This window comes from Arachis ipaensis, chromosome B8 (genome assembly GCF_059453495.1).
Source record: "Arachis ipaensis isolate K30076 ecotype BB chromosome B8, ASM5945349v1, whole genome shotgun sequence".
NCBI lineage: Eukaryota > Viridiplantae > Streptophyta > Magnoliopsida > Fabales > Fabaceae > Arachis > Arachis ipaensis.
This window is the reverse complement of record NC_142443.1, coordinates 17,165,692-17,220,205: the sequence shown is the minus strand read 5'-3', so window position 1 is coordinate 17,220,205 and position 54,514 is coordinate 17,165,692. Positions and strand designations below refer to the sequence as shown.

At 32.6% G+C, this 54,514-nt stretch overlaps 1 protein-coding gene across 1 annotated transcript; it reads right to left on the bottom strand.

Annotated features, from left to right (window-relative positions):
* Window positions 1-955: 955 nt before the first annotated feature.
* On the bottom strand, window positions 956-8,930 carry LOC107611984 (putative terpene synthase 2). The gene is made up of 7 exons (XM_016313841.3): window positions 8,799-8,930; window positions 3,658-3,940; window positions 3,056-3,428; window positions 2,697-2,915; window positions 2,412-2,553; window positions 2,057-2,305; window positions 956-1,249 (listed from the first exon to the last, which is right to left on the bottom strand). Exons 1-7 carry the CDS (start codon window positions 8,928-8,930, stop codon window positions 956-958), a joined length of 1,692 nt encoding a protein of 563 aa, XP_016169327.1.
* Between the last annotated feature and the right edge of the window lie 45,584 nt (window positions 8,931-54,514).

Here is a 54,514-nt window from a genome sequence, read left to right as displayed (position 1 = left end):
AAGATGATTTCTTATAAAATTCCTTGACATATTCTAATTGTGCTTGCAATAGTATTAGAATTGTGAATTTTGAATGAAAATAATTGAATTAACGGAAACAAAATCATATTAGGGTAGCAGATTTTGTATCTCTCTATTGAATGATGATAAATGACTTAACAAAAATAGAAAATTAATTACAATAAAAAACGATAATGATAATAATAATAAAATAAAAAAGCGTGTATGATAATAATCAATTACAATTATTGAATTTATGTGATATTATCGTATTTCTATTAGGCGAAAGAATAAAGCAAGAATCAATTACAATGATAAATCATAACCGTTATTAATTATTATTATTAATCTTTATATGAATATACTAGAAAAACTATATATGCTATTACGTGTGTCTTAGGACAATTAATGTCATATAATCATTTTATTTTATTCTTAAATATAAAAATTAAATTATAAAAGAGAATATTAAGTATTAATTACAAGAATGCCTAATAGTAAGGGATATAATATTATAATTATTATTAATAAGTGGAGTTGATAAGAATATGATAAGTGAAATGATAACTAGAATGATAAGAGAGTGGGTTAAAAAATAAAACTGTTATTAAATGATGTAAATGAAGTATATTATAAAAAGTTTTGACTAATTATGGCTGAAATTTTTTGGTTAGTAAACTTTTTCGTATAAAAAAGAGTCATCAAAGGACCATCTGACTTTCACAATTTCTAATTTTAGATCATTTATTACAAGCTTGACCCAAATTAAAGTGGGAAGAAATAATAAATTATCAGAGGATCCATAATTAAATCCCATTCGATATTGCCATAAGGGATAAAACCATAGAGCAAATGATACTTATCAAGCATAATACATCAACTTAGGATATCTATATATAGTTGCACAGCAACTCTACCCATAATTCCATATTTTTTTAATACAATATAATTGTTATTAGAAGACAATTGGATCCAAAAGTAGTGCAACAACATATTCTCTTAGCAGTTCAATGTTTGTGTATTTATCCTCAAAGTTTGAGTATGTAAACTCAGTTATACGAGCAAAATTAAGAACAGAATCAAGCACGGGTCTTGGGATATTATTTGATTTAAGACATTCTTCGTTTATATCCTTCCAATAATCTCTGATCTCCTTTAGAATGAGTTTGTTGGCCTCTTCTTGAGAAAGATCGTATTGTTTCATGCAGCATTCAATTGCAGAAGCAACATGTTCTCTTTGCTGCTCAAACTATAAATAAACCAAATCCAAAACATCATTAGACAAGGTGAAAAGAGTAGAAATAACTTTTACCCTTCCATAGTTATATATGTACATCTTCAAAAGTTATTTCCTTGCCATTAGTGCTTTAATTTTAATTAATATAAATGATTTTGATTTTTTTTTTTGGAACTTACTAGTCCTAATATTACCTGAAGATCTTTTACATATATATTTCAGAATAAATTTGACTTGATTAATTCTCTCTCTATATATATATATATATATTTATCAAAGATAGGAGACTCGAACCCGCAACCTCTTAATTGAGTATGGGGAGACTATGTCATTTGAGTTATAACTCATTGTTGATTAATTCTATATATATACACAGATAATGATAATAATCCATGTTATTACTAATACAAGAAAATAAATTAAACAAATAATATTTTTCAATAATTATTACGATTATGTCAAATATCAATGGGAATTATCTACTTGGTCATTTGTTAAAACCTTAAAAGTCATAAACTAGTTAAATTTTTAAATAAATTATAGGAATTATTTAGAAGGAGAAAGGAGTAAAATTAAGTTCAATTTTAATGTCTTCCCAATATTATCATCACTAAATAAACAAAAAAAAAAAAAGAAATAGTTGGAATAAAATCGCTACCTATATATATGAAGACATCCATTTAGCAGTTAATTACAATTTATAAAGTAACTAAAAAAGTTTGAAGTTCATGCAAGTTAATTTTGATAAAAAAAAAAAAATTCAGACATTTCCAGTATCAATTAAGCATATATTTATGTCAAAATAAACAAATTAAATACCTTATGTGAGGCCATATCATCCATGAGTCTGCCAATAAGTGACACAGCTTTTACAATTTTTGGATCACTCATTATTATCCAATCAAACACTTCTTTTGTTGCAAATCCTGCCAAACCAAGAAAAGCTATGATCTGAAGTGGCAATGTAGAAGATATAGCTCCATTAACCTTATACTCATCATATGTTGGAATATAGCCCCTATGACACCATTTTGCTTCAACCAAGTAGGATTGTGCCAAGTTAAAAAACTGCAAGTAGAATGTATAAACCAAATAATTATTATTTGACTATTTTAAGGTTATTAATCATAATATATTTTTTAAAAAAAAAAATATTAAGGAATTAGAGGGCTACCTCTTGTTTAATATGTTGCAACACCAAACCTGAAATTTCATCTTTTGAAGTCATTGACTCAATTTCATCCCACATTTCTAAAATTGTATTAAATACGGCTTTCATGCATTCCGGAAGAGATTTAATGAGACTAATATCCCACCTGAGGAAAAATAAAAAAGAAGGAAAATTATATAGATAAAAATTGCATAGTAAACGAACTACACATACATGAGTTTGAATAATATATAGGAATTGCTACAATAAATTAATTATGTAGATTATATTTAGATGTAATAAATCAACCTTTGGATTGCCTGTGTGAAGAGCTCAAGTTCTTGGAGTGTGCCATAGGCATCATAAGTATCATCAAGAAAAGAGATGCATACAACCAATTTGGTCATCAACATTCTTGCAGTGCTATATTTTGGATCACAGGATATGGCTAATGGCCAAAAATATGCTTCAACCACTCTTTCTCTTGCATAAGGGATCTTTATCGAAAACTCACCGTTTTTCCACCACCTGCAAGAATATTTTAAAATAGCTCGAAATATTAAAATATTTTCATATGCCTAATTAATGCTAGAATCATATTAAATTTTCCAAATTTAATAGGATTATAGTAAGCAGTAAAGTGTTTTGGTTAGTGTTATTGGACTTACTTGGTGATATTACCAACTTCAGTTTGATGCAATTTCTGTAGCATGTTGAAATCTAATTTTGCAAAAGTTAAAAGAAATTTGTTATGAGAAGGATCTTCTTCATAAAAAGACATATATGACCTTGTCCCTATCCTTGGAACTGCCTTGTGAAGAGGTTGTTTTAAGCTCTGGTCGATTTGCCCGGCAACAGATTCACTCAATTGATTGGTGAAGGACTTTAGTTTAGTGTATGTGAAATCATGTGCTTCCTCTAATATAGCTTCTCCATGAACACTCAATTGTGCAGCCTCATACAAACTCCATATTCCTTTAACATCTTGAGAAATTATTTCTCTGAACCTTCCTTCACTGTTCTTGAATTTGTTAAATATATCTGTTATTCACACATATTAACTATCATGAATCTCTAACATGTGACTTCCATAAATACTTAGTTTAGTTTGATAAATTAACACTAAAAAAATTTGTTTATTATTATATATTATCTAATCAAATTTATACATTTAAATCAAAGTAAGGACATAAGGAGTGAATACCAAATTAAAAGTAATTACTAAGTTTGCTAATAAATTAAAGCACTATATGATTATAATATTACATACCTGATGAAATTTGATATCCTTTTTGTCTGAGCAAACGAAAGAGTAATGCGTGAAAGTGAATTCCACCTTCTTTTGGGATAATAAACTTATTGTTGGTAAAGTTAATGTAGATTTGATTGATTGCTTTCTCAATTTCATGTTCAAAATGATAAGATATATCTAAACGTTGAATTGAATCAATGATATTTAATTTTTGTAAAATATCATTATCTGAAGAGAGCTGCACCCTCACTTCCTCTCTGAGCTTTTGAGCTTGTTGCTCCGTATTGTCATCTGGTACTTCCTGTTTGGCTAAAACTATTACAAGTATTTCAAAGTAAAACTAAAACTACAAATTGCATACATAAATTAGAATAAAAAATTTATTGTTCGGATGTCTTGGTGAAACATAAATCTGCTTTATAAATATATATAAACGTTAAGTGTTTAATTTGAGTAACTAATAACACACTCAAAACTCAGTTTAAAAAATCAATTTGTAAAAACATAAATTAATCGATCATTCCTATGAATATAATATTAAACTCCTCTAAAAGAGTATGCTCGAGAAATAATAACACAAAGTTATTGTATTTAACTTAATATTCATAATTTTATATCCGTAACATCTATAATTATATATTTATTTTATTTAAAATCACTCATTTATTTTAATAATAATTAAAAAATATAAAATAAAAAAATAAAAGCATTAAGTGAAACCAAAAAGATAAATTATGACCCTTTATAGCTCCCAAACATTTTTCTAAAAATATTGCCTTTAGATATTTGATCATTGCAAAATTTTACAAAAGTACCATCTGAATTTAATTTATAGTAAAAATTTACGTACAATTATTTTTATATAAAGTTGATAGTTAATTAAAAGTCGTTAAATAATAATTTAAATAAATACGTCAAATTTTTTAATAATTTTTAACTAACAACTTTACACGAGAAAACAACTGTGACAAAAAAGACAACTAATAAGAAAAAAAAAAAAAGACGACATACCAATAATGGATGTGAATTGTCATATTGAAAGAACAAACCGTCCCAAATGCTGGGTTGAAAATTCGTACAAGGTCGTGTTATATCAGATGATAAATATTGATCATCATTTGTAGTAGCAGCAAGAGACATGATTGTCACTCACTAGTTTTGTGATTTGGAAACGGATCCAAAACTCTAATTAATTTTCAATGCAAACGGTGGTCCACACCATGTTATAAGAAAATTTGTTGTTTGAAAGTTAAGAGTATATAATTTAACTTTTAAATAAGTTTGTTTAGATAAAATCTTCTATTTTTGAAGTAAAAAAATAAAAAAATACAGAAAATTTTTTATATCGATAACAAAATACGAAAAAAAATGAAAAACATGTTAAGAGAAAGAAAAAAAAAGAAAATATGTTGAAAAAATTTTTAGTGTGACAGTTGAAATATTTTAATATTATTTTTGTTTTGATAACTTTTAATTAGTTAAAAAAAATTTGTATTATTATTAAAAAATTTCGGTGTCAAAATTTAGAAATTTCTCATGTAATGTTTAAAAAGTTTTAATGTTATTTTTTTGATAAATTATGTATAATTTAAAATTCTTCTCTTTTTCTTTTTTATCATCGTTATTATCTTGTTTTTTTCTTCATCTTCTCTTTCTTGTTTTATCTTCTCATAATTTTTTTATTTTCATTATTTTAAAAAAAAATAAAAATAAGAAAAAAATTAGAAAAAAATATAAAATATTGCAATAACACTAAAAAGATGAAGAAAAAGAGGGGGAAAAAACACAACAATAATAGCAGAATAGAAGAACGACGATAAAGAAAAAACATGCTAAGAAAAAGAAGCGTGTGATTTATGTACACCTTATATGAATGACTTTTATCGGGTTTAGTCAACTTGATTAAACTTTGTAATTGTTATTGGACTATATCACACATGCCTACTCGATTTTTTTTTTACCATATAGAATTATAGATAACTTTAGGGGTGTGTACGCGGATTGGATTGGATCAGATATGGTCAAAAATTTGATCTGATCCGCACAATTTTCATCGGATCGGATCAGATAAAATATCCGCGTTTTTTAGTATCGGATCGGATATCGGATATATCCGCATAATTGAACCTTCTTTTTTTAATCATATTTTTATATAAAAAATTCAATAAAAATATTTCTTTCACACTTTTAAACTTATTTATTCTTAAAATATTTGTACTCAAACTTTTCTTAAATAACAAAAATAAAATAATACAATATATAAATAATAATTACTAACTAAAACATACAAACAAGTAAATATAATACTAAACATATATATTTTTTTAATTATTATTGTGCGGATCTATCCGCGGATCGGATATGTGAATGTAGAATAGATATCTGCGATCCGATCCATAAAGGGTGCAGATCGGATCCTATCCGATCTGATCAATCTGTGGATCAGATCATATCCGCAATTTTCAGATCGGATATAGATATTTATCGTAGATCTACTGATACGATCCGATCGATGAACAACCCTAAATAACTTCTATATAACTAGAGATCTCATATAACTATTATTCTTGTTAAACTTAAAACTAATCATTTATTCACTTTACAGTTTACACACTGCTACTACTACTACACTTACCGGAGCATTATTTTGAATCTCTTGCATAGAAGTATCAGATCTACTAATCCATATTTTGAATATGTGCAAAAATTCAAAAAGATATACCACGATAATATAGATATAACAATACTCATTGTTTACCATATATGGATATGCATATACAAAATTAAATAACATACAAAAATTTTGGAATCAACATATTTCAGGAAAGTGTCATGCCAAATGCTAGGAGCAAAATTTAGAGAGGGTCTCATTTTTTTTACAATTGAAGGAGTAAAGTGTGATCTCTTATCATTAATTTTATAAGTGAGACCAACAATAAATATGAGAGAGAGAACAATGAAGAGTTAAAAATCACACTTTACATTGTCAATTTTTTTTTAACAATTGAGAGGATCCATCCTCAATATGGTTCACTCATGCAAAGGCAGATGAGTTAATGCCCCCTAACTGGATGCCCATTTTCAAATGTAAAAAATGTGAGGCCAAGTGGACAACTATGTACCAAACAAGATTCTTTTTTATTTTGTCTTATTAAGTGAATTTTAACCAACCCTCAATTATTAGAGAATTGAATATTTTTTATGAGTTGTTTAATTTTAATTAGAGAAATTCAATTATGTTATCTTAATTAATGTTAACTATTTTTTTAGAATCATTGTGATATAATTATGTTACGGTAATTACTATAATTACAGTGTTTTAAAAAGTGTGACTAAAAGTAAGGTAATGTTTTTTTATTGTTAAATAACGTTTTTTAAAATGTATTATTTAAAAAAATACCAAAATATAAAAAAATATGACTTTAATTTTAATAAAACTTGCATAATTACTATAACCATCATAATATAGTCATATTAGAATTTACCATTTTTGTAACCTTATAAATTAGTTAATTAAATCAAACCACTAATTAAACTATGATAAACTTTTTTTACGAATTAAAAGAATAATATTCAAATAAATCCCAATTTGTAATTTTGAATTTTTTTTCAAACCAATAAAGTTATTTAATTAATTAAAGTGATTATCAAATAAAATAATTATTAATAAACTAATAATAAGTGTAATTAATGAAAGCTTATGGCTTGTTTAACATGTTGCAATACTAAATTTAGTATGTATTTGGATTAAAGTTTATAAGCGTCACTTTTTATAAAATTGATTTTACAAACTTAATTTTGATAAAAAGTGAGTTGGTGTTAACATGATTTATATTTTGTAATTTTGTATCAAAATGGATTATAATAAAATAAATGTCGTTTGGATTATATTATTCAAAATTATGTTTAGACAAAAACTATTAAAAAAAAGACAAATTTATATCATTCAAAATTATATTATTTTAACATTCTTTGATTATAATTTCTTTTTAAAAAAATTTAAATTTGTGTGTTAAAATTTAATATTCTTTTGGTTATAACTTTTTAATATTCTTCTTTAATACTCTTCTTGTATTTAGTTATATCTTTCTAATGAAATTTATATTATAAAAATTAACAATAGTAAATAAAATATATATTAATTTAAAAAACATAGTAAAAAAATATAAAATCAAATAAAAAATAAGGTTCTATAAAAAAATATGTATTAATAAAAATGATTAAAAAATAAGTAAAGTATTGTTTTTATCCCTAACATTTGGGGTAAGTTTTAAAATTGTCTTTAACGTTTAAATCGTCTTATTTAAGTCCCTAACGTTTTAAAATGGGCTCAATGTTGTCCTACTGTTAGGAATCTGTTAAAAGATGATATTATTGAAGGATAAAATTAAAATTTATTTCTATGTATCGTTTTTGTCCCCAACATTTTCGTCCTATTTAAGTCCTTAACGTTTCAAAATCGTCTCAATTTTGTCTTGCCGTCAATTTTGTTAATAGATCCCTAATGGCAGGATAACATTGAGCCAATTTTAAAATGTTAGGGACTTAAATAGGACGATTTAAACGTTAGAGACAACTTTAAGACTTACCCCAAACGTTAAGGATAAAAACAATACTTTACTTATTTTTTAATCATTTTTATTAACACATATTTTTTTTATAAAACTACAAATTGGTGAAAGATTTATTATGTTTGGTCATCAGAATCAAAGATTTATTGTTGGGATGTCTTGGTGAAACATAAATCTGTTCTCCTCCGTTTTATAAAGATATGTAAACATTGAACTAGTTTTTTTGTTCTTATTATTTTTAAGTAATAACTCATCAAAAATGTTTAACTTAAGTAACAATATATAATACACTCAAAACACAGTTAAAAAAAAAAACTTTTTTATTTATTTTTAGGTGATATACTCAACCACGGGTACAAAGAAAGAGCAAAGTTTAAGAATTCAACGAAACAAAATAAATTGAGCCATCAAAAACAATAACACCTAACTTTACAAGAGATCTGCTAAACTTCCAGTTGCCACACACAAAAACTAAATCAAAACATAAAAATATAAATTTATCAATAACACTAAACTCCCTAAAAGATAGTAATTATTAAGGTAAGTTAGTGTCATATAAACAAATAATAAAATGATTAGATGGCATACCAATAATAATGGATGTGAATTGTGATATTGAAGGAACAAATCGCCCCAAATGCTGGGTCGAAAATTTGCACAAGGTCGTGTTATATCATATGATAAATGTTGATCATCATTTGTAGCAGCAGCAAGAGACATGATTGTCACTCACTAGTTTTGTGATTTGGAAATGGATCCAAAACTCTAATTAATTTCTAATACAAACGATGGAAAGGACCCAAGGGTGTTTTATCGGTGAGAATTGAGAAATGAGAATGGACAACTTTATTGGCTCAAGCTCTCTCTATATATAGGGAGGGATATGAAGTAATTCAAAATGATTTTTTTTTTTTTTGGATGTAGATTGCAGCTACAGTGATAGAAATTTGAAGAAAAATCATTGGTCAAAGTCATTCAAAGGTTGATCAAATATGTTTTTGCTAATTTGTTCATAAGTCTGCAACTTCACTATATAAAATAACAAGTGTAATAGCCCGTGTCATGCATGTGATAAGATTATTGAAATTATAATTTTAAATTTTTTTGTTAAGATTAATTTAAATTATAATAATTTAATTAATAAAAATGTAACATATTATGTATGGTTTGTTTTTTCATAATCTAGTATTAAATGTATTAACTCTAAAATAGTTATTAATTAATTTTAGTAGTTTACTTTTTTCAATAAATCAAACATATATACTATACTTAGATTCACCAACAAATTTTTATATGTTATTTTACTGTCAAGTAAGAACATATCAAAATAAATAATAAATTATTAGAGAATTCTAATGCACAAAATTCTCTAATAAACAATAAATAATTTAAATCCACTAAAAAATAACTCAACACTTTTCTTTGATACCTACAAAACATATACCTGAAATAATATTATATCGATGTTAGTATACAGTTTTACAATCATCGATCGTATTTACTACACGTGACTCCTTCTTAAAAGTTATTCTACATACATGTGCAGTCGAAAGATAAATTACTGGACTTTATTTTATTTTTCTAAATTACTATAATTATGCATTATTCATTAAATGCTACTTGTAATATAATTGTAATATTGTAATATAATTATAATAAAGATATTTTTCTAAAATAAATTTAGAAGAGAGAATAGTGCTTTTATTTTGGAGGAAAAATAAATTCACGAGAAATTGACACTTCACTTTTATTAGTTAATAATATATTAAATATTAATTTTATATAATTATAATAAAGATATTTTTCTAAATTAGTAATCATGCATTATTTTTTAAATTTTAATTGTAATATAATTATAATAAAGATATTTTTCTAAAATAAATTTAGAACAGAAAATAGTGATTTCATTTTAGAGAAAAAATGAATTCATGAGGAATTGACACCTCACTTTTATTAGTTGGAAGAAAAATCCAGTTTTAGTATATTTCTCGTTATTATATATTTTTCTCTAATCATATATCCACTATTTTCTTTCCTTCGTTTCAACATTTTGAACCTGGGTTTAACTTATCGTAGTTCTCACTTCTTAGTCATTCTATTAGATTTAGTTTATAACTATTGAAATTCTTTGATTAACATAAGAGAAAAATATATTATTATATGATAGAATTAATATGAGTATATTTTGTTATTAAATACACAAAGTTAATGTAAAATAAAATTATACATAAAAAAAGCAAAGAAAATAAAATTAAAATAGCAAAAACGATAAAAAATTATTTTTACAATTTTGTTTTGTCATTTTTATGTATAGAAGATTAGAAAATAATAAACTTTTGACTAAATTAATTTTGTATTTGTTGTATTCAAATTAAATAAGTAATAAATTATATTATTTTAATTTATTCCTTAAATTTATATATCATAAAAATCAAATCAATATACGTAATTTTAAATTGTGTGATACTTAAATATCTAATCAAATCAATTAGTTGATATAATTAATGCATCATAATGAATTGTATTTAATGAGTTAAACAAAATAAATTAAGAAACACTCTCAGAAACATGCTACGTTGACTCTATCATTAAATGTAAAAAATCGATTTTTATATAATAGAATCGATAATATAATAGACGGCGAGAAAGAGAAAGATAAACATTTTAAATCCTAGGTTGTTTTATTTGGATGTTGTAATGTGGGTATCACATTATTTTACTTATTCTACCCCATCGACTTTTTGCAACTTTATTTCAGTATCAATAGAATTTTACTACCTTTTAGTAATAAATTAAAATCCAAAATAAAACTGAAAAAAAAGCAAAGAATATAAAATTATTGATTGAAATTTTATTTTATTTTTTGTTATTATAACAGGTATTTTTATTTAATATACCAACACCGTATAAAATTAATTGTAAAAAAAGTATAAAATATAAATAAATATACTGAATTAAGAGATAAAATTATATTTGTTATCTTATTTTTACTTTTAGTGGCACAATAGAATATCATGTACTCAACATAATTTAAGATGTAAATTATAATTAATTATACTTTTATTTTAAAATATTTAAAATTAATATTAATATAAATAAAAATAATTTAATATATTAAATAAATTAATAGAATAATATAAGTTAACTATTTTCTGATTAATTTTGTTGTTTTTTTCTAACTACCTTTAAAATTACGACTTTTTTTTTTTAATTTGACAATGAAATAAAATTAGAGTTGTTGGTCTACACCATTAAAAAAAATAATACTATGCAATTATATTTGTACATATAACATCTTCTTAATTTTTTATATGCAAAACTTAAGATTCTGTATTTCTTTGTTTATGCCATAAATAAGTATTATTTACAATAATTTGTATTGATTTAAAAGCTTAAAAACTTTTGTACGTATTAATTTTATATTTAATATCAAAACATGAAAATTTACTATGTCATTTTACTATTAATGTATGTAGTATTACATTATAAAAATATAAAATAGAATTGTATTATTAAATTTTAGTAATTTTAATTAGTTAATAATATAAAATAAGATAGAAGTATTATAATTGAATAGTATTGGTTGATTAGACTAAAAAAATCGAAAAACACTTTAAATAGAAAGCTAAATTAACTTTAATATTAAATTCATTAATACGATTTTAATTTTAGATAATAGTTAGATAATAAATTAGTAAAAGCAAATGGAAGGATGACTTTAATTAGTATTTGATAAAATATTCATTTAGAATAATTAAAAAAAGTAAAAATATGATATTATTAAAAATAATGCATTTTTATGTTTAAAATATATTTAAATAAAATATTTATAAAATATAAAATTTAGAATAACATAGCTTCATGAATATTAATCATTAATCAATTATGAACTAACATAAAATTATAATACAATTTATTGACGAAAAATAATCAACAATTAATATTAATAAATATAAAAATCATCCAAACACTTTGATTAAAAGTATGAGTGGTTAATTATTATTTATTAATAATAATATTTTGTTTATAACTAAAACTAAAAATATAATTATTCAGATTTAGATTTTAGAAGAATAAACGTATAAGTAACAAATAATCTATTTTATCATGCATATTATAAATTAATGAATTAAACTAACTGATATAATAAATTATAATTAATTAATTGGTATAAATTATAATAAATTATATGATATTTAAAAAGAAAATAAAATGAATAAGAAGAAAATAAAAAGAAATAGAAGAGATAAAAGACTACAATAAAATAAATTGAGTGTGAGAGTTTTATTTTTTTTACAAATTTTATATCACATCCATTTCAATAATAATAAATAAAAATACATCAACTTGATATTTAAGAGAAAATAATGAGATAAAATCATAACACAGTTCTAAAACAAAAGCTTAAATTAAACCATAATATCATTGCACAACACAAATTGAAAGTAATTTCACACTATAATATACCACACAAACAGGTAAATGACTTAAGTTTAATTATGAAATTTTTTTATTTATGCATACATGATAACACCATGGTCTATAAATGCTTCATGGATAACATATCATATATTGCTCTGAATGATGAGCATGGGTGTTGAAGAGTGTGTGGTAGTTTGTGTCTACGATAGTTGCCTTCTTGCGACGACGCCTCATAGGAAGAAAAAGAATTGTTGTAAAAGCTATCTAATGCAAGAGTAATTGGTAAATAAATGATATTTTCTTCTAGCATATATAGTCTTTTATAGTGGTAAAATAAAAATGGAAGAAATAAAATTTTATATTTTTATATTCGGAATAGAATTTGATATTTATCGTAATAAAATTAAATAACTAATCAGTTATAATTCATGTATTTAAATAAATAAAATAAATTAAATAAAAATACTTTTAAGAATTAATCAAATTAGTTAGTTGATACAAATAATTAGTATAATTGATTTTATTTAATTTGTTGAATTCAAAGAAATAAATTAGGAAATAATTGATTGAATTAATTAGTTGATATAATTAATTTATTATAATTGATTGGATTTAATAAATTAAAAAAATAAATAGAAGACTTTTTTCTAGAAGACTTTTTTATTTAAACTTCTAGTTTTTCTGATAAAACTCAATAAAAATTGAAAACTTAATCCACTTATTCTAAACTAACTTAGCTTCTTTTGGATTCATAAAATAAGAAATCTTCATCTTCTATATAGAGATAAGCAGTTTTCAAGGAAAAATCTACCTCAAATGTTAGGTATAGCCGTATAGGGAAAATTTAATTAAATAAAATAACAGCACATGTGTCTTACCTAAATTATGCAAGGGATTTATCATAATAAATAATTTTTGGACACTTGAGTGGACTTTTAAGTTTTAATTGTTCACTAAAATCTTGTCACTCGAGTAATATCTTATAATATCTAAACATATCATAACAAGTGGTATAAAGTGATTCACTTTCTAATGCATTTAAAATATTTAAAATTTAAACTCGAAGAATGAAATAGTTATTACTTATTATCCCCAAAATTTATTACTTCATGCATCATAAAATCATGTCTAACACATTGGGGGTGTGGTTTTTCTCGCAGGCTGTGAGAATTTGTTTTTCAAGTCTTCTCAAAAGCAGAACGGAATGTGACAATGGATAGAGTAGTATAAGATCTGAATTTAATTTTAATTTTATTTGTGTGCTAAAATTTTTATATAAGTTTAGATCTATTTTATTTGTAGATTGAGAATATTCTAATTTTAGTTTTACCTGTATTTAGTAAGAAGTTCTTAATTTAACATTCATTTGAAATATATTTTTATATAAGTATATAATATATACATATAAAGAGTGTGGGTTGGTCAAATAAGATTGAGACTCAACTTACACCCTATCCAATTCACACGAAAATTCTAATCGCACTCTATTTTATTCGTTACGAATTGAATTAATAATTTTATCTGACTTAATTGAATTGGATTAAATTGAGTATTGGCAAATAAAATATACACTGCTACTCCTAAATAGAGTTCCTTTATTAACTTTTTCGCATGGTGCGAGTCAGAAAATTTTTCTGTTTTCATAAGGAACAAAAAGTTTTTATTTTTAGAATTTGTGCAGATTGTGAGAATGTTTTTTTAACTTTTTTTTTTGCTTTTTACAGTCTGTGAAAAAGTTTTGAATTGACAAAATCAACCTATGAGAAGTTTGCTTTTGCAGATTAAATTGACTAATACAATCTTTTACAATTTGTGAAATGACACTAAACTAATATTTTTTCAAAAAAAGCTCTAGCTGTTGCTGTTACTGTCACGCATGCATTTTTTTGTAGTATTATATTATAAAAAAATTTAAGAGAAGAAAAGACTCATATTATTAAGATGTGCAATAATATATTTTTTTATTAATATTATATCACAAAAATATATTTTTTATAAAATTATTTAAATCCTAAAATATATTTAAAAAATTAAATTATTTTTTTAATTTAACTTAATTTAGTTCTAATTTTAATTTCACTCCACCTCAATTTTCAATCCTTTACCACCACCAAAAAATTTAAGTGAGATAGGACTGATATAGATAAGAGGAATTAGATTTTCAAGATTTTTTTAATGAGAGTTCTCAATCTTTGCACTCTTCTTATGAGCTCCATTATTATTCTTTCTGATCAGAAGCAGAGGAACTGATCACCGTCAAATCTATAATGTCCACCATTTTTTTCATAAAATTAACAATCGGATGCAGTTCAATTTAAAAGAAATTTTATTTTTAGAATTCCAGTGTAATTCATTTGCAATAAATTATTGAAATCAACAGCAGTATTTATTTTATGTTTAATGGCACATTAATTATAAACTGACACTCATTTATGGAGTAGATTTTGTGATCCAGCATTTTTTTACTCTCATTTATAGAATAAATTTTGTGATTTAGCACCTTCTTACAAAAAAAAAAAACCGCAAATGAATAACGAGTATTATCTTTAGCAAAATTTATTTTATATGAAAGATAATTTATTTGGTGGTGGTGACGATCCTAACAGTAAATTGAGGATTGAATAAAATTAGAACTAGAGTTGGATTAGATTAAACTTGAAAGGTATCACAAGCTTGTTATCATGGCTCTCCCTTAATATATGCCATTTTATCAAGGGAAGCATTATCTGTAACAATTTTATCAAACCTAAGACAACTATGTTATTCAACATATGAAATTTTGAGATGTTGAATGGCTTGATTTATGAGCAGAAATAACATGATAAATACAACTTGACTTTTTATCATATAAATAATTTTCTACTCAATAACAATAAAAAATACTTTGAGTACAGAGTACATGAGAAACAGTTGATAATTCCTAAATAATTTGATTAATTAAACAATATTTTTCAACCATCATTTCAGAGCCAAAAATTATCATTTTATGGTAAGAAAAACATTTTCAATTTAAACAGAATCATATCATAGCATAAGGAATTGTCCAACATATCAAAACATAAAGGGATTATCAAATCACAACTAAATCCCAAATTCAACAAATGTTTCAACAAAACAGAGCATGAGGCATCAACTCAGCAGAACATAAAAGGATTATCAAAAGATAACTAAGTTCCAACAGATATTTCAACAGTTCAGAACATAGATCATCAACATCAAAAAGCATTAATAACAACAATTCAGAACATAAATCATCAACAAACCATAAGGCATATGTACAGTGTAAGACCCAGAATTTTCAAATAAATCTTGTTATGAATTAATTTCAATTCATTTAATTCATTAGAAATTTTATCTTTAGAAATTATTTTATTAAAGCTAATTAAATCAAAAATTAAATCAAGTTTTGATAATTAATTAGAAATTTTACTTAATTTTATAGTTATTGAATAATTTTCTATATTTAAATTATATAGCTTAATAGTTGTAAAAGAATAAAAATTTTATATGATTTGATTTTAGATTAATTGTATTTATATCATTTAATACTTTAAGTTAAAGATAAAGAAAATTAATTATATTACCATGTATTCTCAATTAGAGTAATTTATTGAGAATCAATTAGTATTTTTATACCACAAATAATATTTTAAAGTAAGTTTAGAGATTAAATTAGTTTTTCAAATATTAATATTTTATACTCCAATTTTATTAAAATCACCAAACTATCCCTATACCTAATTTTTATCAAAACCCTAAATTCCCAAAATATCACCCTAATCCTAATTTCCCAAAAACCCAGCTGCCTTATCTCTTCAGCCACTGAACCTCCTTTTCTTCCATAAGCCACGCAGCATATTCACAGAAGAAAAAAAAAAGAAAGAAAAGAGAAAGAAGGAAAGAGAGATGGGGGACCGAAGGAAGAGAAGAAAGGGAGTGGGGAGAAGAGAGGGAGACGGCGCCGGTGGGCATCACTGCCACCGTCGCCATAGTTGTGCCGTCGGGAGGGAGATCTGAGAGAGCGAGCACAGAGTTGAGGGAGCAGAGAAGCCGCGCCGCCGCTGCACCATGCCTCGCGAACCATTGCTGCGTCGTGTCTATTGCCGTCCTCGCAGGCTCCTGTCACAGCCACTGTCCCCGCCGTGAAGTCCGTCGCCGTTGCTGCAGCTGTCAGCGCCGTCATCCATGGGTGAGGCAGAGGAGAGAGATCTGGGAGGAAGTGAGGATCGGGACCTGTCCAGCCACCGCGCACAGTTGCCGCTCCTATCGCCGGCCATCCTCATCAAATCCGCCGCCTTCGAAGCTTCTGGCCGCGACTTCTGACCGCGCCTCTGCCGCCGGAGAGCGCTGCTGCCACCGAAAACCGCCTTTGAAGCCTGTGTATGTTGGAAACTGCCGCTGAAACCCCTGTCTTCTTGGTAAGCACTTTGTTTCTGAAACTTCTTGAAATCAATGTTCCGTTGCAATCTGTTGGAGATTCTGAGATGCTGGTACCGCAGGTTTGGGTTCTGGTATTTGCGCGTCAAAATTAAGGTTGTTATTGAACCACCGGAGCTTCGGGGAGTGCCGGAGCTGCCGCCTGATCGGTTCAGAGGGTCATTGCTGCTTTGTTTCTCGTGGTGAGGTTATTTGATTCTATTTCAATTTATCGTAAATGTTCCATTACTAATTTCGTTCTGTTGCACTCAATATCAATTTCGCTTTAAATTCCAATTTATGTCAGAAAAGTGTTGTTGCCGCAATTTTTGATGCCGCTGTTGATATTGTCTGAAAATAAACAAGGTTGCTGCTACTGCTGTAAAATTGAAAATAAACAAAAGAGGAATTGATGAGTCTAACTACTGAGCTTTGACTAAATCGAGGTAGGAATTTTTCTTAAAATTTAATTTACATTACAGAGTTGTGATAAATAGATATTGATGCAAAAAGATATATTTATGTGATTATATTTGTCTTGTGGATGTAATGGATTGTTGGACTGGATTATTGGGTGCTTGATTGCTTGAGTGAAGTACGGTTGTTGATAAGAAATGGATTTGGAAAGTTATTTACTTGATTATTATGAAAAGTGGTTTTTCTTAGTTTGAAGTTAAACCGGTTTGATTTTGAGTCGGTCTGATTTTATAAATAATTTAATACTTGAGCTGGTTTGACTTTAAAAAGAGTTTCATTATTGGAATTGGTCTGATTTGAAAATACTTTGATAATGGAATTGGTTGAATTTTGGAAAGTGTTGAGATTTGGAAATGGTTGAGAAAGGACTTGAGAAATGTTTGGATGGGACCCAAAAAGGGTGGCAGTGTCCGAGTTTTAAAGGAAATGCTGCCGAAATTTTATAAAATTGGAAGCTTTATTTGAAGTAGTTAAATAAAAAGATTTGTTTTTTTAAACGTTCTATGCTTTAAGATTGATTTATTTATCAAAGAAAGAATTATGTTTTGAATTAGGACTGTTAATGAATGGGATGGAAAGAAGGATGATGAGAATTGATGAGGATTTTCCTTGAAATATGGTTTTTGAATGAAGTTGGAAATGAGATTTGGATTGATGAATGATTATGATGTTAAGAATGCTGAGATAAGATATTTGAATTATTTATATGGCTTATGAATTTGAAATATCTGAGATACGAGGTTCCCTGGATTAAGTACCGTGGCTTGCCACCACGTGTACCAGGTTGAAAACTCGATACTCTGTTGACCCTATGATGTAAGTGTGTGACCGGGCACTATATAAATTCCCGGGAATGTTACCCCCATTGAGTAATATTGATTATTTGAGAAAAAGCTATGCATAAACTCTTAGGGATGCACGTCGGGGGACAGTCTAAGTACAATTCAGACTTGTCGGGTTGGCTGGATAACCGACAGATGAGCCTCATCAGCCATAGGACAGGCATGCATCATATGCATTTGTATGCTTTGCTTGAGTTTGAACTTGTTTTGGTTTGCCTAATTGCTAAACTGTTCGTAACTGCTACTTGGACTATTTGCTGTAACTGCTGCCTACTTGTGCTTTCCTTGTCTGCCTTGCCTGTGTTTGTCCTGGCGTGCTACATTTGAGATTGAACTTTAGTGCTATATTAATGATTGTGTTGTTTGATTGCGTGGTTGGTTTCTGATTGAAAGTTTCTTATAAGAAAGGAAAGGTTTCGGATTTCTGAAAGATTAAACATTGTTTCTTTGAAAAGGTTTTGAACAATTACCTATTGGTTTTTAAAAGATTCATAAGGCAATGATAATCACTGAGTTTGAAAACAGTTTTCTTATAAAATATCTTCTTATGACAACTTTGAAATTCCGTGGTGAGACCGTGTGGTTAGGTTCTCACCCCCCTACAGCTTTACCTTTTCAGGAACCAGATGAAGAGGCATTAAGGAGCGTTATACTGCGTTTGGTTTATATATTGTTGTATTAATTAGATTATTTTTTTCCCTCGTCTTTGTTATTAAAAATTTGTAAGAGGGGTAGGAGTTGTATGTTTTATATGTATATTATATTATGAGTTATTATGTAAGGAGTTTTGTATATGAATCTATGCTTGCTTGTATTTTTGCTAAGATAAATTATTTATTTCCGGTTTTCGAAGAAATCAGCGATACAGTGTCGAGTCATAGGCTCCTATTTTAGTATTTAGTATGTAAAGTAGTCGTAATACTTCTTGCTATCAGAGTGGCGCAGCCGAAAGCGTGACTTCTGATAGTGAGGGTGTTACATTATGGTATCAGAGCGGTCTTTCCTGTAGAGCCTGAGGAATGGACCGATTATGCTTCAATTGCATACTCTGAGAGTCTATCATGTTGTAGGTCTTGTTTGAATAACGAGAATTAGAACTTTATGCACATGACAGTCTATTGATTAATGCCATTAGTCTTGCATTGCATAATTCCTGGTATTAAGTTTGGCCGACTTAACACTAGTGAATTATGTATATGTAGGCATTAATGGGTTATCATAGACGATATGCGAGTCATAGATAATGCGAATTGCGGGTTTTGGGAACGTTAGGAGTTAATTCTTGAGGTTACTCGGTTAGGTGTCTTGAACTATGCGAATATCACGTATCTTATTCCTGCTTGGTATGTTCTAAGTTTCTTGTCTGCGATATTTTTCTTGGAAAGTGAACGGATTATCTTTCAATCCTACTCTCTTGTTCACGTACGCTTTTTGTTTGATCCTAACTACATATTCCTGTTTAAAACCCTCGGTGTATTTACCTTCTTTATTTAGGTACTTCTTTTTGAATCATGTATTTTTTAATATACATTTAAATCTGTTTTGATGCCGGACACTTTTTTAAGTTCATATTTTGAGTCCTTTCTAAATAAATTGTAATTTAGTTTTCCTCTTATTTGATAATAATTACAGCCATTCTTTAAATCTTAACAAAACCGTTTCTGATTTGAAATATACAACCGCTTTTAATTTGATATGTACTTCTTTATATAAATGTTGAAAGTTCCTTATACAATTTAAAACTAGTTGTTTCCAATACCTCGCCTGTTTCTTCACTGATTTATGGAAATGTATATATACTTCAAATATAATTTGATTTTCTAACAATTTTATTATAGCTTTTACGAATATCCTTATTTGACTATATATTTAGATATTTTTCAAAGAAAGGTTTTTATCTCTTTCCAGTTGGTTTTGTTTGGTAAGCTTCACCTAATTTATTTTTATTCGAATTTGGTTTAGCATACTATATTATTTATGCAATTATTGTTCTTACAAAAAAATGTTGGACTCATGTCTTTATTCTTATGAATGGACCAATTTCTTTCTTAAATTTTTTATTTTTGTGGATGTCATATTTAATTCTGTTTTTAACTACTCTTTTATTTTTTTAACGTTACCATTAGTCTTAGTTTTTCATTTCTTGTGAAACTCATTCTCATCCGAGTCAACTTTAATTTGTTTCCATCTAATGCACCATTTGTCCTTTTATTTGTCTTTCTTTAGTCAAAGGTTCTTTCTTGAGAATTTTCTATTGATTGAGTTGTCTTCCTGGCGCGTTTTGTATTCCTTTAGACCAATTGGAAACTCATTTGATAATCAATACCCAGTGAGTTCTTGTTTGGATTCCCTTAATTTAAAGATCCTTTCTTCCATGGGCTGATTTCGTTTTAAGCACATCGTGATCTTCTTAAATGATACTTGCGAGGGTGTTATTTCAAGTATACTTTCAGAATTTTGTTTTGAACCATTTTTGAAAAGGTTTTGAATTCTTTTGAAGAAATTTAAGTTTTGAATCAACTTTTTAAGTTGTTAAGTTTCTTCTTAAGCTTTTCGTTTCTATGAGTGACATGCTTTATGAATCCTAATTGAAATCCTTCAATTTAAGTTTCTTTCTTAAAATGAGTTAGTTTCCTTTTTAGCACATCTTAACATTATTGAACATCCTTATAAAGTTGTGACTTCAAGTATATTATTGAAGTTTTGATTTAAACCTTTTTAAACAAGTTTCGATTTATTTTTATGCAAAGTTGTCCCTGACTAGAATTGCTTTACTTGAGCAGTGCTTCTCTTTGGTGTGATTTGAACTTGTTTTGGGGCGATACATCTATTGAAGTTTTAATAAAATCGCTTTCAATTTAGCTTACAGTCCTTTACCTTATACTCTGAAAATTTCTATGTGATTTAAACCTGTTTGATTGTAATACATCATCTTTTCTTTTATGAGTAAAATTTTATCTCAGATTTTCTTCCAACAAGATTATAGTTTTCATACACGCTTAAAAAAGAAGAGAAAATACAATTTTGCTCTTAGCCAAATTAATCTTTCCATTTACAAAGTTTGTGTAATCTATTTCCACTTGAATTTATATTGAAATAATGCCACATTTACATTTTTATTACTCTTTTGAAGGATGTTTGTTACCCATTTTCTCTTTTAGAACATCAAATGATTTTCCCTTAAGTTTTCATTCTTTACGAATAATGCATTTGAAAATATTTTTAACCATACTCTTAAGTTCTATAAACTTTGTCTTTGGTTTGGATATACTTCTTCTGCAAACCTCATATTTACTTGACTCAGCTTGAATTCGTTTCAAAATGCTGCATTGTCTTTTATCTTATTGGTCTTATCAAATTCCTTCGATTCAAGAGTTACCCTTAAAGATATTAGTTGACTCTCTTTCCAGCATTCTTTATTACTTGTTCATCCTTGTCTACTTGTGATTTCAGCAATTCTTTCAAATTTTCGCGAACACGGTTCTTGTCGCTTTTCTTCCTTTTCTATGGTCTACTATCCTTCTGAGTATACTCGAGATTAGTTTTGGCATTTTGTGCGACCATTAGACTTAGTAAACGACACATTAGTCCTTTAGGACACGTTTGGTGAATGCAAAAGGTAAAACTCATAAGTGTACGACATCACAGGGAGTTATGAAACCTTGTTTTACGTGAAAGAGTTTTGTTGATGTGGGACTTATAACCAGTAGTAAGGATTGCAAAGTGTTTAACAAAGTTGAGAACTTTCGGATGAGTTGCTCAATGAAGTACGGTTAAGAAATGGTGGAGATAAATTATGTTGAAGTTTGAATAATTGAATCCCTAAAGTTGAAATAAGATCAGTATGTGGACGTTAAGCACATCATTTTAACCCCAGCTTGTGTTATAACCTTTTGCCGCATTGCTTTACCATCACATGTTTGAAACATATCATCTAGTACATCAAGCCTATCTTGTAACTTCTGTTTCGCATCACACTTATATCCTTTATAACTTTATGCCATACGAAAATTCTGGTATTTGAAACTATATGAATATATATACTGAGAACTTTTTACCTTTTCTTTAAATAAGTTCAAGAGTGAAGTAATATGAAATCTCTTTTATTTTGTATCAATTTTCGAGGACGAAAATTTTATAAGGTGGGTAGGATGTAAGACCCAGAATTTTCAAATAAATCTTGTTATGAATTAATTTCAATTCATTTAATTCATTAGAAATTTTATCTTCAGAAATTATTTTATTAAAGCTAATTAAATCAAAAATTAAATCAAGTTTTGATAATTAATTAGAAATTTTACTTAATTTTATAGTTATTGAATAATTTTCTATATTTAAATTATATAGCTTAATAGTTGTAAAAGAATAAAAATTTTATATGATTTGATTTTAGATTAATTGTATTCATATCATTTAATACTTTAAGTTAAAGATAAAGAAAATTAATTATATTACCATGTATTCTCAATTAGAGTAATTTATTGAGAATCAATTAGTATTTTTATACCACAAATAATATTTTAAAGTAAGTTTAGAGATTAAATTAGTTTTTCAAATATTAATATTTTATACTCCAATTTTATTAAAATCACCAAACTATCCCTATATCTAATTTTTATCAAAACCCTAAATTCCCAAAATATCACCCTAATCCTAATTTCCCAAAAACCTAGCTGCCTTATCTCTTCAGCCACCGAACTTCCTTTTCTTCCATAAGCCACACAGCATATTCACAGAAGAAAAAAAAAAGAAAGAAAAGAGAAAGAAGGAAAGAGAGATGGGGGACCGAAGGAAGAGAAGAAAGGGAGTGGGGAGAAGGCGCCGGTGGGCATCACTGCCACCGTCGCCGTCGTTGTGCCGTCGGGAGGGAGATCTGAGAGAGCGAGCACAGAGTTGAGGGAGCAGAGAAGCCGCGCCGCCGCTGCACCATGCCTCGCGAACCATTGCCGCGTTGTGTCTATCGCCGTCCTCGCAGGCTCCTGTCACAGCCACTGTCCCCGCCGCGAAGTCCGTCGCCGTTGCTGCAGGTGTCAACGCCGTCGCCCATGGGTGAGGCAGAGGAGAGAGATCTGGGAGGAAGGGAGGATCAGGACCTGTCCAACCACCGCGCACAGTTGCCGCTCCTATCGCCGGCCATCCTCATCAAATCCGCCGCCTCTGAAGCTTCTGGCCGCGACTTCTGACCGCGCCTCTGCCGCCGGAGAGCGCTGCTGCCACCGAAAACCGCCTTTGAAGCCTGTGTATGTTGGAAACTGCCGCCGGAACCCCTGTCTTCTTGGTAAGCCCTTTGTTTCTGAAACTTCTTGAAATCAATGTTCCGTTGCAATCTGTTGGAGATTCTGAGATGCTGGTACCGCAGGTTTGGGTTCTGGTATTTGCGCATCGAAATTAAGGTTGTTATTGAACCACCGGAGCTTCGGGGAGTGCCGGAGCTGCCGCCTGATTGGTTCAGAGGGTCATTGCTGCTTTGTTTCTCGTGGTGAGGTTATTTGATTCTATTTCAATTTATCGTAAATGTTCCATTACTAATTTCGTTCTGTTCCACTCAATATCAATTTCGCTTTAAATTCCAATTTATATCAGAAAAGTGTTGTTGCCGCGATTCTTGATGCCGCTGTTGATATTGTCTGAAAATAAACAAGGTTGCTACTGCTGCTGTAAAATTGAAAATAAACAAAAGAGGAATTGATGAGTCTAACTACTGAGCTTTGACTAAATCGAGGTAGGGGTTTTTCTTAAAATCTAATTTACATTACAGAGTTGTGATAAATAGATATTGATGCAAAAAAATATATTTATGTGATTATATTTGTCTTGTGGATGTAATGGATTGTTGGACTGGATTATTGGGTGCTTGATTGCTTGAGTGAAGTACGGTTGTTGATAAGAAATGGATTTAGAAAGTTATTTACTTGATTATTATGAAAAGTGGTTTTTCTTGGTTTGAAGTTAAACCGGTTTGATTTTGAGTCGGTCTGTTTTTATAAATAATTTAATACTTGAGCTGGTTTGACTTTAAAAAGAGTTTCATTATTAGAATTGGTCTGATTTGAAAATACTTTGATAATGGAATTGGTTGAATTTTGGAAAGTGTTGAGATTTGGAAATGATTGAGAAAGGATTTGAGAAATGTTTGGATGGGACCCAAAAAGGGTGGCAGTGTCCGAGTTTTAAAGGAAATGCTGCTGAAATTTTATAAAATTGGAAGCTTTATTTGAAGTAGTTAAATAAAAAGATTTGTTTTTTTAAACGTTCTATGCTTTAAGATTGATTTATTTATCAAAGAAAGAATTATGTTTTGAATTAGGACTGTTAATGAATGGGATGGAAAGAAGGATGATGAGAATTGATGAGGATTTTCCTTGAAATATGGTTTTTGAATGAAGTTGGAAATGAGATTTGGATTGATGAATGATTATGATGTTAAGAATGTTGAGATAAGATATTTGAATTATTTATATGGCTTATGAATTTGAAATATCTGAGATACGAGGTTCCCTGGATTAAGTACCGTGGCTTGCCACCACGTGTACCAGGTTGAAAACTCGATACTCTGTTGACCCTACGATATAAGTGTGTGACCGGACACTACATAAATTCCCGAGAATGTTACCCCCATTGAGTAATATTGATTATTTGAGAAAAAGCTATGCATAGACTCTTGGGGATGCACGTCGGGGGACAGTCTAAGTACAATTCAGACTTGTCGGGTTGGCTGGATAACCGACAGATGAGCCTCATCAGCCATAGGACAGGCATGCATCATATGCATTTGTATTCTTTGCTTGAGTTTGAACTTGTTTTGGTTTGCCTAATTGCTAAACTGTTCGTAACTGCTACTTGGACTATTTGCTGTAACTGCTGCCTACTTGTGCTTTCCTTGTCTGCCTTGCCTGTGTTTGTCCTGGCGTGCTACATTTGAGATTGAACTTTAGTGCTATATTAATGATTGTGTTGTTTGATTGCGTGGTTGGTTTCTGATTGAAAGTTTCTTATAAGAAAGGAAAGGTTTCGGATTTCTGAAAGATTAAACATTGTTTCTTTGAAAAGGTTTTGATCAATTACCTATTGGTTTTTAAAAGATTCATAAGGCAATGATAATCACTGAGTTTGAAAATAGTTTTCTTATAAAATATCTTCTTATGACAACTTTGAAATTCCGTGGTGAGACCGTGTGGTTAGGTTCTCACCCCCTACAGCTTTACCTTTTCAGGAACCAGATGAAGAGGCATTAAGGAGCGTTATACTGCGTTTGGTTTATATATTGTTGTATTAATTAGATTATTTTTTTTCCTCGTCTTTGTTATTACAAATTTGTAAGAGGGGTAGGAGTTGTATGTTTTATATGTATATTATATTATGAGTTATTATGTAAGGAGTTTTGTATATGAATCTATGCCTGCTTGTATTTTTGCTAAGATAAAGTATTTATTTCTAATTTTCGAAGAAATCAGCGATACAGTGTCGAGTCACAGGCTCCTATTTTAGTATTTAGTATGTAAAGTAGTCGTAATACTTCTTGCTATCAGAGTGGCGCAGCCGGAAGCGTGACTTCTGATAGTGAGGGTGTTACATACAGGGGTGATCATGAATCAAAATGATTTCAGCCCCTGTTTCTTTCAACTTTTTAATTTTTCCAGCTTTCCTCCCTCTTTTGTCATCAAAGGGGAACCTACAAAAAATGACAATGGAATATACACAAATATAACCAAAACCAAAATATTTAAGAGTTTAACAAAATAACCATGGTCTAGAGTATCTAAACAGCCTACAAAGTACCAAAATAAACCAAACAGAACCAGAATTCAACAAGAGACAAATAAGTCAATCATCAGAAAGGTTGTACTCAGATCCAGATTCATCATCCTTATCGGCAGCTCCCATTTCTTCTTTGAAATTCTGAAGCATCAGACCCACTTTTTCTTGGCATTTTGTCCAAACTTTTTCATTTTCATATGCTTGCTTTCGAGCGGCCTTGTAAGATTCCACCATTAGTTTGGACATGTTAGAAAACTCAGTGAGGACCTCCTTGATTGATTCTGCCATTTTGGATGGCTCGGCTGGGCGGCTCTCAAGTTCACTGTCAGAGGGCATTGACCGTTTTCCTTTGGTGCCTTTCATAGTACCTGAAACTCCTCCTCCCTTAATTGATGAAACGTTATTCTCTACATCTTCATTAGTTAGATCAACATTAAAGTATTAAAAGATGCATGTAAGAAATATGCCATAGGGAAGGTTAGCCTTTTTGGTGCTTCTAATACATTCTCACATATGCCTTATCATGAGATATGCAAAGAAAATAGGAGATGAAATAATGATAGCAAAAAGCACAAAAGTATCAAAAACGGTTACTCTATTGTGTGAGCCACTCTGTGGAATCAGAATGTGAGTAATGATTCTGTGCAACAATGCTCTTTCTGGACTGAGGGCCTTGTGAGTTGGAACTGTGCCATCCAGTCCAGATAGATATTTCACAGATTTGGTGTAGAGCAATCTGATATGTGACTCCAACCTGAGAATCCCATTTTTCTGACATATAAGCTGCTGGCCCTTCATCAACATAGCCCAGGGCAGTGCTTATTGTTTCTTTGCTCAGAGTCATGTAGACCCGCTTCGCATAGGAATGGATTGCACCATCAATCAGCCTCATGTTTGCATAAAATTCTCGAACCAAGGCAGGGTATACAGGTTTTTGAACATTAAACAGGGGAGTCCACTTCATATTCTCAAAAAGAGTTATAAAGTTTATTCCTTTGGCAGTAAGAGAGTCTAGGTTCACTGTGTAGGAAGCACATATGTGACGTTTCTTCAACACTTCATTGTGAAACTCATAAGATGCACAGGAGTTGAACCTTCCAGGATCAAAATGTGAATGGCCTTTGTTGTATTTATTCTTGAAATCCAGGGATTCCAGATTCGGTTGTTTCCTTGTGTTACGTAGTGCGTAACCTTTGGTCTTCTGAGAGCTTCGGGCAGATGCATGAGGAGTTGCTTTCTTTGGAGGTGAAGGAAGGATAGATGTGTGAAACTCCTCTTCTTCTTCTTCGATTGGATTTTTCTCTTTTCCCAGCTTTCTTCTGGATGAAGTTTTCTTTGCAATCACCTTTCTTCTCATAGTGTCTGTTTGTTTAGAGGAGAGTGAAGGGGATGAAGAAGATGTGGAGTGTATATGAATGTGTGTGTGTGTTTGAGGGGTTGAGAATGGAGGATTTTTTGGTGTGTGGGTTCGGCTACTTTTCCTTGGTGCAACTTTCTTTTTCATGATAAAGAAAATGGAGAAAGAAGAGGGAAGATGAAGAGGGGCCGAAGAGAGTAGTGAGAGGAGGGAGGTTATGGAAGCAATTAATGCTGAGTGGAGAGAAAATTAAGGGAGTTATTACCCATTAAGGGACGCGGTTATTAACCAAGGAAATATTTTAAAAATTAAAACTGAAAGGTTAGCTCCTAGAATCAAGGGATGAGGGAAGGATAAAAATTTGATTTGACAACAACTCCTTCCTACAAGATTTGATATGACAACTTCCAAAAGTATTATTAACAAAAATGAGGAACTCAAAAACGGGTCAGAGTAAGGTCAAAGAAATTTGGTGGAGCCCAAGATAATTAATATCAGTTCAGTCTCCCCCTGAATCATGGCCCGTTCATCACGTCCTAAGATTTGTCTCCTGCCTTCCTAGGAGACAAAACCAAACAGAATAAAAAATTTCACAATTTATCAACAGAATTTAATTCTATCATTCCCAAACTATTTCTCAAAGAGCAGAATCTGTCTTCACACAAGGGATTAGTGAATATATCCACAAGTTGTTCTTCAGATTTCACAAATTGAATATCAATAGTACCCTTTTGCACATGTTCTCTAATAAAATGATATTTGATTTCAATGTGCTTGGTTCTTGAGTGCAAAATAGAATTTTTTGAGATGTTTATAGCACTCATATTATCACAAAACAAAGGTATACTATTGATCTTTAATTTGTAATCCTTCAACTGAGTTTTCAACCAAATTAATTGTGAACAACATGCAGATGCAGAAATGTATTCAGCTTCGGTTGTGGATAGAGCTACTGTGGCTTGTTTCTTGCTTGACCATATGTTAAGTGAGCTTTCAAGGAAGCAACACATGCCGGATGTGCTCCTTCTATCCACCTGATCTCCCGCATAATCTGCATCACAAAATCCTACTGCACAAAAATCATCAGATTTTGGATACCATAAGCCATAATCACTAGTTCCCTTAATGTATCTAATGATGCGTTTAACTGCCGAAAGATGGGATTCTTTTGGGTGAGATTGAAATCTTGAACATACACCCACACTTTGAACAATATCTGGTCTAGAGGAGGTAAGATACATAAGTGAACCTATCATTCCTCTATACCATATTTCATCCACATCTTTGCCATCATCATCCTTTTCAAGTTTAGTGTTTGGATGCATTGGTGTTCCCATTGGTTTGGAATTTTCTAGGCCAAATTTCTTGATTAATTCTTTAGCATACTTTCCTTGGTAGATAAAGGTACCACTAGGAGTTTGTTTAATTTGGAGTTCAAGAAAGAATGTTAGCTCTCCCATTAAACTCATTTCAAACTCACTAGTCATGAGTTTTCCAAACTCTTCACACAAGGATTCATTGGCCGATCCAAACACTATATCAACTACATAAACTTGAACTAGGAGAATATCATTATTAGATGCTTTAATAAATAGAGTAGTATCGGTGGTACCCCATTGAAATTGATTTTCCAACAAGAATGCACTAAGCCTTTCATACCAAGCTCTTGGAGCTTGCCTAAGGCCATAAAGAGCCTTTGAGAGTTTGAAAATATGGTTTGGAAATGTTTTATCTTAAAAACTAAGGGGTTGTGCCACAAACACTTCTCTATCAATAAAGCCATTAAGAAAATCACATTTAACATCCATTTGAAATATTTTAAAACCCTTATGGGCAGCATATGCAAGAAGCAACCTAATTGCTTCTATTCTTGCTACCGGAACAAAAGACTCATCAAAATCTATACCCTCTTCTTGATTGTAACCTTGGGCCACTAATCTAGCCTTGTTACGAACAACTTTTCCATCCTCACCTAGTTTATTTTTGAAAACCCACTTAGTACCCGTTACCTTCTTACCATCCGGATGAGGTACTAGTGTCCAAACCTCATTCTTGTCAAATTGAGCTAGCTCTTCTTGCATGGTTTTGACCCAAGAAGGATCTTCAACAGCTTGCTTCACATTATTGGGCTCCATTTGTGACAAAAGAGCAAAATTATTTGGTTTGGTTTGCCTTTTGGTTGAGGATCTTGTTGTTACACCTTGAGAGGGATCACCAATGATAAAGTCATGAGGATAACCCATCATGGACTTCCATTCTCTTGGCTTCCGGAGTGAAGTTGAGCTTTGATGAGTTTCAGTAGGTTGTTCTGTTCCAGATTCTCTTACTGGCTCAGGAGACAAAACAGAAATGTTTCCTCCATTTTGATGAGACAAAACTGGACAGACAGATTCTTCATTTGGGATAGCATTGGGACTTTCTTTGTTTGGTTGATAGCTTGTTTCTGCTTCACTACCTGTATCATTATCTAAAGAAGCTCTGGGAATTGCATTAGTATCACAAAAAGAAGCGTGTATGGATTCCTCTATAGTCCTATGATCTTTGAGGTAGATTTTATACGCTTTGCTAGTGGTGGAGTATCCAACAAACATCCCTTCATAGGATTTTGGATCAAACTTTCCAAGATTTTCTTTATGATTAAGCACAAAACATTTACATCCAAAAATGTGGAAATACTTAAGATTAGGAGGGGTTCCTTTCCATAGCTCATAAGGAGTTTTCTTTAACCCTTTTCTAATGATAGTCCTATTCAAAATATAGCATGCTGTATTTACAGCTTCAGCCCATAGAAATTTTGGAACTTCATTTTCACATAACACAGCCCTAGTCATTTCTTGAAGGCTTCTATTCCTTCTTTCAACCACCCCATTTTGTTGAGGTGTTCTAAGGCATGAAAATTTGTGAGCAATTCCAAAATCATCACAGAATTTTTCAAAGTCTTGATTTTCAAATTCATTTCCATGATCACTTCTTAAATGGGCAATTTTCAAATCTTTTTCATTTTGAATTCTTTTGCAAAGGGTTGAGAAAGCTTGGAAAGCATCATTCTTATGAGCAAGAAAAAGTACCCAACCGAATCTAGAGTAATCATCCACCACTACCAATCCATCATGTTTACCTCCTAAACTTTGTGTTTTTGTTGGACAAAAAAGATCAACGTGTAACATTTCTAATGGCCTCTTGGTAGAAATTCCATCTTTTGGTTTAAAAGAGGTTTTTACTTGTTTGCCTAATTAACAAGCATCACAAGTAATATCCTTATCAAATTTAATATTTGGAATTCCTCTTACTAAGTTTTTCTTAACAAGTTTAGAAATTTGGTACATGCTTGCATGACCCAATTTCTTATCCCATAGCCATTTTTCAGATTCAAGAGAGGTAAAACATGTTACATTTTGATCTTTTAAATCTTCAAGAGTCAATCCATACACATTATTACGTCTCTTAGCTTTAAACAAATATCCCCAAATTTTTCAAAAATAACTAAGCACACCAATTTTCTAAAAACAACTTCATATCCAAGATCACATAATTGGCTTACACTTAGTAAATTGTGTTTCAAACCATCAACAAGAAGAACATCATTTATAAAGGAAGAAAAACTTTTACCAACTTTTTCAACGGCCACTATTTTTCCTTTACCATCATCACCCAAAGTGACAAACCCTCCATGATACTCATCAAGCTTTATGAAGAAGGTTGCCTTTTCGGTCATATGCCTAGAGCATCCACTGTCCATGTACCACATATGGTCCTTCCGCTTGGATGCTAGGCATACCTACAAAAAGAGCTCAAGTGACCTTAGGTATCCAAATCTTCTTGCATCCTTTCACGTTAAACCATCTTCTTTGTCCCAATCCATTGTAATCAAAAACAACTTTGCAAACTTTGTTACCAATCATTCTTTTACCAAAGAAATATTGAATGGGAAAGTGACCATTCTGGTTGCATAGTCTACAAAATCTTGGAGTTGCTATTTTGTTAAAGCTTGTTGGGTTTTGAAACCTTGTATCATTAGAAGATGAAGCCACATTTTCAAAAGAAAAGTTTTCAACAGATTTGAAAGCTTTGTGAAAATCCGAGCCGACTTTATCATAAAGAGGTTTTTGACTTGCCAATATTTGATTTAGATTTTCAGAACTTTGAGTGAATTTGGCTAAGTCTTCCTTAAGCCTTTTGACCTCTTTAAGCAACTCTTCATTTTTTTTAAAACAGTTTACATATGCCACCACAGAATGATTACTTTCATAGCTTTTAAGTTGAGCTTTTAACTGCTTGTTTTCTTCAACAAGTTCAACAGCAGTTTCAGCCTCCCTCAGTTTATCTTTGAGAAAACCATTTTTAGCTTTAAGAATGGTGATTTGTTGTTCAAGATCTTGATTATCAAGCAAGAAGCATCTAATTTTTTCAGAAAGGTGGTCTATCATAAGATGAAGATCTTCAGTATCAGGATTATGAAAGACTACCTGTTCAACGTGATCTTCCATGAGACATGGTTGTGACTTGGTTTCTGATTCTTCATCATCTTCTGAGTCGTTTTCCAAGTCCTCCCAAGAAGCCATTAGTCCTTTCTTCTTTCCTTTCTTTGGCTTCTCTTCCTTTTTCAACTTAGGACAATCAGATTTGAAATGGCCAGTCTCTTTGCAGTTGTAACAAATCACTTTGCTGAAATCTTTCTTTTGTTTCCTAGAACTGCCTCCTTTGCTTCTTTCCTTGAGTTTCACCATTTTTTTGAATTTTTTGGCAAACAAAACAAATTCATTTTCAGAAGAATAATCATCGGATTCATCATTCAGGGGGTTAGTAACAGATGTGAAAGCTATTCCTTTCTTTTTTGTATCTTTTTTCAAATATGTATTTTCAAATGCAAGTAAGTTGCCTCTCAAATCATCATATGTCATGGAATCAAGACCACTACTTTCAGAGATTATCAATGCTTTTGTTTTCCACTCTTTTGTGAGACATCTCAAGACTCTTCTCACAAGCACAGATTCAGGATACTTAATCCCCATAGCATCCAAGCCAACAATGATGATGTTGAATCTTTCAAACATTTTATCTATGGATTATCCTTCCTTCATTGAGAACATTTCATATTCTCTGTTCAACATGTCTATCTTGGTCCTTTTTACTATGGTGGTTCCTTCATGAGTAACTTGAAGTTTGTCCCAGATTTTCTTTACCGTTGTGCATCGTGATACCCGTCGGTATTCCTCGAAGCTGATAGCACAGTTAAGCAAGTTGATAACCTTGGCATTGAGCTTTGCCTTCTTTCTGTCTTCTTCGGTCCAACTAGCTTCAGGTTTAAGTGAGACTACTCCTTCAGCACTTGTGATGGTTGGATATTGAGGACCCTCCAGGATAATCTTCCACAATCTGTAATCTTCTGATTGCACAAAAATCTTCATTCTCTCCTTCTAATAGGTGTAGTTCTTCCCATTGAAAAGAGGAGATCTGTTGCTTGACTGCCCTTCTGTCAGATTATAGGACACCAAGTTTGAGCCACTGTTCTTTGCCATCTGGATCCTTTCTCCAACCTGCAAAGCTTGATCTCTTTGAGACCAAGCTCTGATACCAATTGATGGTTTATTAGTGGCTAAGAGAAGGGGGTTGAATCTTAGCCACTTTTCACTTAATAACACTTGCTAGCCTTTTACAACACTTGAGGAGATATTTCTTATTTTTGTCTCGTGCCTGGTCAAGAGACTTTTTTTTTATCTCGTAACCAACCAAGAGATATTTTTCAGTTTTGTCTCCTAGGCAGCAGAAAACAGAAATGGAGTAGAGGAGAGAGAAAATCACACCAAGATGTATCCTGGTTCAGCTGCTAAGTGCAATGCAGCCTACATCCAGTCTCCATCACAACAATGATAGAATTTCACTATAATCATCATGATTATATACACCAATTTCTCCCTAGGAACTACCCTTCCTATCCGGGACAAGTCCAGAATCTAATCCCCAATCCTGAACTTGACTTGGTCACTGCCAAGCTTTCAACTGCTAAGTGCTAACCCAACTTGCAAGGGGATTCCCACAGAATCATGAAACACAACACAGATGTACAAAGGACCTCTAAGGACATCTATGGGTTTTTCTTTTAATTTTGCACTTTCTGTCTTTTTCCGCTCTATGGCTTTTTCTTACAAACCTCACTGTTTGTCTTTTTCCATGAGACTCAAGATAGACAAAATTAAACAGAAAAATACAAAATGAAGAACATTGAAGGAGAAGAACTTCTGTTAGCTTAGGTAGCTATGAGAACTCTGTGCCCTGCACTCTCATTCCTTGCTTTAAGTCCTGGCTATTCTCCCTTATTTATAGAAGGGGAAGCCTCCAAGATTGAAGTTCTTGAACCAAGCCAACTTCTTCTTCTTCATGCAAACCGGTTCGGCCAAAGAGAGAGGAGAGAAAACTGAATGTAAAACCCAACATGCAATTACCTCTGTGTCTTCCCTTTATACCAAGCTTCACCAATCCGAGCCATCCATCTTGACTTGCACTCCAAGAAGGATCCTTAGCCCTTGATGAGTTCTTGATGATGACAGCTTCTTCTACTCTAACTTTTGCATCTTCTCCACGTAGCTACAGTAGCTACCTCCTGTGGTAGTTGATCAAAAGCTGAGACAAGTCATCCCTTAAGGATCTTCTTCCTCTGACCGAATGGATCTCTACCATTTTTAGGGTATGGAGAGCTTGAGCTTACTTCACCATTTCTTACCCATTTTGGCAAAGATCTTAGCCACTCCATACTTCAGATTTTCTTTTTCTTGAAGCCATCATTACCATGGCCTTGCTCGTAGCTTCTTCTCTTTTCTGATAGCTTGCAAAAGCTTCTATGCTTTCTCTGTGAAGTGACCGAATGCAAGAAGAGAGATGAGAGAGAAGAGAGAGAAATTTGAACAATAATCAATGGAATTGATAAAGTGAATTAAGTTTTCCACTTTTCTTTGCTGAGTAGCGTGTAGCACTAATGATAGCAATCAAATCAATTGCTATTTTCTCTCTCATGGTTTCATTGCAATTAAAGCAAGTTTAATAACTTTGAAATCCACCAAAGGAAGAGAATGGGATCCGTGGAAGCATGCATGGTTCTCTCTTTCTCATTTTTCCAATTTGAATCAAGCTTAGTGGATCTCTTCTTCAAAATAGATTTGGGCTAATAATAATTGAATTTGGCCCAACTCTCACACTAACAATTCAGCCAAATAACTTAAACATTTTCTTGAACAAAACTGATTGTATTGGGCTTGTTTGTCAAGATTCTGGCCTAATTAACAAAATATTATTTCAGCCATCACAAAATAATTTTGCATCAATGCTGAAAATTATATTCCATTGGGCTTGCTATATTTTTCTTTTTTTTACAGCCCAAGACACAACTTGCAGGTAATCAAAATTATTAATTAGAAAATTGGAACTAAAGCTCAAATTAATAATTTTACAAGTAATTCTATTAATAATGTTTGATCATTATTAATTTTAATTTGGAGTTTCCAAACTCATCAAGACTAATTTTTAGTTAGTATTTTTTAGTTATCGATCTATTTTTTTTACTTTAATAATTTAATAATATATTTTTAATTTATATTTTTAAATATTATTAATTAATTATTAATAAAAAATAATAAATTTTATTAATTTTCTAATTTTTTTAAATTTTAAATAATGTAGTTTTATTATTAAGTTATTTTTTAAAATTTTTCTAGAAGACTTTTTTATTTAAACTTCTAGTTTTTCTGATAAAACTCAATAAAAATTGAAAACTTAATCCACTTATTCTAAACTAACTTAGCTTCTTTTGGATTCATAAAATAAGAAATCTTCATCTTCTATATAGAGATAAGCAGTTTTCAAGGAAAAATCTACCTCAAATGTTAGATATAGCCGTATAGGGAAAATTTAATTAAATAAAATAACAGCACATGTGTCTTACCTAAATTATGCAAGGGATTTATCATAATAAATAATTTTTGGACATTTGAGTGGACTTTTAAGTTTTAATTGTTAACACTAAAATCTTGTCACTCGAGTAATATCTTACAATATCTAAACATATCATAACAAGTGGTATAAAGTGATTCACTTTCTAATGCATTTAAAATATTTAAAATTTAAACTCGAAGAATGAAATAGTTATTATCTCCAAAATTTATTACTTCATGCATCATAAAATCATGTCTAACACTTTGGGGGTGTGATTTTTCTCGCAGGCTGTGAGAATTTGTTTTTCAAGTCTTCTCAAAAGCAGAACGGAATGTGACAATGGATAGAGTAGTATAAGATGTGAATTTAATTTTAATTTTATTTGTGTGTTAAAATTTTTATATAAGTTTAGATATATTTTATTTGTAAATTGAGAATATTCTAATCTTAGTTCTATCTGTATTTAGTAAAAAGTTCTTAGTTTAACATTTATTTAAAATATATTTTTATATAAGTATATAACATATGCATATAAAGAGTGTGAGTTGGTCGAATAAGATTGAGACTCAACTTACACCCTATCTAATTCACACGAAAATTTTAATCGCACTCTATTTTATTCATTACGAATCGAATTAATAATCTTATCTGACTTAATTGAATCGGATTAAATTGAGTATTGGCAAATAAAATGTACACTGTCACTCCTAAATAGAGTTTCTTTATTAGCTTTTTCGCATGGTGCGAGCCACAAAATTTTTCTGTTTTCATAAAGAGCGAAAAGTTTTTATAGGAGTAGCAGTGGGGCGAGTAGGGGCGGTTTTTACCCTACCCGACCTGCCCACCGTCCCGTAACACAAGCACTACCCGCCCTGTTAGAACCTGCGGGTAGTTTACAGTACCCGAACCCGCACTTGCGGGTACCCACCCTACCCCTACCCACCCTATAAAAATTAAATATTTTAATTTTTACATATTCTTATCTAAATTAAAACAAAGATTTAAAATTCATAAATAAATTAAAATACAAACATAAAATTCATACAATGTCATTAGCTCAAATAACTTGAAATTAAAAAAAAAAGTGTTAGATCACTACAAATTTAACACCATAATAAAGAAATTACAATATTAGATATAAAGGAATCTTCAACCCTTATTCTTGATCACTTTCAACATCTTCATCATCATTGAAAGTTTGCAAATCAAGATTTAAACCTGAAAATCAAAAGATGTAACAATTATCAAATTAATTGGTACTATGTAAAAAACTAACATAAATGAAGATTAATCAATATATCACCTTTACTTCCCAAAGGTGCCCACAACCAACTTTGGCCACACATCAAAGCTTCAATTATGTCTTGTTTGAACTTTGCGCGATGAGGAGAAATTACACGACCACTTGTACTAAAAGCAGATTCAGAGGCAACAGTGGACACCGAAATAGCATATATATCCTTAGCTATTTTTGCAAGAACTTTAAATTTCATCTTATTGTTCTTCTACCATTTCAAAACATTAAAATTAGGATCATTTGGAGGATGAATTTCCTCTTCAAGATAATGATCAAACTTAACATTCACATATGAACTCCTTATCATTTTTCTTCTTTTAAAATACACCATATAATCATCACTCCCAAATAGACTTGCACTTCCACTTTCATTAACTTCTTTTGTACCAACACCAACACCGATATGTGACACATCAGAACTCATTTTTTAAGTGTATTCATTAACCAACTCATTACACAACTGATGAATTCTATCAACTTGCTTGGAGCATTCTGTTGGATCTGGATACATTTTTTCAAATTGGAACTCAACCCCAACCATCTTGTACCTAGGGTCTAAAAAAACAGCAACACCCATAATACCATAAATTTCATCCCAATACTTTTCAAATTTCTTCTTCATTTTAGATGCCATATTAGCAATTAACGGATTAGTAGAAATTTTTTATTCATCCAATGACACTTTTATTTTACAAACCAGAGTAAAATAAAGATTAGCAGTCGAAAATTTAGACCCAGAAAATAGTTGAGTAACATCATAAAACAACTTCAACTTATCACAAATTTCCTTCTCAAGTTCCCACTCCTCATTACTTGGCACAGTTTTATATTGGGGTTCCTTCTGCCTTAACCTAGGAAAAACAGCTTTATACAACAAAGCAGTTTCTAACATCAAATAAGTTGAGTTCCATCTAGTTGGGCAATCAAGAACTAATTTCTTAGTAAATGAGATCGCTGTTTTAGCACACCAACTCAAAAAAGTTTCGTTCCTTTTATGTGTTGCAGTCCAATACAATACACTACTACGAATCTTTTCTATACTTTCCTTAACAATACTTAAGCCATCTTTCACAATCAAATTCAAGATATGAGCATAACAACGCAATTGCAACAATTTACCCCCCTCCCAACATCAAGAATGAAAAATCTAAACGCCCCAACAGTCCATCTATCATAGCATCATTAGTAGAACAGTTTTCCAATGTAACAGTGGACAATTTTCTAAATGTTCCATTCTAACAATATTTTCATCAACGTTTCAGTGAGAACTTCACTTGTATGAGGACAAGGAATATAGCAAAAGCTGAAAAGATTAACAAACATGCATGCATTTTTAGATTAACGAAACTCAACATATGAAAACAACACAATGTATAGAAGTTTTTAAAATTTTTTAAGTACCTCAATAGGCGTATATGCAACTTCCACGAACTATCAATATAGTGAGTCGTGACAACTATGTATCCTTTTTCTTGGTTGGAAGTCTACATGTCGCTAGTTATTGCAACTCTACTATCATTTTCATCTAGTTGAAGAGTTAACTTCCGCTTCTCGTCCCCATACATCTTCAAGATGTCTTTTCTGACAGTGTCGGTTGCATTGAAGCAAAAGCTCGTCTCAATCCATGATGGTCCACACAACTCATAGGATACTCATGCAAAACAATCATTTCAGCAACATATTTTCTTGTGAATGAAGGATCAAACACAAAGCCATCTTCATTCCCTTTTTGCTTTTGTGATTGTTTTGACAATGATTCAACAATTGATGATTGCCTAGAGTTGGCCACTTTTATTCTCTTACAATATCGATCCACATGGTTCCTCAATGACTTGGTACCATTCCTCGGATTTGCATTAAGCACAGTCTTGCAAAACTTGCATTTCGCCTTCCATTCCCCTTCAACTTTCAACCGATCAAAATACTCCCAATAAGCACTCTTAACATGAGTCTTATTGTCACCTTCATTAGGAGTTGATCCTTCTAGAGTTGAGACATTATCCGTTGCTTGTGGAGTTTCTGAAGTTGGATTAGCATTACTTTGAACTTCAATTTCATCCTCATTAGGAGCAACACTGTTATCCAATGTGTCTTCTCTAGCATTACTAGCTATGAAGTAATTTGAAAATACCTATATCAATAAAATTAAAATTACTGAGGGTATAAAATTAACATAAATCATATCATAAATACATAAAGATCAGAATGCATAAATGAAAGAGTAGAAGCACAAATTTTCAGTCCTTTATTTCAAAACAGTTTTACATAAAGAATCACGGTAAAATGATTGGAAGTTTAAGCCACTAAGGTAAGTAAACACAAATGAAGTGCACTAAAAATCATAATAAGCCACATAAACCACCTGACATAGTGCTTGAACTATTGATGAGCGGATAATTTATACGCTTTTTGGCACTGTTTTTAGTATGTTTTCAATGTAATTTAGTTAGTTTTTATTATATTTCTATTAGTTTTTAATTAAAAATCACATTTCTGGACTTTACTATGAGTTTGTGTATTTTTCTGTAATTTCAGGTATTTTCTGGCTGAAATTGAGGGAGCTGAGCAAAAATCTGATTCAGGATGAAAAAGGACTGCTGATGCTGTTGGATTCTGACCTCCCTGCACTCGAAATAGATTTTCTGGAGCTACAGAACTCCAATTGGCGCGCTCTTAATTGCGTTGGAAAGTACACATCCAGGGCTTTCCAGAAATATATAATAGTCCATACTTTGCTCAAGGATAGACGACGTAAACTGGCGTTCGACGCCAGTTCCATGTTGCAGTCTGGCGTCAAACGCCAGAAACAGGTTACAAATGGGAGTTGAACGCCAGAAACAGGTTACAACCTGGCGTTCAACTCCAGAAACAGCCTAGGCACGTGAGAAGCTTAAGTCTCAGCCCCAACACACACCAAGTGGGCCCCAGAAGTGGATTTCTGCACCAACTATCTTAGTTTATTCATTTTCTGTAAACCTAGGTTACTAGTTTAGTATTTAAACAACTTTTACAGATTTATTTTGCACCTCATGACATTTGAGATCTGAACTTTGTACTCTTTGACGGTATGAGTCTCTAAACTCCATTGTTGGGGGTGAGGAGCTCTGCTGTGTTTCGATGAATTAATGCAACTATTTCTGTTTTCTATTCAAACACGCTTGTTTCTATCTAAGATGTTCATTCGCACTTCAATATGATGGATGTGATGATCCGTGACAGTCATCACCATTCTCAACCTATGAACGCGTGCCTGACAACTACCTCCATTCTACCTTCGATTGAATGAATATCTCTTGGATTCCTTAATCAGAATCTTCGTGGTATAAGCTAGAATCCATTGGCAGCATTCTTGAGAATCCAGAAAGTCTAAACCTTGTCTATGGTATTCCGAGTAGGATTCAGGGATTGAATGACTGTGACGAGCTTCAAACTCGCGAGTGTTGGGCGTAGTGACAGACGCAAAAGGATCAATGGATCCTATTCTGACATGATCGAGAACCGACAGATGATTAGCCATGCGGTGACAGCGCACCTGGACCTTTTTCACTGAGAGGACGGATGGTAGCCATTGACAACGGTGATCCACCAACACACAGCTTGCCATAGGAGGAACCTTGCGTGCGTGAAGAAGAAGACAGGGAGAAAGCAGAGATTCAGAAGACAAAGCATCTCCAAAACTCCAACATATTCTCCATTACTGCAGAACAAGTATTTATTTCATGCTCTTTTATTCTTCGCAATTCAAACTGATAACTATAATTGATATCCTGACTAAGAGTTACAAGATAACCATAGATTGCTTCAAGCCAACAATCTCCGTGGGATTCGACCCTTACTCACGTAAGGTATTACTTGGACGACCCAGTGCACTTGCTGGTTAGTGGTACGAGTTGTGAAAAGTGTGATTTACAATTCGTGCACCAAGTTTTTGGCGCCGTTGCCGGGGATTGTTCGAGTTTGAACAACTGACGGTTCATCCTGTTACTTAGATTAGGAAGATTTTGTCTTTTGGGTCAGAGTCTTTTACTTTCTTTTCAAAAAAAAAATTCTTTCAAAAAAATTTTTATTTTTCTTTATTAATATGTGATTTATCTTTGAGTCTTTTATTATTGTTCTTGTTAAAATTTTAGAATCCTTATTTTCTTTTTCAAAAGTTTTTTGAAATTTTATTTTTTTTACTAATAATTGAGTTTTTCTGTTTGAGTTTAGTTTTATATTTTAAGTTTGGTGTCAATTGCATATTTTATATTTTCCTTTAAATTTTCGAATTTGTGTTATTTGTTTTTCCTGGATCTTCAAGTTGTTCTTGTTTATTTTTCTTGTTTGATCTTTAGTTTTTCTTGTTCTGTTTCTTTTCTTGTGCTTTTTCAAAACATTAGTTTTCGAAAAATTTTATTCTTAGTTATAAAAAAAAAAACTTCTTTAAAACAAGTGTTACATTTACAGCTCAATTGGCTAGAGCGTTGGTTTATGTTCTTGGTAATTGGGTATCTTCTTTTTAAAATCTCTTTTTTCAAAAATAATTTTTCTTTGATTAAATCTTGTGCCAAACTTTAAGTTTGGTGTTTTCTTGTTAATCTTTCTATAATTTTCAAAAATTTTATTGAGGTTTTCTAAAAATTTTAAGTTTGGTGTTCTTTTTTCATGTTCTTGTTGTTCTTGTGAGTCTTCAAAGTGTTCTTGATTCTCCCTTGTGTTTTGATCTTAAAATTTTTAAGTTTGGTGTTCCTTGGTGTTTTTCCTCCAAAATTTTCGAAAACAAGGAGCATTAGATCTAAAAATTTTAAGTTGTGTGTTTTTTGTGTGTTTTTCTTTTTCATCATAAAATTCAAAAAAAATATCTTCTCTAACTATTTTTGAGCAAATATTTCGAAATTTTTTTTCAAAAAAATTCATATTTTTATTTTAAAATTTCTATTTTATCTTATCTTAGTTTTAAAAATTTCAAAATTCAAATTTCTTTCAAAAAAATCATATCTTTTTCAAAATTTTATCTTATCTTATTTCAAATTTTCAAATTCCAACTTTCAAATTTCAAATTTCAAATTTCAAATTTCAAATTTTAAATTTCAAATTTCAAATTTCAAATTTCAAATTTTAATTTTCAAATTTAAAATTTAAATTTTAAAACTTTTTAATTTAAATTCCTGATCTTCTCTTACCTAGCTTATCTTATCTTTTCTAATCTCAAATCTGAAAATTAAATCTTTTTCATATCTTTTCTTTTTTTATTTTATTTTATTTTCTTACAAGTATCTTTAATTTTAAGACATATCTTTTTCAAAACTTCCTAACCAATTTCTCTCTCTTCATTTTTTCGAAAATCCTCACACACATCTTTTTCAAATCTTTTTAATTAATTAATTTAGTTTTCAATTTTTTTATTTTATTTATTTCTTTTTCTTCTAATTTTTGAAAATATAGTGAATTTTTCATTTATTTTATTTTATTTAATTTTTATTTCGGTTTTCAAATATATATATATATATATATATATATATATATATATATATATATATATATATATATATATATATATATATATATATATATTTGCAATCTGCATCATCTCCCTTTCTCCATCATGGGCATAAGTGGAAATGAACAGTCCAGAAGGACTCTGGGGTCATATGCTAACCCCACTACTGCTTCATATGGGAGTAGTATCTGTATACCCTCCATCGGAGTCAGTAGCTTTGAGTTGAATCCTCAGCTCATTATCATGGTGCAGCAAAGTTGCCAGTATTCCGGTCTTCCATAGGAAGAACCTACAGAGTTTCTGGCACAGTTTTTACAAATTGCTGATACAGTACATGATAAGAAAGTAGATCAGCATGTCTACAGATTATTTCTGTTTCCATTTGCTGTAAAAGACCAAGCTAAGAGGTGGTTAAATAACCAACCTAAGGCTAGCATAAGGACATGGAAACAGCTATCAGAAAAATTCCTGAATCAATACTTCCCTCCAAAACGGATGACACAGCTAAGGCTGGACATCCAAGGCTTTAAAAAGGAGATAATGAATCTCTTTATGATGCCTGGGAGAGATACAGAGAGATGCCAAGAAAATGTCCCTTTGAAATATTTTCAGAATGGGTGCAGTTAGACATCTTCTATTATGGGCTTACAGAGAAAGCTCAGATTTCTCTAGACCACTCAGCTGGTGGATCTATACACATGAGAAAGACAATTGAAGAGGCTCAAGAGCTTATTGATACAGTTGCCAGAAATCAACATCTGTACCTAAGCAGTGAATCTTCCATGAAAGAAGAGGCTAAAACAGTAACTGCTGAACTCAGTCCTGTAGAACAAATTACTGAATTCAATCAGCAATTAGACTTTCTAACAAAACAGCTGTCCGAATTCAAAGAGATACTACAAGACACAAGAATGGCTAATCTGAATATGGAAGTACAATTGAAGCAAACAGAACAACAGTTATCAAAACAAATAACAGAAGAGTGCCAAGCAGTTCAATTAAGAAGTGGAAAAACATTAAATACCTCACTTCAAGGCAGCAGGAAGCCAAGAAATGAACAACCGGCTATCCAAAATCCCTCTGAGGACAGTAAGAGCCCAGAGAGGAATAACTCTGGCGTTCAAATGCCAGAAACAGGCAAGGAGTTGGCGTCAAACGCCCAATGGAAGCTCAGTTCTAGCGTTCAAACGCCATGAATAAGTAAGGAGTTGGCGTCCAACGCCACTCTAGCTTCCAACCCTGGCTTTCAAATGCCAGTGAGGGATCAGACACCTGCAAGTGCTGATAATAAATCCCTCAAGAAGGCTTCTCAACCTGCCTCTGTAGGAAATAAACCTGCAGCAACTAAGGTTGAGGAATACAAAGCCAAGATGCCTTATCCTCAAAAACTCTGCAAAGAGGAGCAGGATAAGCAATTTGCCCGCTTTGCAGACTATCTCAGGACTCTTAAAATAAAGATTCTGTTCGCAGAGGCACTTGAGCAAATACCCTCTTATGCTAAGTTCATGAAAGATATCTTGAGTCATAAGAAGGATTGAAGAGAAACTGAAAGATTTCTTCTCACTGAAGAATGCAGTGCAGTCATTCTGAAAAGCTTTCCAGAAAAGCTTAAAGATCCCGGGAGCTTTATGATACCATGCATATTAGAGGGTAACTGCACCAAGACAGCTCTATGTGATCTTGGGGCAAGCATCAACCTAATTCCTGCATCAACTATCAGAAAGCTTGTCTTGACTGAAGAGGTCAAACCAACCCGGATCTGTCTTCAACTTGCTGATGGCTCCATTAAATATCCATCAGGCATAATTGAGGATATGATTGTCAAGGTTGGCCATTTGTCTTCCCTACTGACTTTGTAGTGCTGGAAATGGAGGAGCACAAGAGTGCAACTCTCATTCTAGGAAGACCATTCCTAGCAACTGGACGAACCCTCATTGACGTCCAAAAAGGGGAGATAACCTTGAGAGTCAATGAGGATGAGTTTAAGTTGAATGTTGTCAAAGCTATGCAATATCCAGACACATCAGACGACTGCCTGGGCATTGATATTATTGACTCCCTGGTGGAAGAGGTCAATATGACTGAGAGTCTCGAATCAGAGCTAGAGGACATTTTTAAAGATGTTCAGCCTGATCTGGAGGAACCAGAAGAAATAAAAGAACCTCTGAAAACTCCTCAGGAAGAGGAGAAACCTCCTAAACCCGAGCTCAAACCACTACCACCATCCCTGAAATATGCATTTCTGGGAGAAGGTGACACTTTTCCTGTAATCATAAGCTCTGCTTTAGGGCCACAGGAAGAGAAAGCATTAATTCAGGTGCTAAGGACACACAGGACAGCTCTTGGGTGGTCCATAAGTGATCTTAAGGGCATTAGCCCAGCCAGATGGATGTACAAGATCCTATTGGAGGATGATGCTAAGCCAGTGGTTCAACCACAGAGGCGGCTAAATCCCGCCATGAAGGAGGTGGTGCAGAAAGAGGTCACTAAGTTACTAGAGGCTGGGATTATCTATCCTATTTCTGATAGCCCCTGGGTGAGCCCTGTCCATGTTGTCCCTAAGAAGGGAGGAATGACAGTGGTTCATAATGAAAAGAATGAACTGGTTCCTACAAGAACAGTTACAGGGTGGCGTATGTGTATTGACTACAGAAGGCTCAATACAGCCACCAGGAAGGATCATTTTCCTTTACCATTCATAGACCAGATTCTAGAGAGACTAGCCGGTCATGAATATTACTGCTTTTTGGATGGCTATTCAGGTTACAACCAAATTGCAGTAGATCCTCAGGACCAAGAGAAAATAGCATTCACATGTCCTTCTGGAGTGTTTGCCTACAGAAGGATACCTTTTGGTCTGTGTAATGCACCTGCAACCTTTCAGAGGTGCATGCTCTCTATCTTCTCTGATATGGTAGAGAAGTTTCTGGAAGTCTTCATGGATGACTTTTCAGTATTTGGAGACTCATTCAGCTCCTGCCTTAACCATTTAGCACTTGTTCTGAAAGGATGCCAAGAGACCAACCTAGTTTTAAATTGGGAAAAATGTCATTTTATGGTGACTGAAGGGATTGTCCTTGGGCATAAAATTTCAAACAAGGGAATAGAGGTGGATCGAGCTAAAGTTGAAGTAATTGAAAAATTACCACCACCTGCCAATGTTAAGGCAATTAGAAGCTTTTTGGGGCATGCAGGATTCTATAGGAGGTTTATAAAGGATTTTTCAAAAATTGCAAAACATCTGAGTAATCTGCTAGCTGCTGACACGCTATTTGTGTTTGACACAAAGTGTCTGCAGGCGTTTGAGACCCTGAAAACTAAGCTGGTCACAGCACTTGTCATTTCTGCACCAGACTAGACATTACCATTCGAACTAATGTGTGATGCCAGTGACCATGCTATTGGTGCAATATTGGGACAGAGGCATAATAAGCTTCTGCACGTCATTCACTATGCTAGCCATATTTTGAATGACGCACAAAAGAATTACACAACCACAGAAAAAGAGCTGCTTGCAGTGGTTTATGCCATTGACAAGTTTAGATCATACTTAGTAGGATCAAAAGTGATTGTATACACTGACCATACTGCTCTTAAATATCTACTCACAAAGCAGGATTCAAAGCCCAGGCTCATAAGATGGGTGTTGCTTCTGCAAGAGTTTGATATAGAAATAAGAGACAAAAAAGAGACAGAGAATCAAGTACTGATCACCTGTCCCGGATAGAACCAGTAGCAGGAGCATCCCTCCCTCCTACTGAGATCTCTGAAACCTTTCCGGATGAGCAATTATTTGCTATTCAGGAAGCTCTGTGGTTTGCAGACATTGTAAACTATAAGACACAAGGTTCTCCTTCTGTAACCATGGAGAGGAAGTATGAAAAGCTTCTCTCACTGCAGAGTCAACCAAAGTCCCCACAGTCAAACCCTAAGTTTGGTGTTGGGGGGCCACAACCAAACTCTAAGTTTGGTGTTGAACCCCCACATTCAAACTCTAAGTTTGGTGTTGGGAGGTCCCAACATTGCTCTGAACAACTGTGAGGCTCCATGAGAGCTCACTGTCAAGCTATTGACACTAAAGAAGCACTTGTTGGGAGGCAACCCAATGTTAATTCATTATTTATTTTCTATTGTTATTTTATTTTTTAGGTTGATGATCATGTGGAGTCACAAAAACTACAAAAAAAAATCAAAAACAGGATGAAAAACAGCATTAAAAATAGCACACCCTGGAGGAGGAGCACTCTGGCGTTTAAACGCCAGAAACAAGCATCTGTCTGGTGTTTAATGCCAGAAACAAGCATCAACCTGGCGTTAAACGCCAGAAACAGGCTACATTTGGGCGTTTAACGCCAGAAACAAGCAGCAGTCTGGTGTTAAATGCCAGGATTGCATACAGAGGGCGTTTTGCATGCCTAATTGGAGCAGGAATGCTAAATCCTTGACCCCTTAGAATCTGTGGACCCCACAGGATCCCCATCTATCCCACCTCTTCTTCTTTTGCTCGAGGACGAGCAAACATTTTAAGTTTGGTGTGAAAAAAAGCATTGCTTTTTTTTTCCATAACCACTAATGCCTCAAGGGATGCACTTTCCTCCACAAAACTATTGGGAGAAAATCAACACTTTCCTAGGAGAATTAAGTTCCAACATGGGACAACTAAGGATGGAGCACCAAGAGCACTCCATCATCCTCCATGAGATTAGAGAAGATCAAAGAGCCATGAGGGAGGAGCAACAAAGGCAAGGAAGAGATATAGAGGAGCTCAAGAGCACCATTGGTTCTTCAAGAGGAAGAAGACGCCACCCTCACTAAGGTGGACCCGTTCCTTAATCTCCTTGTCTATTTACTTTTCTGTTTTTCGTTTATTATACTCTATGTTTATTCATGTTTTTGTCTTTCATGATCATTAGTATTTAAGTGTCTATGCCTTAAAGTTATGAATGTCCTATGAATCCATCACCTCTCTTAAATGAAAAATATTTTAATTAAAAAAGAACAAGAAGTACATGGTTTCGAATTCATCCTTGAAACTAGTTTAATTATTTTGATGTGGTGACAATACTTTTTGTTTTCTGAATGAATGCTTGAACAGTGCATATGTCTTTTGAAATTGTTGTTTATGAATGTTAAATATGTTGGCTCTTGAAAGAATGATGATCAGGAGAAATATTATTTGATAATCTGAAAAATCATAAAAATGATTCTTGAAGCAAGAAAAAGCAGTGAATACAGAAAGCTTGCAAAAAAAAAAAGAGAAGAAAAAGCAAGCAGAAAAAGTCAAAAGCTCTTTAAACCAAAAGGCAAGAGCAAAAAGCCAATAGCCCTTAAAACCAAAAGGCAAGGGTAAATAAAAAGGATCCAAGGCTTTGAGCATCAGTGGATAGGAGGGCCTAAAGGAATAAAATCCTGGCCTAAGCGGCTAAACCAAGCTGTCCCTAACCATGTGCTTGTGGCGTGAAGGTGTCAAGTGAAAACTTGAGACTGAGCGGTTAAAGTCAAGGTCCAAAGCAAAAGAAGAGTGTGCTTAAGAACCCTGGACACCTCTAATTAGGGACTTTAGCAAAGCTGAGTCACAATTTGAAAGGGTTCACCCAGTTATGTGTCTGTGGCATTTATGTATCTGGTGGTAATACTGGAAAACAAAGTGCTTAGGGCCACGGCCAAGACTCATAAAGTATATGTGTTCAAGAATCAACATACTGAACTAGGAGAATCAATAATACTATTTGAATTCTGAGTTCCTATAGATGCCAATCATTCTGAACCTCAATGGATAAAGCGAGATGCCAAAACTATTCAAGAGGCAAAAAGCTACAAGTCCTGCTCATCTGATTGGAGCTAAGTTTCATTGATATTTTGGAATTTATAGTATATTCTCTTCTTTTTATCCTATTTAATTTTCAGTTGCTTGGGGACAAGCAACAATTTAAGTTTGGTGTTGTGATGAGCGGATAATTTATACGCTTTTTGGCACTGTTTTTAGTATGTTTTCAATGTAATTTAGTTAGTTTTTATTATATTTCTATTAGTTTTTAATTAAAAATCACATTTCTAGACTTTACTATGAGTTTGTATGTTTTTCTATAATTTCAGGTATTTTCTGGCTGAAATTGAGGGTGCTGAGCAAAAATCTGATTCAGGATGAAAAAGGACTGCTGATGCTGTTGGATTCTGACCTCCCTGCACTCGAAATGGATTTTCTGGAGCTACAGAACTCCAATTGGCACGCTCTTAATTGCGTTGGAAAGTACACATCCAGGGCTTTCCAGAAATATATAATAGTCCATACTTTGCTCAAGGATAGACGACGTAAACTGGCGTTCGACACCAGTTCCATGTTGCAGTCTGGCGTCAAACGCCAGAAACAGGTTACAAATGGGAGTTGAACGCCAGAAACAGGTTACAACCTGGCGTTCAACTCCAGAAACAGCCTAGGCACGTGAGAAGCTTAAGTCTCAGCCCCAACATACACCAAGTGGGCCCCAGAAGTGAATTTCTGCACCAACTATCTTAGTTTATTCATTTTCTGTAAACCTAGGTTACTAGTTTAGTATTTAAACAACTTTTAGAGATTTATTTTGTACCTCGTGACATTTGAGATCTGAACTTTATACTCTTTGACGGCATGAGTCTCTAAACTCCATTGTTGGGGGTGAGGAGCTCTGCTGTGTTTCGATGAATTAATGCAACTATTTCTGTTTTCTATTCAAACACGCTTGTTTCTATCTAAGATGTTCATTCGCACTTCAATATGATGGATGTGATGATCCATGACAGTCATCACCATTCTTAACCTATGAACGCGTGCCTGAAAACTACCTCCGTTCTACCTTCGATTGAATGAATATCTCTTGGATTCCTTAATCAGAATCTTCGTGGTATAAGCTAGAATCCATTGGCAGCATTCTTGAGAATCCAGAAAGTCTAAACCTTGTCTATGGTATTCCGAGTAGGATTCAGGGATTGAATGACTGTGACGAGCTTCAAACTCGCGAGTATTGGGCGTAGTGACAGACGCAAAAGGATCAATGGATCCTATTCTGACATGATCGAGAACCGACAGATGATTAGCCGTGCGGTGACAACGCACCTGGACCTTTTTCACTGAGAGGACGGATGGTAACCATTGACAACGGTGATCCACCAACACACAGCTTGCCATAGGAGGAACCTTGCGTGCGTGAAAAAGAAGACAGGGAGAAAGCAGAGAGTCAGAAGACAAAGCATCTTCAAAACTCCAACATATTCTCCATTACTGCAGAACAAGTATTTATTTCATGCTCTTTTATTCTTCGCAATTCAAACTGATAACTATAATTGATATCCTGACTAAGAGTTACAAGATAACCATAGATTGCTTCAAGCAAACAATCTCCGTGGGATTCGACCCTTACTCACGTAAGGTATTACTTGGACGACCCAGTGCACTTCTGGTTAGTGGTACGAGTTGTGAAAAGTGCGATTTACAATTCGTGCACCAACTATGCAGCAAGCAACCACAAATAGAACCGAAGCAGCTCGAAATTGTGAAGATAAGATAAGATACATTAAAAATATTTTTTTCCTTAAAGCAAAATAGTTGAATGAAGAAGATATAGCTTTATAAAATTTCCACATGAAATGCAAACAAACTAAAGACAATTTGACCATGCAGCATGCATCAATTTTCAAAAGAAAGGTTTTAATTGTGAAAAAGAAACCTAATTTTTTCCAAGAAAACAAGACCTGAACCAAGTACATAAACTAATCAGCTGTGTTCTACCCTGTAGTGGCAATTCATTTGCCTGTAAGCAACCACACTGGCAATTCATTTAACCTGAATTATTGACCCAGTTTGAAAAATTATAAAGAAAAATCCAGTCAACGAGATTCAACTAAAATTCCATTTTCCCTTCTCAATTTAGTGCAGAAAAGAAGGTAGAAGCTACATAACTATTTTAATAGCAAGATAAGATTAAGAAAGAGCAATGAATTGAAGTCACGCCACATAACCAATCAATAAGCAAAAGTCAATACATAAAATAAATGAATAAAAAAAGAAGTCATGATTGTTCCACTATGCCTCTATTTTGGCATTCTATAGCCTGGTGTGGAAGTTTGGTACAAAAATTAGAAAAAATTATGAGTAAAAATTTTCCAGCTTACAATAAGCATTCATCAAATCATCACTGGGCACGTAAAAAAAGCTCAAATGACAGCAAAATATAGCCTTTACATTTTGTAAAACAACATATAAAAGGATCCATTCTGGATTCATTCTGCTACAAAGAGAATAATATAGCAGGAACATATTTATACTATCCCGCACAAAAAAAGAAACAGCAAACTAAAACCATAGAATATGCAACTGAAGTACCCAATAGTAATCCAAGCTTGTTTACACTATCATTTATTCAAAGCACTTCACCCAGTATACATGAAAAATTTATTCTATAAAGGCTAAATACTTTGAACCTACAGATTCCCTCAGATCTCATAAATACAAGAAATTCATATACAGTGTTTGCAGCATCAGCAGTAAGTATTGAGCGAGAAGTGCTTAGTGCTTACCAGTCACCAGAGAGACGACGACGAAGGAAGGAGGGACGACAAGGTGAGCACAGACCAGAGACCGCAGATCGAAGAGGCGAGTCGGCGAGGAGCTGAGGATAGTGACGGCAAGAAGTGGGAGCGACGCCGACGTGAGCTCCGTGAGCGACAGCGGCGAGGCGACCGAGATGAATGAGGAGGGTTGGTGTCTTCGTGAGCGACGGCGAACGATCGGACGATCTGTGACGGTGGCGCAGCTGAGCAGAGGATGTGGTCCTTGACAACCTTGGAAAGTTGGTGGAGAAGAGCTGAAGGCCTGAAGCCTGAAAGAGTGAAGAGCGACGCAAAAGTGAGTGAAGCCTGAAGGAGTGAAGAGCAACGAAGTGAGTTTCAGAGTTACCCTAATGCCTAGGTTTGAGAACAGAAATTAAATGAGTGACGGCGAGGAAGTCAAGTAACCCTAATTTTTAAATTTTATATATATATTTATGCACTCCGGGGCGGGTAGGGGCGGGTTCACCATAAACCCGACCCCGCTCCGCCCCGATCATCCACCCCGCCATGCTTCAAACCCGCCCCGCTGCGGGTTGGGTTTAAACTCGGTCGGGGCGGGTCGGGTACCCACGGGTTCAGGTATTGCTGCCACCCCTAAATTTTTATTTTTTAGCATTTGTGCAGATTGCGAGAATGTTTTTTTTTTTTGTTTTTTACAGTCTGTGAGAAGGTTTTAAATTGACAAAATCAACCTATAAGAAGTTTGCTTTTGCATATTAAATTGACTAATACAATTTCTTGCAATTTGTGAAATGACACTAAACTAATATTTTTTCAAAAAAAAGCTCTAGCTGTTGCTGTTACTGTCACGCATGCATTCTTTTGTAGTATTATATTATAAAAAAAATTAAGAGAAGAAAAGACTCATATTATTAAGATGTGCAATTATATATTTTTTTATTAATATTATATCACGAAAATATATTTTTTATAAAATTATTTAAATCCTCAAAAATATTTAAAAAATTTAAATTATTTTTTTAATTTAACTTAATTTAGTTCTAATTTTAATTTTACTCCATCTCAATTTTCAATCCTTTACCACCACCAAAAAATTTAGGTGAGATAGGACTGATATAGATAAAAGGAATTAGATTTTTAAGATTTTTTTAACGAGAGTTCTCAATCTTTACACTCTTGTTCTTATGAACTCCATTATCATTCCTTCTGATCAGAAGCAAAGGAACTGATCACCGTCAAATCTACAATGTGCAACACTTTTCTCATAAAATTAGCAATCGGATGCAGTTCAATTTAAAAGAAATTTCATTTTTAAAATTTCAGTGCAATTCATTTGCAATAAATTATTGAAATCAACAGCAGTATTTATGTTTAGTGGCTCATTAATTATAAACTGACACTCATTATGGAGTAGATTTTATGATCCAGCACTTTTTTACTCTCATTTATAGAATAAATTTTGTGATTTAGCACTTTCTTACAAAAAAATCGCAAATGAATAACGAGTATTGTCTTTAGCAAAATTTATTTTATATAAAAGGTAATTTACTTGGTGGTGGTGACGACCGTAATAGTAAATTGAGGATTGAATAAAACTAGAACTAGAGTTAGATTAGATTAAACTTGAAAGGTATCACAAGCTTGTGATTCAAGCAGAGAGCAGAAGCTCTGAGTAAGAGAGTGAGCAGAGAGAAAGTTGAAGAGAAACTGAAGAAAAATTTGTGATTGTTGTATCTTGATTATGCCAACTCAGCACAATAGAAATGGAAGATAATAATAGAAAAGGAAAACGTGTATAACTAACTTCACTAACTGAACTAACTGAATCCTGAGCTCCTGGGTTTCCATTAAAGCTTCACGTGTCTTCATCATTCCTTCTATCATGGCCCCGCAAACTCAAGGGTGCTGAATTTTCCAAATTCTGCACCTTGAGTTTGTCCTTAAGATGAAGGAAGGATGAGGAGAGGAGAGAGCTTTTGTGAAGGTGTCTGTCATCTGAACTGAGCTGAGGACATGACTCACCTAAATAGCTTTGCTTGTGACATAATCTCTGACAAAATGCAAGTCAGTTTCAAAGTGTTTTATTTTTGAATGCAGAATAGGATTCGCTGCTAAGAGCATAGCACTTTGGTTGTCGCAATAAGCCATGGGAGCTTCTTGAGCAGGCCATTTTAATTCTCCTACTAAGCCTTTGATCCAAATCCGTTCGGCCACTAGATCTGCCAAGGCTCTATACTCTACTTCTGTACTCGATCTAGCTACCACCCCTTATTTCTTTGAGTGCCAGGAGACCAGGTTTCTTCCCACATATACACAAAATTCATCTAATATAAAGCCGGGAAGAGGTCTAAATAAGAAAGGTTAGGCTTCTAAGATAATATAAGAGAAGGGTAGGAGTCTCTGGGCAGAGTGACATAACTCAAGCCTTTGATATTATATAGGTGAAGACCACATGTTTAAAGCATAATATCGCCCAGAAGCTTATGGTCTGATCGATGGGTAAATGTATGGATTGAGGATTTCCGGAATCGTGTGTTTAGCACGAGCGGAAAAGATCTTGTTTGAAAATAAATCCAGTGACCCAATCAAAAAGGTCATTGGGAGAACGATTAACTAATCCGTTTGAATCGTTATTAGCTAACTATTTTGGATAATTTTGTTCTTAGCAGCAAAAATCTTATTTTTCTCTAATGGTAGTGAGTGGACACTTAGTCTAGTCTGCCAATCGCTGTTCTTCCCTTTACCCAACCTCCGTCCTTTATACCAAATCTTTAGGATAAAACCTACCTGATAATTCATAGTATTTCTGGCAAAGCCCTCTTTTGTTGAGTGCACGAGACCCTTTAGAAGCGAATTATATTCCATGAGATACGTCCTTTCGAATCCTACTCGGAATATGAATACACTGGTTCCAACAAATCAAGTTGCACCCAGATTCAATCTTCTCAACTACGAGCGAAGTGCTACAAACAAAGTTGCAGAGTAGCGCGCTAAGATAGGGGTCCAGAGTGGGCCATCCAACCATTTGCACCTATGCCTATAAACGTTGGGGGGGCTACCTCGGGTTTGTTTTCTTCTATTCAATAAAGATAGGTTGACACTACCAAGTCCAATTCAACACAAAAATGACTTCGTAGCTTGAAACAACCCTCCTCCTAACTTCTTTCTAGCATACCGAGGAAAGAGAATCCCTGGAGTCGTTATCTATTTCCTGTCACTTGGGTCACCAGCCCAATTTGAGTCACAGTAGGTTGTTATCTTCATGGACAGATATTTGTGAAGCTTGAGGCCAAAAGTTGTAGTTCCACTTACATAGCGCAGTATCTTTTTTACTAGCTTCCAGTGTGATTCTAGTGGAGCTTGCATGAACTGAGCCAGTTTGTTTATGCTGAAGGCTAGATCATGCCTAGTTACTGTCAAATACTACAGGCTTCCTACTATTGATCGATACAAGTGGAGATTGTCAAATTCTGCTCCCCCTATAGCTTGAATCTTTAAGGATGATGGCAGTGGTGTTGAACACGACTTGCAACCACTCATGCCTGCTTTTGCAAGTAGGCCTCCATCGTTAGTCCTAATTGCCTGAGTCATTAGTAGGCCTTCATCGTTAGTCCTAATTGCCTGAATTCTCAGGAAGTAGTGCAGCTTCCCCATGTCTTTGAGAGCAAAAGCTGAGTTCAACCGTTGAGTAACAATTGTGATCACCTCATTTGAACTCCCAGTTACAATGATGTCATCAACATAGACTAGAACATAGGTGATTGAGAATATTGTTTGTTGGAC

What these genes read in the sequence shown, in the direction of transcription:
- LOC107611984 (XM_016313841.3), bottom strand. Translation starts at nt 8,930, where the DNA reads ATGTCTCTTGCTGCTGCTACAAATGATGATCAACATTTATCATATGAT. An exon ending in TTCACACAGGCAATCCAAAG is followed by an intron (nt 2,554 to 2,696) that starts GTTGATTTATTA and finishes ATTTTTCCTCAG; the next exon opens with GTGGGATATTAGTCTCATTA. An exon ending in ATGATATGGCCTCACATAAG is followed by an intron (nt 1,250 to 2,056) that starts GTATTTAATTTG and finishes GTTTATTTATAG; the next exon opens with TTTGAGCAGCAAAGAGAACA.